Consider the following 60,948-nt stretch of genomic DNA (forward strand, 5'->3'; position numbering starts at 1 on the left):
TGTAAATGCACAAGTGCAATAGGAGATTTCCTGTGAGTCAATTCCAACGGCTCACTTCTGCATTTTTTGTTGTTGGTCAGTTTGTTTTGACAACGGAGGTTTGTAATATGAGGTAAGGTTGTAGTATGACCACGTATCCTTAGGCTCTTTTGAGATGACAGAACTAGGTGTCTCACAGTTCAGGTCCTCCTGTATGCGTTTCAAGCCTCCGGCTCAGTGCCAGTCTTCTGTTCTAAATGCATTCCTGTGTCTCAAGGTGCAAATGGACTCCTGTTCTTGCTGAAGCTGAATTTTCTTGCAATGTGTTAGACTTCACGCCACCTCCATTCCCTTAAATTGGTCCGCATGTCTCGTACTCTATGGCCAAATAAATCATTTATGATTACATGTGCCATCAAGCAAGCAGCACTTTGTGTACTCTACTTCTGAATGGGTTTCACCATCTTGCCAATGCAATCTTTTTCTGCAAAGTATAAGTGAGCCAAATCAATGTTGATACTGTCAACATTGACACCATCAGACACCATCCCAACAGACATTTTTGGCAGAAAATGTCTTCTGGAAAATGTGAACTTTCATGCGCATTAATAACAAACTTGTATGCTATCTGTAAAAACAAATCAAATTGTTAAATTAGGAGCCTAGTTGGTTTAGCCACAGACAAAGTCAGCAACCTTCCCGCTAGCCATGATGGGCTGAGATAATGGCTGCGCTGGACATGCCGAGAGATGTGTTTGGGTTGGTCTGCTATGTAGCACGCTTCTGTCTATAACAAAGGTCTGCTCAGTATGTGTAGGTAATGATTTCTAAAGTGGATTTTTATGAAAGATAGCACAAATAACTGCAAAGGTGTTGCCCTCCACTTTCTGGAGGTCAGAGCTTTGAAATCTGTGGAATGCACGGTGGAAGTAGAGGATGATAGCTTAGTAGGTCGAAGGTTCAAATATGCGGAGGGAGTCAAAAAGAGAACATACAGGCTGTTCTATGAAACACCTGTCTCCAGATTACATCTTCAAAACTAAGGGCAACCATGGCAGAGAGGGAGAAGCATTCATCCATGTTTACAGGTAAGAGAGTCTACCTAGCTATATTTTCAGATATGATACATTTCAAATGTTGTTATAAAGTAGTTTATCTAGTTAAATCGTACTGTTAGCTAGCTAACGTTAGCTGGCTGGCTCGCTAACTAACATAGATTTGATTTGATATAATGTGTGTTTACCAGAGATGGTAATGTGAAGAACAGTATAACCTGCACCGCATTTTTCTGGTCTCGGAACCCTTGTCCCCCTCCCGGTCTCAGTCTTGACTCGGTCTCACTCCCAGCATTACCCATGCAGAGCAAGGGGAACAACTACTCCAAGTCTCAGAGCGAGTGACGTTTGAAACGCTATTGGCGCGCACCCCGCTAACTAGCTAGCCATTTCACATCGGTTACACCAGCCTCATCTCGGGAGTTGATAGGCTTGAAGCATAGTGAAGAGCTGCTGGCAAACGCACAAAAGTGCTGTTTGAATGAATGCTTACGAGCCTGCTGGTGCCTACCATCGCTCATTCAGACTGCTTTATCAAATCATAAACTTAATTATAACATAATAACACACAGAAATACGAGCCTTTGGTCTTTAATATGGTTGAATCCCGAAACTATCATTTCGAAAACAAAATGTTTATTCTTTCAGTGAAATATGGATTATTCCGTATTTTATCAAACGGGTGGCAACTCTAAGTCTAAATATTGCTGTTACATTGCACAACCTTCAATGTTATGTCATAATTCCGTAAAATTCTGGCAAATGAGCCAGGCGGCCCAAACTGTTGCATATACCCTGACTCTGCGTGCAATGAACACAAGAGAAGTGACACAATTTCACCTGGTTAATATTGCCTGCTAACCTTTCTTTTAGCTAAATATAGATTTTTTTTTTTGTGTGTTTTTTTGAATATTTAATTTTTGCATTTTCCAATTAAGAACATTCAAAACAAAGGTGAAAAGATATTAGACAACGATAGGACAAAGTGACAGTAACAGACGAGCGTAACAAAAATAAATAATAATAATTATTATATAAACATACAATACGAAAAAAAATGGATTATTGCTAGTTGAAAACTGTGTATTGATTTTAAGAAAGGCATTGATGTTTATGGTTAGGTACACGTTGGAGCAACGACAGTCCTTTTTCACGAATATGCACCGCATCGATTATTACGCAGGACACGCTAGATAAACTAGTAATATCATCAACCATGTGTAGTTATAACTAGTGATTATGATTGATTGATTTTTTTTATAAGATAAGTTTAATGGTTGCTAGCAACTTACCTTGGCTTCTTACTGCATTCGCGTAACAGGCAGGCTCCTCGTGGAGTGCAATGTAAAGCAGGTGGTTAGAGCATTGGACTAGTTAACCGTAAGGTTGCAAGATTGAATCCCTGAGCTGACAAGGTAAAACTCAGTTGTTCTGCCCTTGAACAAGGCAGTTAACCCACCGTTCCTAAGCCGTCATTGAAAATAAGAATGTGTTCTTAACTGACTTGCCTAGTTAAAAAAAAATTGGTGTCCAAATATACCGATTTCCGATTGTTATGAAAACTTGAAATCGGCCCTAATTAATCGGCTATTCCGATTAATCGGTCGACCTCTACAAATAACAGTACGGCAGACCAGCACCTTGGGATTGCCTAAATAGGTATCTCCCCTGACGTGGGCATGTTTTCAATACAGACTCCTTTTGTTGTACAGTATTCCGTATAAGGTATCCAGACCTTATGAAAGTTGCACAGTGTACCCTTAATCATGTAATAAATCAAATCTAGCGATACATAACTTGGCATTTCTTCCATCCATTGTGGGAGGATAACCAACCTTCTAATTAATGGCATTTGCATGTCTTAGCCTCTATAAATTCTAGATTACACAGTTTCTTCTGATAACAGCCCCCAGTATCCACATTTATAAGGAAACCAAAACAGTGAGAATCTGTAGACATGCTGAGATGAAAGAATTTACTCTTTGCCAGAATTCAGTCAGCCTTCACAAGACTGCAAATATGTCCCCTTTTGTGTTTTAGACCTCCAGCAGAATGACATGCATGATATTCAGATTCACTGGATGGTCAAAAACTGCAGTAATTTTTGTCTGAGATTATACATGATTGGGCATTCTAACATCTGTATCCGTTCATCATCAGTAGCATCTCCCAGGTCTTCTTCACATTTTTCTTTGACATGTTTTGTGTCATCGGGAAAAGCCTCTATCAACCCTTGATACAATTTGGATATCAACTTTAAAGGTCTGTCAGACGGCCTTAAAATAGTTTCAATCTTTGAAGCTTCTGGCTTGTCCAGTGTTTTCTGCACAGAGAGAATAAAGTGTTGTATCTGCAAAGTTCACCTCTGCGCCATCACAGACTGGTTTTCCCTGGCTGCTTGACCCTGATGAGACCCCTGTCACCATCTGACCCTGCTGAGACCCCTGTCACCATCTGACCCTGATGAGACCCCTGTCACCATCTGACCCTGCTGAGACCCCTGTCACCATCTGATCCTGCTGAGACCCCTTTCATCATCTGACCCTGATGAAACCCCTGTCACCATCTGATCCTGCTGAAACCCCTGTCACCATCTGATCCTGCATAAATAATTACCTTGGTGTACATTTATACATTATATTATCCAAGAACAGAATCAACGGTTCAATAATTGAAATTACCATTATTCACAGATCCCAGACTGTAACCAGAATACCCATCAACTCAAGATGGAACTTTTCATCCATTCACTATACCTAAAAATTCACATAAGCTGCAGGGACACCTGTCACCATCTGATTCTGCTAAGACATGATGAGCATAGTGTTGTGTACTGACAATGTTGCCTGTAGAGCTGTTTATACTGTGTCAGTGTGACAAGTAGGGAATTAGCTAGGACAGAATATTAGTCTTCAATCGGTTGGCTGCTGGTTTCATTGATTCAGGTGTAGTGTGATTGAGGCCAAAACAGTAGCTAAAGTTAGTTCACTTTTGGCTAGCTCTAGCTAATGGTACAACATCAAACTGACTTCTGTTGAAACGGGACAAAAAAGGCTACAAAACATTTCCATACACACAACAGCTGTTAAATACTGCCACCTGACAGATAGCTAGAGGCTAGCTAAAGCTGAACTGGCTGTGGTAGCTACTAGCTATTTGAAAGCTAACTAGCTGCTAGTAGTTCATTCACTTCAGTCGAGAGGGTATTAAACATTAGCTAACATAACATGTCAGTTACACCACTCGCTCAGCACTGGGAGCAAATAATTGTTTTCAAACAGCAGTTACCTTGCCAGCTAGATCAATCAACTAAGGAGTAGACAGTTTCTGCTCTGCTTTCGTATGGAACTCAGAAAGCAGCTGCTTCTGTTCATCCCGCTGTGCCGGAAAACAGCCTTCCCAACGATATAAGGCTTCTGCATGGTCCTAAAGCACACCGGCGCCGCCGGGGGGGGGGGTCATGTACAATGGTGAAAGTTACACACCTGCTGTCAGTGATATCAGGGTGTGTGTGTGTGTGTTCCAGGTGTATGAGCAGACCTGTGGGTTCCCCCATCCCGACTGTGCCCCGGGTGGGAAGCGCAGTCAGTCTGCTGTGGAGGTGCTGTTCACCACTATGGATCTGGAGGGCCCCCCGCCCCACTCTGCACACACTTCTGCCTTTGGCCAGTCCCGCTCCTCTTCCTTCTCTGGGGCTGAGCCAGGGCCCACAGCGCTACAGGGGCCCAAGGGGCTGCGGTGCCACAGTGAGAGGGCCACCCAGAGCTTCAACCGCAGCAGCAGCGTGGCTGAGGGGCCTCAGAGGGGCCGACTGCTGGCCAATACACAGCAGCTGGTCCTGCTCTACCCCAGCCCTCACTCCCACCTTTACCCCTACCCCTGCCTGGAGCTGCACCCCATCCTGCCCCTCTCTGCTCAGGCCTACATGTCTGGCTGCTCCTCTTTCTCCTTGGACCACGCTCCAGCCCCACTGCCTCTGTCCCACTACGGCCCAAGGCCTGCTCCCCAGGCCGCCCTCCTGGACGAGTTCATCCGCTCCTCCAGTTTCTCCAACCCCTCCTCCTTGTCTCCCGGTCTGCGGCGCCAGCGTCATCGCTACAACGTGCCTCCAAGCATGGCTATTGCTCCGGGGCTGTATGCTGCCACTCTGGCTGGTTGTGGTGCTGGTCGGAGGGAATTTGGCAGAGAGGAGACGGCAGGCCACTTCAGTGATGACTCCAGCTACCAGGCAGGCCTACCCAAGCGCTCCTGGAGCCATTCTGATGTGAAGGTCCTCCGGCCTTCTGCCCCAGCAGCAGAGTTCCGCCCTCTAGGTCACTACCCTCACCTATCACGCCGACACTCGCCTGCACGCCCAACACACCTCCCTCTTAACCTGTCCCCCATGCCTGAACGGCCCGCCTCTGTGTGCGTGCTAGGGGCCGGGAGCAGGACAGGGAGTGGAGAGATCAGCCTCAGTGACTCGGACGTCATGTTCCCATACTACTGCCCAGGGAAACTGGTGCGCTCTGGCCCCCTGGCTCGGATGCGCATTTCATCTGGTAGTCTGCAGCTGGACGAGGGGGAGGAAGACTCCTTTAACTTAAGTGACCCTGAAGGCAGTGCAGCAACAAAGCGGTCATGAGCCAATCAGAGCGTTAGTATTTGTACTGGCGCTATCCATAGCCAATCACAGCTTATTCTCTTTGGTGGGCCTGTGGTCCCAATGGGACGATAAATCTCTAAAAAGGGTTTTTGTGACCATGTCTTCAGAGTCATTCCGGTCACTGGTCATATTTGAAGATGAAGGCATGAGAGACACACCAAACTGATGGACCTGACTTCATAAGTATGCCTTGAAGAAACCGTCAGACAATTCACATTTTTTGGGAATAGACTTTACATCAACAAATGTAATTACTTCCACCACATAAGATGAGTACTCGGATGAAAGACCAAACAGCCCCTCTCCCGAGTCTTACCATTTCAGCGCTGGATTTTGATGGACCTTATAGGCTACTGTACTGGTCTCACCTCACTGTCAACAGTCTAAGGAACTCCAACTGTTATTGGAATATTCCTAATGAAACAAGCCTTTTGAAAATGTGGTTTCAAAGACCGCAAGGACTGTGGAAAGAATAAGGACTTTCTATGCACTACTTAGCTGCACATAACAGGAAGTGGACCGTCTACAGAAACAAAATGGGAATACTGTAGACTTGTCCACCATTCTGCCGTTGAAAGATACTGATGCAATTCAATGTATTTTCATGGAATACTGACACATTCAATAAAAATAAAAAACAGGAATTCATAATTTAAATATTTATTTTCAAAACCAAACCAAAATGAATTTTGCAACAATTGAAGCAAAGACTATCCAATATATACATTTGACAGCTTCCTGTAAAGCTAAGTCAACAGTTTCTTTTATAAAGTTCAGATACAGAAATATAAAAAAAAAAATCTTGTTTTCCATCTGCATGTAATTGAGGAAATACAAAAATATGCAATGATCAAATGCATTATTGCCTTCACAAACGTATTATTACTATTTAATGCATTTGATGATACATGACCACAATTAAATAGAGAATCACTACAATTAAGTATTAGGCACCATTGGATGTTAAGTTGGCATACTTCCTCCCTTCCAAAAGGGGCTCTGTCACCACCACACCAAAGATGGCACCCTTTTGTATGTATGTATGTGTCTGAGCTTGGCTGATAACATTCTCAAGAAAATCTTTATTTGGGATTTGTTCAAAAGGACGCCACTCCCCGTAGAGTACTCAAGGACTCAGACCAATGTTTCAAACATTACAATACCGACATTGCCATTTCACTTGAGCACTTGTCAAGTATTTTTGGTAGAGGGAGAGCATAGTGTCTTTAAGACAGAAAAGTACCCCGTCTCCCTTGATCTAGTCTAAGTAGGGAAATAAACTAGAAAGCATATTTAGAAAAAGCTGCACCCCCATCAAAGTGTGTGCAGTGCATATTTCCTTCAGAAGTAGATCTCCAATAGGATTGCTAAGATCCCCTAAGATAGATATGATTTGTATCTTTTGGAATGAGAGAGCGCGTGATACATCTTTTGCACAGCAAAGTCTTCCCATTTCCGATACAGTCTTTCCTAATGCCCAAAACAAGTGACGCCCTTTCCAATTGTCACCGAACAGAAGTTTCTGTTTACGGACATCCACTGGTCTGAGCCTTCCCCCCCACCCACGGACTGCTCTCAGCAGAGGTATTGAACTCCTGTGGTTTGACTAGATCTCCAAACAGCAGGTTTCTAAATGCTACAAGTGACATGAAGATGGTAAGCTAGACATCAGAAACAAGTGCAGTACACTGAACATCTACAATATAGCTACTTAAACATTTTTAGTAGCAGTAAAAAAAATGAACTCAAAATTGAAAACTAAACTATCCTTAATATCTGACTTAAGTAGACATCTTGTGCCCAGCAGAAGATTGATGTTACGTCCTTATAATAAAAAAAAAAAGACTTAAAATATTACAAAACTAAAATACTATTGACTAATATAACAGGAACACGCTTGAGCCTACTTTTAAAAGGGGTTAAATAAAATAGCATAAACATATTTCAACAAATATACATACAAATAAAAAATAACATTTTTGGTTATAAGATCAGTGAGTGTGCACAGCAGGAGTCCTCCCTCTTTCCCTGCATCCAATGGTCCTGGTGGGGGCTGATCAGAGGAGAGGCATGGAGGATGGTGGGAAAAGGAATGGGGGGGATGATGGGAAAAGGCATAGAGGCTGATGATGCACTCTGGAGGCTTGGTCCTCATCAAGCGTCTAAACCTGCCCTCCACATGCCACTAACTGACAGACAATCTGATGGAAAAGTCCACAGAAAGAAAACACAGTTGAATGCCACCTGCTCCAAATTGTAACATGTAATCTCCAGAAGAACCATCCAGCCAATAGTCTAGTCTACGTCACTACCTATAGCCCCCCCGCTGCCCCCCCCGCTGTCCCCTAACTCACCTCTGGAACTTGTCGATGATCCGGTTGACCATCTTGTCTGTGACTCCAGGGCAGATGTCCTCAGCCATGTGGAGGTTTTTCTCCAGCTCCTCTATCCCTCCCTTCATCTGTCCATCCCTGCGCTGCAGCTAGGAGCGGTGGAAATGTAGAGAGACAGGCAAAACAATATAGATGACTCATCTCGTCTTTACAACTGTTAGAAAAGAGCGCTGGTGTAGCAGTCTCTACCTCGGTGAATACCGGGGCGATCAGTGTGGTCAAGCTGGCAGACTTCAGGAGGCCTTGGTCCTGTCATCAAATGGAAAGCAGAGGAGAACATTGACTCATGATACTCTCCCGAATTGTTTGCATTAGCCCACTAATCACACAACTAACATTGTAATTACATTCACTTCCTTGTCCTCCCAACTCACCGTTCCATTGGACACATTATTTGGGTCTTTCTTCTTGCGAACAGTAGTAAAGGACCAGCCTGGCTGGGAGGAGTCATTCTCCTTGTTGCTGGACTCCCTGGGAGAGACAACAGATCCACAGGTTTAATGTTACTGTAGTTCAGACAGGGTCTCCAATCAAATCTTTACCAACTCTTAGTCAAGGGTACAATGTTAAGAGCCTTCACTACTCACGAGTCAGAGTCTTCAGAGCTGGAGTCTCCGTCACTGTGTCCCTCAGCTTTCCAGCGTTTCAACCGGTCTATCAGCTCAGTGAGGTAGGACGTCTTCTTGGCATTCTTCACTATGAACTTGTGCTTCAGAAGCTCCTTAGCTGTTGGCCTCTATAAAGGGGAATATTGGCCCACAATTAAAGGCAGGCTAACCATGGACAACTATATGGACTACCACTAAATAATGCAAGATTGTCTTTTATTTCTCATATCACTTGAATAAGTGCTCAGGCATTGTACTTACAAATGAAGGGTCTTTGTTGAGGCAGGAGTCTATAAACTCTTTGAAGGTCTTGGAGAAGTCACCACTGAGGGTGGGTGGGGTGTTCTTTGGTATGAGGAAGAGGACCCGCATGGGGTGCATGTCTGAGTTGGGAGGCTCACCCTTGGCCAGCTCGATGGCAGTGATGCCCAGAGACCAAATATCAGCCTGGTGGAGGGCGAGTGTGTTAGAGAGGGGCCTGGAATTCAGTGAAATTAAGTTTACGGGATTTGACAGCATGTTTGTGTCATGAAAAGAGGACACGCCTTCAATTCCAAGTGCCCTCCACTAAAGACAGAAAAGAACAGAAAGCTGGTAACCTTGGAGTCATAGGCAGACTGTTGGATGACCTCAGGGGCCATCCAGAATGGCGTGCCCACGAACGTCTCCCGTTTGATCTGGGTGTCTGTCAGCTGGCCCGCCACGCCAAAGTCTGCCAGCTTCACTTCGCCACACTCGGACAGGAGCACGTTGGCCGCTGCCAAACCACACACAACCATGATAATGCCAACAGCAATGAGTGAAATCAATACATGGCACAAGAGCAAGACTACCGGATATATTAACCCTAATACTGCAGCTCGTCTCTACGGAACACACACACACACACACACACACCTTTGATGTCCCTGTGAATCTTCCTCTCGGAGTGGAGGTAGTCCAGACCCTTCAAGATCTCCTTCAGCATGGTCGCAATCTGAAACTCGTCAAATGCCCCTGCTCGCAGCTAGACACAAGACATACAGTGAGCACACATACCACATACGCAAACCCATCAACAGACATGGGGGGGGACACTGACATATTGTAACCCTTACCAGGTCCAGAGCTGAGCCACCACCAAGGTACTCCATAATGATCCATAGTTTACTGCCCTGTACAGAGAGAGAGGTAGAAAAGAGGGAACCATTAGACATGATTTTAGGCAGAGGCGCCGTAGGAAACCCCCCCGTTCCACCCTTCTTTACCTCCAGGCTACTGTTGTCACCCTCCCTTCACTGTTTAACCGGTGAAAACGTCCATGCAGCATTTGCATTGCGGACCATCTGATCTCAAATCGGTTTCATGGGAATATGCATTTAAATCTTTAGGTTATGCCCATATTTTGCATAGCATATTTTGCATAGAGGCGTGCGCTGTTCAGAAATGTCACCATTCGCACAATCCTAAAATCTCATGGTACACGAGGCGGTGTTTTGTCTCACAGTAACGTTATACTATTATATTCGGTTCTCATGTCCAATACGATCTTTATATATGATCGTGCAGACTTTTTAAAATCTTTGATTTAACTTGATTAAAACTCGCGCCATTCACCAGAGTAGCCTGTTCTCTACGAGTAAAGCAGAGACTCTGTATAGAAGTAGAATACTGCACACGCGCAGGAAGCGTCCGGACCTTTCGCTTCCCGGGAAAAGTGGTCCAGAAAAGGCAGATCCCCAGCCACTCCGATGATTTTCATTTCAAAGTCATGCGGGAGCTACACATGGCCGTGAACACGGGTTTTCCACGCAGAACGTCTCTTATGTGTAAATAGAAATAACCTACTGTATGTGGCAACCTCACCGATCCCCTCAACCCAAAGCGCGGATTGGATTGGATGGATTGCACTCAAATTGGCCATTGAAGTTTTGGGGTTCACATTTTATTTTATTTCACCTTTATTTAACCAGGTAGGCAAGTTGAGAACAAGTTCTCATTTACAATTGTGACCTGGCCAAGATAAAGCAAAGCAGTTCGACACATACAACGACACAGAGTTACACATGGAGTAAAACAAACATACAGTCAATAATACAGTAGAAAAATAAGTCTATATACACAATGTGAGCAAATGAGGAGAGATAAGGGAGGTAAAGGCAAAAAAAAGGCAATGGTGGCGAAGTAAATACAATATAGCAAGTAAAACACTGGAATGGTAGATTTGCAGTGGAAGAATGTGCAAGGTAGAGAGAAATAATGGGGTACAAAGGAGCAAAATAAATAAATACAGTAGGGGGAAGAGGTATTTGTTTGGGCTAAATTATAGATGTCCTTCAGTAGTGGTTTCTTTGGAGCAATTCGACCGTGAAGGCCTGATTCACGTAGTCTCCTCTGAACAGTTGATGTTGAGGTGTGTTACTTTTTTAAATATTTATTTTAACTAGGAAAGTCAGTTAAGAACAAATTCTTATTTACTCTAATGAACCTATCCTCTGCAGCAGACAATAACGGACTGGCCATCTGGAGCACCGGGAGTTTCCCTGGTGGGCCGCTTGACAATTGGGGCCTGAGCAAAGCAAAATATAAATAACCCCAGCCCCCGCTTAAATAAAAATAACCAAGTGCTGTATGTCTGACTGGCCCAGGCGAGTGTGCTGCCAGCACTCTGCCACTGTGGTTGAATATTACATCTGTCAGCCTCTCTCCCCCAGCCAATTACTTTCGGTCCAGTCAATTCTAACTTTACCTGGGCCCCGCCCCTTTCCCATCTCTGTTAAGTGGTGACATTTGGATAAATAGCAGAGCAAGATGGACAAACAAAAAGAGAAATAACGTCAAGGTGGTGCTGAAAAGCAGAGAGAGAAGAGGTTGAAGTCCCATGAGGCTCATGCAGACAAATGTTTTAAAATAAATTATTACAATTTGGCGCCGTTACCAGTCAATCTCAGCCTAATGAGCCCGTAGGCGCTGGCAGCAGAGAGGAGAGAGAGCAGCCCATTGAGCCCAGCGATACCAGTTCAACTGTTAGTCAAGGTTTTGCAGCTGAAGCGGTAAGACGGAAGACAATAGGGATAAAATAAGCAATGTTTGGGTTTGGCTAGCTGGCTATTCAGCTATATCGGGTGCCTTTTGAAACAAGCTCTCGTCAATGTCACTTTTCGTGAACCAACCAATCACAGCCTGGATGGTGCGGGACATAAAAAAGGGTTGACGTGCTACAGCAAACTTTCGAAATGTTGAATTCATTGTTAGTACTTAGCATTAACGGATTATAGACTAACCACCAATGTAGACCATTTCTCTTGTACAAGGATTTAATGACGGAACAAAACCTACAAAAATTATACTTGGCTGGATACTCTATACTTACAGAAAACACATAGGATAAAACAAAGCAATATTCCAAGCCACAGCTACATACTACTTATCAGACAGAGAACTTATACTGTATACTGGTTGTTGGGGTGGGATGGGGGGTGTGGGAGGGGGTCCGTGGAGGGCTTTTGATCATTTTAATGGATTCCTCCTGTCTTACTCATTGGTAGGAAAAATTATTATCCAAATCGGATGTAAGATACTATATTTGTTGACGATTATATGAAACAAAAAAATTTAAATGCCAATTTGGGTGCAATAATTACCTTCATTTCTCAGATATCAAATTATATTTCAACCAAATCTTTCAGGACTATTCATTTGATGTTTCAAGCTAACGATTTCAGAACAATCCGAGATGGTGGGTGTCAAATCCTCTTTGTGGTGCTTTTAGAGGTGGAACGAGTGGCGGTGTGCGTGTGTGTTACCTTGAGGTAGGAGCCGTAGTACTTGGTGACGTAGGGGCTGTCACACTGGCTGAGCACGGTGATCTCCTGCTGGATGTCTTCCATCTCATCCTCAGCCTCCTCCAGGTCTATGGTCTTGATGGCCACCACATTCTGGGTACGGTTGTCGATGCCCTTGAACACCTCGCCGAAGGAGCCCTTCCCAATACGCTCCAGCTTGGTGAACAGCTCCTCAGGGTCCGTCCGGCTGTTCTGAAGGTTCAGAGACAGAGAAGTTATGTGGCTAAAAAAAATAAAAAATAAACATTCCTTACCCCAGGACACCTCAACAGGTGACAATCCAGGATTTTTAAAATATTTTTTATAGAGGACTGTTTCAGCGTAATCTCCTTCATCAGAGCCTTATGTTATGTGGCTAGTTTATACTGCTGAATGAGTCGAAAACAGGTAGTTGCCATTTCTTTAACTGACGTTGAACGGTGAGGCTACATAGTTTATCGATAGGCCGGGCTATAGAAAACTGACGATCAACTGTTTTATAAAAGAATAGCCTACCCAATTTGAAAAATCCATATGGCCTAATCTGCACTGTAACCTGTCCCTAGATGACCACAAGCATGTTTCCAAAGAGAGCCGGTTGGATCCAGATAAATGATAAACTGCCTCCTGTTAAGCTTATTATTGCCAAACCTTGTTCTAAAACATTTCAAATACAGCAAAGGTGAAAAGGGTTTGAGAAGGCATTGAGATCAGTTGGAAGCAGATGTGTTTTGACCGGAAAATGGGTTTCCACAGACAGATCTTCTCAGTGTTTCCGATATTTTAATTTAGTGGTCCGCCGCTGCCAGGTCATGTCCTCCGCTCCCAAAAAAACTAAGTACGTAGAAAAGATAATGCCGTTAAATATTTTTTGAGATCAACTTTGGGAACTAACAACCACCTAAATAAAAACTAGACGGTCAGGGAGAATCTAAAATGTAAAAAAACGGCATGGCATGGCGCCCCCATTGATATGGTTATCATGTTTGAGTCATTCAGATGGCATAAGAACACAGCATATATCGTGTAGAATTACAGGAAATTTGCGTTAAAAACAGCAAACTGGTAGCCACCGATGCTGAAAAAAATACTAGGGGAAACACCAATGTATTCATCTGTACCGAGAGGTGGAAGTCAGTGGCACCAGCCTTGATCTCTCCCTGCCCTGACTATTAACAGCCCTGTCTGGCAGGTTGGCACAGAGGCAGGAATAGATGACTTTCTTGTCTTTGGTCACCTTTGGGTGTGTGGGGCTTCAGTGTGACAGGACTGCCTAGCATGGCAACAGCGTCAGTGTCTGGGCAGAGACTGGCTCATGGCGTCACAGAGGGCCAGAGCAGCTATAGGAGGCTGTATCCTGCCCCAAGTCTCACGCATCTAGACCGTTCTGCCTCAGATAAAGCTGTGAGCACTAGGCTAATCTGGAGACTGCCCAGGCCAGGACCTTAATCAGTTTGTTACTGCCACATGGCAGAACATGTTTGGCTGGAAATAACTTCCATCAACAGAATTTCTTGGGAGGAAGCTAGCTGTCTAAATCCAACAGGCCTATTCTGATTCAAAACTAAAAGCTGAAGAGAATAGGCCCCTGTGCATATTGTGGAAAGAACATGCAGGCAGCATGCCCAACATTTAACATACACACGTCCTGTGCATGGGCCCGTTTCCAATGCACTGTTGACAACTAACCTAGCGCAGACTCGGGTATAACCCACAGCAAACAAGAGTAAGGAATACTCCCTCTCAGGCCACACCCTCTTCAAGCTGACAGAACACTTCAAATGTGGCCAATGCTACTGGTCATTGTTGGCAGTCTCACAAAACAGTAAGGCTTGCCGGGCCTGATTTAGGCGTCAGACTTTGGACTGCAGGTAGGCCTAATGCCCATACCAGAAAACAGAGGAAATCACAAGAGAGTTGCTGATCTCCCTGGAGAGAGAGAGCGAGCGAGAGAGACAGGTGGATATCCTGCATTTAGGAATTCATTTGCCAGAGCAATGAAGCATGGTGAACAAACGTCATTACTAAAGCCCCAGGGAAATGACTAATATCAACCACCTCTCATCAATGCAGCCTTCCTGCTGTTGCACGAGGCAGCTTGAGTACTGGAGTGCTGCAAAGTAGCCTTAATGCCCATGTTTTGCAATGACCATGCTAGAACTTGGCAGGGAGAGAATAATCTGCAGATAGGACAATGTTCATATTTGTCACAATTGACTTTCCTTGCCTTATAATACGTTACATTCCAGACGTGTTCGATAAGTGTGGCTAAACTGAAATAGAAAACACCTAAAGCCTAATTCCCAATTTAATAAATTGGTAAACAAAATATAACGGAATAAGAATGGAATCTTTCTACGTCTCACTTTGGTAAAGTAATGTCATAGTTCCACCCACAAGTGTTCTCATGGAGCAGCAATCTTCCCTCTAACGTTCAAATCATCAATGACAGAGATGAGACCTAACGCTGTAACGTTATTGCACTGAAATGTTCTCATCCATATCAGATTACAGGCTGTAAATGCAGAACAGCAGTTGTAGCTAGTGGCTTAGGCCTATTTCAAGTCCCAAATCTAGTGAACGGTGACCATATGGCAGCCCAAACAATATATCGTTTGCCAAGGCAAAGGATACACAAAAGATGCTTTCAGTAGACCAGAGGCAAACACCTGTGTCTTTCTATATACAGTTGATGTCGGACGTTTACATAAACAAGTTTTAAATGACTCCAACCTAAGTGTATCAACCACTCCACAAATTCCTTGTTAACAAACTATAGTTTTGGCAAGTCGGTTAGGACATCTACTTTATGCATGACACAAGTCATTTTTCCAACAATTGTTTACAGACAGATTCTTTCACTTATAATTCACTGTAACACAATTCCAGTGGGTCAGAAGTTTACATACACTAAATTGACTGTGCCTTTAAACAGCAAGGAAAATTCAAGAAAATGTCAGGGATTTAGAAGCTTCTGATAGGCTAATTGACATTTCAATTGGAGGTGTACCTGTGGATGTATTTTAAGGCCTACCTTCAAACTCTGTGCCTCTTTGCTTGACATCATGGGAAAATCAAAAGAAATCAGCCAAGACCTCAGAAAAAAAATTGTAGACCTCTGGAAGTCTGGTTCATCCTTGGGAGCAATTTACAAACGCCTGAAGGTACCACGTTCATCTGTACAAATAATATTACACAAGTATAAACACCATGGGACCGCGCAGCAGTCATACCGCTCAGGAAGGAGACAAGTTCTGGCTCCTAGAGATGAACGTACTTTGGTGTGAAAAGTGCAAATCAATCCCAGAACAACAGCAAAGGACCCTGTGAAGGTGCTGGAGGAAACAAGTATCTATATCCACAGTAAAACAAGTCCTATATCGACATAACCTGAAAGGCCGCTCAGCAAGGAAGAAGCCACTGCTCCAAAACCGCAATAAAAAAGCCAGACTACGGTTTGCAACTGCACATGGGGACAATGATCGTCCACTGGTCTGATGAAACAAAAATAGAACTGTTTGGCCATAATGACCATCGATATGTTTGGAGGAAAAAGGGGGAGGCTTGCAAGCTGAGGAACGCCATCCCAATCGTGAAGCACGGGGGTGGCAGCATCATGGTGTGGGGGTGCTTTGCTGCAGGAGGGACTAGTGCACTTCACAAAATAGATTTTTTTTCAAATGTATTTGTAATAATGACAATTACAACAATACTGAATGAACACTTATTTTAACACATCAATAAAAATCTATTAAGCCTCAAATAAATAATGAAACATGTTCAATTTGGTTTAAATAATGCAAAAACAAAGTGTTGGAGAAGGAAAAGTGCAATATGTGCCATGTAAAAAAGCTAACGTTTAAGTTCCTTGCTCAGAATAGAACATATGAAAGCTGGTGGTTCCTTTTAACATGAGTCTTCAATATTCCAAGGTAAGAGGTTTTAGGTTGTAGTTAATATAGTATTTATAGGACTATTTCTCTCTATACCATTTGTATTTCATATACCTTTGACTATTGGATGTTCTTATAGGCACTATAGTATTGCCAGTGTAACAGTATAGCTTCCGTCCCTCTCCTCGCCCCTACCTGGGCTCGAACCAGGAACACATAGACAACAGCCACACTCGAAGCAGCGTTACCCATCGCTCCACAAAAGCAGAGGCCCTTGCAGAGCAAGGGGTATAACTACTCCAAGTCTCAGAGCTAGTGACGTTTGAAACGCTATTAGCGCGCACCCCGCTAACTAGCTAGCCATTTCACATCGGTTACACCAGCCATTAGGCTGATAGGCTTGAAGTCATAAACAGCGCTGTGCTTGCGAAGAGCTGCTGGCAAAATGCACTAAAGTGCTGTTTGAATGAATGCTTACGAGCCTGCTGCTGCTCTATCAAATCATAGACTTAACTATAACATAACACACAGAAATACGAGCCTTTGGTCATTAATATGGTCGAATCCGGAAATTATCATTTCGAAAAACAAAACGTTTATTTATTTCAGTGAAATACGGAACCGTTCGGTATTTTATCTAACGGGTGGCATCCCTAAGTCTAAATATTCTTGTTACATTGCACAACCTTCAATGTTACGTCATAATTACGTAAAATTCGGGCAAATTAGTTCGCAATGAGCCAGGCTGCCCACACTGTTGCATATACCCTGACTCTACGTGCAATAAACGCAAGAGAAATGACTATTTCACCTGGTTAATATTGCCTGCTAACCTGAATTTCTTTTAGCTAAATATGCAGGTTTAAAAATAAATACTTCTGTGTATTGATTTTAAGAAAGGCATTGGCGTTTATGGTTGGGGACAGTCGTCCAACGATTGTGCTTTTTTCTCAAATGCGCTTTTGTTAAATCATCCCCCAGCGCTGCATCGATTATATGCAACACAGGACACGCTAGTTAAACTAGTAATATCATCAACCATGTGTAGTTATAACTAGTGATTATGATTGGTTGATTGTTCTTTATAAGATAAGTTTAATGCTAGCTAGCAATTTACCTTGGCTTACTGCATTCGCGTAACAGGCAGGCTCCCCGTGGAGTGCAATGTAAAGCAGGTGGTTAGAGCATTGGACTAGTTAACCGTAAGGTTGCAAGATTGGATCCCCGAGCTGACAAGGTGAAAAGCTGTCGTTCTGCCCCTGAACAAGGCAGTTAACCCACCGTTCCTAGGCCGTCATTGAAAATAAGAATGTGTTCTTAACTGACTTGCCTAGTTAAATAAAAAGGTATACATTTTTTTTAAATCGCCGCCCAAAAATACAGATTTCCGATTGTTATGAAACCGGCCATTCCGATTAAAATCAGTCGACCTCTAATATACACACACACACACACACACACACGGAAAGTATTCAGACCTCGTCTTTTCCACATTTTGTTACATTACAGCCCTTTTCTAAAATTAATTACAATGATTTTTTCCCCATCAATCTACACACAATACCCCATAATGACAAAGCGAAAACAGGTTTAGACATTTTGGGAAATGTATTAAAAATAAACAGTAATACCTTGTTTGAAAAATACAGTTTTTCTTGAAGCTGTGCCATTTCCCCCACGTGGGCCAGCCCCCTAGCAATTCAAGTACGAGCCAATGAGCTTCCGGCCCTCGCCATTTGAGTGACAGCTAGCAAGATACACACAGCAGAGCAAGAGCAATGACATGGTGCACATACCTGCACATATGTGACGTAGTATGCAACTTTCTGGGACCACTTTTGGCTCATGAGCGCTACTTTCAGAACTATTGGCTAAAAAGTATACAGAAAGTACAGATGCTCTTTAACAGGCTGAGCCAGAAGAGCTTCAATGCACTTTGGCATAGATTCTACAAGTGTCAAACTCTATTGGAGGGATGCGACACCATTCTTCCGCGAGAAATTCCATCACTTGGTGTTTAGTTGATGGTGGTGGAAAACGCCGTCTCAGGCGCCGCTCCAGAATCTTCCATAATTGTTCAATTAGGTTAAGATCTGGTGACTGAGACGGCCATGGCATATGGTTTACATCGTTTTATGCTCATCAAACCATTCAGTGACCAGTGGATGGGGGCTTTTTCATCCTATGTGGGCAAAGCCAAGGAGGGGCTTTTCTGCAACTTCGCTATTACACTGTTATTATCAGTAGTATTTCATTATTATTATTCAAGTTATTACCTCTAAATATTAGTCTAGTATACAAATTAAGAAATGTCAGTTTGGAGAGGATGCAGGAAAAATGCAGATTCCGATTTTGACGCACTAAACCATTCCCACCCAGTCAGATGCGTTTTTCCCTCCACTTTCCCGATCGATTCGCATAACGTCACCAACGCTACTGGGGTCATTCTCTATGGAAATATGTTGTTCAGAGGACGCAGTAATGAGAGAAAAATATGTTTCTGGAAAAATAATACGCTACTGAAAATATTATGATAGAGGCTATGCATCCTGTAGGATGAATCATGAAGAGAGCTGGGCTACGTTTCATTCAGTTACACCACATTTAATAAGCAAAGAAACACAAAACTGGCACCTGTTGTCATTCCTCGCACATATGCTGACCCTGCAACAAGACATAGGTTGTTGTTTTCTGATTAAAAGAGATGAAGTCCAGACAGGCTTGGCCTATTTTAGGAAATGGACATATGGAAAAAGTGAACTCATACATGCACACCACCCACCTAAAAGGACCCATCAATCGAGCTGTCTGCAGCGCATCTCCTTCAGACGCATAAGCAAATCACATTTGTCCTTCCCCAAAAACATATTAAAAACCTTGCCTTCAAATCCTCTGTGGAATATCAAAATTAATGTTAAATCAATGTAGCCCATCATATAAATTGACAAGGATCAGTGGTGGAAAAAGTACCCAACTGTCATACTTCAGTAAAAGTATACAGTACATTCGGAAAGTATTTAGACCCCTAGACTTTTTCCACATTTTGTTAAGGTGCAGCCTTACTCTAAAATTGATTCAATCGTGTTGTCCCTCAATCTACACACACACACAGATTGTAATACATTTGCATAAAAATAAAAAATCAAATTTCTATAAGTATTCAGTACTGTTACTCAGTACTTTGTTGAAGCACCTTTGTCAGCAATTAGACTCAAGTCCTTTTGGGTATGACGCTACAAGCTTGGCACACCTGTATTTGGGGAGTTTCTACCGTTCTTCTCTGCAGATCCTCTCAAGCTCTGTCAGGTTGGATGGGGAGTGTCGCTACACAGCTATTGAGATGTTCAATTGGGTTCAAGTCCGAGCTCTGGCTGGGCCACTCAAGAATATTCAGAGACTTGTCCCGAAGCCACTCCTGCATTGTCTTGGCTGTGTGATAAGTGTCATTGTCCTGTTGGAAGGTGAACCTTCGCCCCAGTCTGAGGTCCTGAGCGCTCTGGAGCAGGTTTTCATCAAGGATCACTCTACTTTGCTCCATTCATCTTTCCCTCGATCCTAACTAATCTCCCAGTCCCTGCCGCTGAAAAACATCCTGACAGCATGATGCTGCCCCCACCATGCTTCACTGTAGGGATGGTGCCAGGTTTCCTCCAGACGTGACACTCGGCATTCAGGCCAAAGAGTTCAATCTTGGTCTCATCAGACCAGAGAATCTTGTTTCTCATTGTCTGAGAGTCCTTTAGGTGCCTTTTGGCTAACTCCAAGCAGGCTGTCATGTGCCTTTTACTGAGGAGTAATTTCTGTCTGGCCACTCTCCCATAAAAGGCCTGATTGGTGGAGTGGTGCAGAGATGGTGGTCCTTCTGGGAGAACCTTCCAGAAGGACCACCATCTCCCCAGAGGAACTCTGGAGCTCTGTCAGAGTGACCATCGGATTATTGGTCACCTCCCTGACCAAGGCCCTTCTCCCCCGATTGCTCAGTTTGGCCATGCAGCCAGCTCTAGGAAGAAATTTGGTTCCAAACTTCTCCCATTTAAGAATGATGGAGGCCACTGTGTTGTTGGGGACCTTCAAATGCTGCAGAAATGTTTTGGTACCCTTCCCAAATCTGTTCCGACACAATCCTGTCTCGGAGCTCTACGGACAAGTCCTTCAACCTCATGGCTTGGTTTTTACATTGTCAACTGTGGGACCTTATATAAACAGGCGTGTGCCTTTCTAAATCAGACTCCAATTTATATAAAAAATTTCAAGGATGATCAATGGAAACAGGATGCACCTGAGCACAATTTCAAGTCTCATAGCAAAGTGTCTGAATACTTATATATACACACACATTTACAAACATTTCTAAAAGCCTGTTTTCGCTTTGTCATTATGGGGTATTGTGTGTAGATTGAGGGCATGTAAAATAAAAAAGTTATATATTTTTTAATAAGGCTGTAACATAACAAAATGTGGAAAAAGTCATGGGGTTTGAATACTTTCTGAACGCACTGTAGATACCTTAATAGAAAGTTACTAAAATAAAAGTATTTGGTACTAAATACACTTAACTATCAAAAGTAAAAGTACAAATCATTTCAAATTCCTTATATTAAGCAAAGCAGACGGCACCATTTTCTTATTCTGGAAGCTGTGCCATTTCCCCCACGTGGGCCAGCCCCCTAGCAATTCAAGTACAGGCACACTCAGACAATTTTCAAATGATGCATTTGATGCATCCCGTTACGGGGTCTGAGACGCCGAAGCTTCCCACGATTAGCTATGACAAATTGAAAACCCTAGTCATTGGCGACTCCATTACCCGCAGTATTGGACTTAAAACGGATCATCCAGCGATCATACACTGTTTACCAGGGGGCAGGGATACCGACGTTAAGGCTAATCTGAAGATGGTGCTGGCTAAAGCTAAAACTGGCGAGTGTAGAGAGTATAGAGATATTGTTATCCACGTCGGCACCAACGATGTTAGGATGAAACAGTCAGAGGTCACCAAGCACAACATAGCTTCAGTGTGTAAATCAGCAAGAAAGATGTGTCGTCATCGAGTAATTGTCTCTGGCCCCCTCCCAGTTAGGGGGAGTGATGAGCTCTACAGCAGTCTCACAACTATATCACTGGTTGAAAACTGTTTTCTGCCCCTCCCAAAAGCCTGATCTGCTGAGGAGTGACAGACTCCATCCTAGATGGAGGGGTGCTCTCATCTTATCTACGAACATAGACAGGGCTCTAACTCCCCTAGCTCCACAATGAAATAGGGTGCAGGCCAGGCAGCAGGCTGCTAGCCAGCCTGCCAGCTTAGTGGAGACTGCCACTAGCACAGTCAGTGTAGTCAGCTCAGCTATCCCCATTGAGACAGTGTCTGTGTCTCGACCTGGGTTGGGCAAAACTAAACATGGCGGTGTTCGCCTTAGCAATCTCACTAGGATAAAGACCTCCATTCCTGTCATTATTGAAAGAGATCATGATACCTCACATCTCAAAATAGGGCTACTTAATGTTAGATCCCTTACTTCAAAGGCAATTACAGTCCATGTTGGCCTGACTGAAACATGGCTTAAGCCTGATGAATGTACTGTGTTAAATGAGGCCTCACCACCTGGTTACACTAGTGACCATATCCCCTGTGCATCCCGCAAAGGCGGAGGTGCTGCTAACATTTACGATAGCAAATTTCAATTTACAAAAGAAAGAGATGTTTTCGTCTTTTGAGCTTCTAGTCATGAAATCTATGCAGCCTACTCAATCACTTTTTATAACTACTGTTTACAGGCCTCCTGGGCCATATACAGCGTTCCTCATTGAGTTCCCCAAATTCCTATCGGACCTTGTAGTCATAGCAGATAATATTCAAATTTTTGGTGACTTTAATATTCACATGGAAAAGTCCACAGACCCACTCCAAAAGGCTTTCGGAGCCATCATCGACTCAGTGGGTTTTGTCCAACATGTCTCTGGACCTACTCACTGTCACACTCTGGACCTAGATTTGTCCCATGGAATAAATGTTGTGGATCTTAATGTTTTTCCTCATAATCCTGGACTATCGGACCACCATTTTATTACGCTTGCAATTGCAACAAATAATCTGCTCAGACCCCAACCAAGGAGCATCAAAAGTCGTGCTATAAATTCACAGACAACAAAGATTCCTTGATGCCCTTCCAGATTCCCTCTTGTCTACCCAAGGACGTCAAGAGGACAAAAAGCAGTTAACCACCAAACTGAGGAACTCAATTTAACCTTGCGCAATACCCTAGATGCAGTTGTACCCCTAAAAATTAAAAACATTTCTCATAAGAAACTAGCTCCCTGGTATACAGAAAATACCAAGCTCTGAAGCAAGCTTCCAGAAAATTGGAACGGAAATGGCGCCACACCAAACTGGGAGTCTTCCGACTAGCTTGGAAAGACAGTACCGTGCATTATCGAAGAGCCCTTACTGCTGCTCGATCATCCTATTTTTCCAACTTAATTGAGGAAAATAAGAACAATCCAAAATGTATTTTTGATACTGTCGCAAAGCTAACTAAAAAGCAACATCCCCCAAGTGAGGATGGCTTTCACTTCAGCAGTAATAAATTCATGAACTTCTTTGAGGAAAAGATCATGAATATTAGAAAGCAAATTACAGACTCCTCTTTAAATCTGCGTATTCCTTCAAAGCTCAGTTGTCCTGAGTCTGCACAACTCTGCCAGGACCTAGGATCAAAAGAGACGCTCAAGTGTTTTAGTACTATATCTCTTGACACAATGATGAAAATAATCATGGCCTCTAAACCTTCAAGCTGCATACTGGACCCTATTCCAACTAAACTACTGAAAGAGCTGCTTCCTGTGCTTGGCCCTCCTATGTTGAACATAATAAACGGCTCTCTATCCACCGGATGTGTACCAAACTCACTAAAAGTGGCAGTAATAAAGCCTCTCTTGAAAAAGCCAAACCTTGACCCAGAAAATATTTTTAAAAAACTCAAAATCGGCCTATATCGAATCTTCCATTCCTCTCAAAAATGTTAGAAAAGGCTGTTGCGCAGCAACTCACTGCCTTCCTGAAGATAAACAATGTTTTTGAAATGCTTCAGTCTGGTTTTAGACTGAGACTGCACTTGTGAAGGTGCTAAATTACCTTTTAATGGCATCAGACCGAGGCTCTAGATCTGTCCTCGTGCTCCTAGACCTTAGTGCTGCTTTTGATACCATCGATCACCACATTCTTTTGGAGAGATTGGAAACCCAAATTGGTCTACACGGACAAGTTCTGGCCTGGTTTAGATCTTATCTGTCAGAAAGATATAAGTTTGTCCTCTGACAAATCAACTGTAAATTTCGGGGTTCCTCAAGGTTCCGTTTTAGGACCACTATTGTTTTCACTATATATTTTACCTCTTGGGGATGTCATTCGAAAACATAATGTTCACTTTCACTGCTATGGGGATGACACACAGCTGTACATTTCAATGAAACATGGTGAAGCCCCAAAATTGCCCTCGCTAGAAGCCTGTGTTTCAGACATAAGGAAGTGGATGGCTGCAAACATTCTACTTTTAAACTCGGACAAAACAGAGATGCTTGTTCTAGGTCCCAAAAAGCAAAGAGATCTTCTGTTGAATCTGACAATTAATCTTAATGGCTGTACAGTCGTCTCAAATAAAACTGAAGGACCTCAGCATTACTCTGGACACGGATCTCTCTTTTGACGAACATATCAAGACTGTTTCAAGGATAGCTTCTTTCCATCTACGTAACATTGCAAAAATCAGAAACTTTGTCCAAAAATGATGCAGAAAAATTAATCCATGCTTTTGTTACTTCTAGGTTAGACTACTGCAATGCTCTACTTTCCGACTATCCGGATAAAGCACTAAATAAACTTCAGTTAGTGCTAAATACGGCTGCTCGAATCCTGACTAGAACCAAAAAATTTGATCATATTACTCATGGGCTAGCCTCCCTACACTGGCTTCCTGTCAAGGCAAGGGCTGATTTCAAGGTTTTACTGCTAACCTACAAAGCATTACATGGGCTTGCTCCTACCCATCTCTCTGATTTGGTCCTGCCGTACAGATCTACACGTACGCTACGGTCACAAGACGCAGGCCTCCTAATTGTCCCTAGAATTTCTAAGCAAACAGCTGGAGGCAGAGCTTTCTCCTATAGAGCTCCATTTTTATGGAATGGTCTGCCTACCCATGTGAGAGACGCAATATCGGTCTCAACCTTTAAGTCTTTACTGAAGACTCATCTCTTCAGTGGGTCATATGATTGAGTGTAGTCTGGCCCAGGAGTGTGAAGGTGAACGGAAAGGCTCTGGAGCAACGAACCGCCCTTGCTGTCTCTGCCTGGCCGGTTCCCCTCTATCCACTGGGATTCTCTGCCTCTAACCCTATTACAGGGGCTGAGTCACTGGCTTACTGGTGCTCTTTCCTGCCGTCCCTAGAAGGGGTGCGTCACTTGAGTGGGTTGAGTCACTGATGAGATCTTCCTGTCTGGGTTGGCGCCCCCCCTTGGGTTGTGCCGTGGCGGAGATCTTTGTGGGCTATACTCGGCCTTGTCTCAGGATGGTAAGTTGGTGGTTGAAGATATCCCTCTAGTGGTGTGGGGGCTGTGCTTTTATCCTTCCTGTTCGGCCCTGTCCGGGGGTATCATCGGATGGGGCCACAGTGTCTCCTGACCCCTCGTCTCAGCCTCCAGTATTTATGCTGCAGTAGTTTGTGTCGGGAGCTAGGGTCAGTTTGTTATACACTGCTCAAAAAAATAAAGGGAACACTAAAATAACACATCCTAGATCTGAATGAATGAAATATTCTTATTAAATACTTTTTTCTTTACATAGTTGAATGTGCTGACAAAAACAAACAAAAATTATCAATGGAGATCAAATTTATCAACCCATGGAGGTCTGGATTTGGAGTCACACTCAAAATTAAAGTTGAAAACCACACTACAGGCAGATCCAACTTTGATGTAATGTCCTTAAAACAAGTCAAAATGAGGCTCAGTAGTGTGTGTGGCCTCCACGTGCCTGTATGACCTCCCTACAACACCTGGGCATGCTCCTGATGAGGTGGCGGATGGTCTCCTGAGGGATCTCCTCCCAGACCTGGACTAAAGCATCCGCCAACTCCTGGACAGTCTGTGGTGCAACGTGGCGTTGGTGGATGGAGCGAGACATGATGTCCCAGATGTGCTCAATTGGATTCAGGTCTGGGGAACGGGCGGGCCAGTCCATAGCATCAATGCCTTCCTCTTGCAGGTACTGCTGACACACTCCAGCCATGTGAGGTCTAGCATTGTCTTGCATTAGGAGGAACCCAGGGCCAACCGCACCAGCATATGGTCTCACAAGGGGTCTGAGGATCTCATCTCGGTACTTAATGGCAGTCAGGCTACCTCTGGCAAGCACATGGAGTGCTGTGCGGCCATGCTGGAGGATGTTGCAGGCAGCAGAACGTTCTCCACGGCGTCTCCAGACTCTGTCACGTCTGTCACATGTGCTCAGTGTGAACCTGCTTTCATCTGTGAAGAGCATAAGGCGCCAGTGGCGAATTTGCCAATCTTGGTGTTCTCTGGCAAATTCCAAACGTCCTGCACGGTGTTGGGCTGTAAGCACAACCCCCACCTGTGGACGTCGGGCCCTCATACCACCCTCATGGAGTCTGACACATGCACATGTGGCCTGCTGGAGGTAATTTTGCAGGGCTCTGGCAGTGCTCCTCCTGCTCCTCCTTGCACAAAGGTGGAGGTAGCGGTCCTGCTGCTGGGTTGTTGCCCTCCTACGGCCACCTCCACGTCTCCTGATGTACTGGCCTGTCTGCTGGTAGCACCTCCATGCCCTGGACACTACGCTGACAGACACAGCAAACCTTCTTGCCACAGCTCGCATTGATGTCCCATCCTGGATGAGCTGCACTGCCTGAGCCACTTGTGTGGGTTGTAGACTCCGTCTCATGCTACCACTAGAGTGAAAGCACCGCCAGCATTCAAAAAGTGACCAAAACATCAGCCAGGAAGCATAGGAACTGAGAAGTGGTCTGTGGTCACCACCTGTAAAACCACTCCTTTATTGGGGGTGTCTTGCTAATTGCCTATAATTTCAACCTGTTGTCTATTTCATTTGCATAACAGCATGTGACATTTATTGTCAATCAGTGTTGCTTCCTAAGTGGACAGTTTGATTTCACAGAAGTGTGATTGACTTGGAGTTACATTGTGTTGTTTAAGTGTTCCCTTTATTTTTTTGAGCAGTGTATATGGAGTACTTCTCCTGTCTTATCAGGTGTCCCGTGTGAATTTAAGTATGCTCTCTCTAATTCTCTCTCTCGGAGGACCTGAGCCCTAGGACCATGCCTCAGGACTACCTGGCATGATGACACCTTGCTGTCCCCAGTCCACCTGGCCGTGCTGCTACTCCAGTTTCAACTGTTCTGCCTGCGGCTATGGAATCCTGACCTGTTCACCGGACGTGCCACCTGTCCCAGACCTATTATTTGACCATGCTGGTCATTTATGAACATTTGAACATCTTGGCCATGTTCTGTTATAATCCCCACCCGGCACAGCCAGAAGAGGACTGGCCACCCCTCATAGCCTGGTTCCTCTCTAGGTTTCTTCCTATGTTTTGGCCTTTCTAGGGAGTTTTTCCTAGCCAACGTGCTTCAACACCTGCATTGCTTGCTGTTCGGGGTTTTAGCCTGGGTTTCGGTACAGCACTTTGAGATATCAGCTGATGTACGAAGGGCTATATAAATAAATTGGATTTGTGTTTAGTAAGTCCACCATATCAGCGGCAGTAGGGATGACCACGTGTTCTCTTGATAAGTGTGTGAATTGGACCATTTTCCTGTCCTGCTAAGCATTCAAAATGTAACGAGTAATTTTGGGCGTCAAGGAGAATGCAGTGAGTAAAAAGTACATTATTTTGTTTAGGAATGTAGTGAACTAAAAGTCTGCAAAAATATAAATAGTAAAGCAAAGTAAAGATACCACAAAAAACGACTTCACGCCACTGACGAGGATAAAGAGACAATTGACAACTATTAGAAAATAGAAACATGCACACAACCTGTCCATAGCCTAATGATCAGCCTGTCCATAGCCTAATGATCAGCCATTGATCAATTTTAGTGAAGCAATGCGGGTGATGAATACACTTTCCCCCAACTCACGTTTAAATATTGCACTATAAATTGGCAATGAACTGGAGGGGAAGTTTGAATGGCCAGAGTGACATGTAGCCTAGATCTGGTGTGATATGATCACATTGGCTAAATTGATACCTTGCTGCACTGATGCATTGCAAATATAAAATAAAAAAAATAAAAAACAGGCAGAGAAATTAATGAATAATTCACACAATTAACCCAGACCTGCCATTGGCAGTTTTGGCATGTCAGTGGCAGTGTCATCAGTTTCTCTTTCGCATGTTCAATTTTTACATCTAACCATTTGGTTTGTTTGGTTAAGTATTTCTCACGTGTTCAAATGTGAACGAAGAGTCATCCGTCATTGAACTACAAACACTTCATTGAAGAATCCCTGCTGTCGACCAATCACCGACGAACGGGGAGTTGACTTCGGCTACCAAAACTTCGACAAGCCACAAGAAAAAAAAGTGCTTGAACCCTGCCGAACACCAAAAAAACGAACACAAACGTCGTCATAATATGCGCGAACTGTTTCGACTGGGACGCATTGGTCACGAAGTCTTGCGCTACCGGTGCTGGCACATGCGCAGATTAAATACACCGCTGGAACGCTGATTAAAGGGTCACAATTAGTTACATGTCCTAATAATTCACGTGTTGTAATCGGCTGTATGCTTACTTTGATTTTGACTTTACCCCGATTACGATAAGCAGAGTTAAGTGTGTACATGACTATTGCCATACGTTACCCGGCCTAGTACTGCCATAATCAGTTTAACATCCAATTATGATTGTACATGTAGCTAAACGTACGTTGACAGACGTGTCCTTCCCGCGAACTGCCGATATATACCCGAGTGCTCAAAAAGCTGGGTAGCTAATTGATTTGTGTCATGCCCTCAAAACGGTCTAGCAACAGTACACCAACTGGATACAAAACTAGCTAAGTTAGCAAAGTAACTTAACTACAGCGGCTAACGTTCGTTAACTACCTAGTTATGAAGTTACACACTAGCAACGCCCTGCTATCTTGCTAACTGACGTTACTCAACTAAATGCAAGAAAGCTATTTAACGTGAAATGGTTGTTGAAAAAAGTTGGGAGGCCTCCACTTACCTGCATCCCAGGCACTTGCACCGCAACCGGTGACTGGGCCATCTTCCGCATCCAAAGGAATAACAGAAAACCAACCGATTAACGTTGTAGATAACTAGCCTAGCGAACTAACGTCAGGCAACCCAGTATGCGGTTTATTATTCGCTAGTTAACGGTAGCAACCTCTTTTCCTTTGAAAAACGTAGCTAACTGCTAAAGCCGTCGTAGCTAGCTGACATTACACACCCAGCCTTAACGCTAGGCTAGCTACTTCAAAACAACAGACGACTGACTATTCCATGACATCGATCTTGATGTTTTAACATTCATTTATAGTTGTAAAACAATGTCTTTGATGTTACGACAGGCTATTCATCTGTGGATTTAGCTAGTAAAAAATACATCCAAAAGTGCAAGCAGTCGACGACTTGTTGTCAGAACTACGTTGATGTGGCTGGCTGGCTTTATGCCGTGTTCATCTGCTAGTGGGAACTCGGAAATTTCCAACTTGCTAACTGGTTATCGTTATACACGTGCTGCGTTCAATCAGTCAGCAAGTCGAACATTTGAGTTCCCTAGATCCGACTAGTAGTTGAACGCAGCAAACGTTATTAGCGCTCAGCAGTTGGATGGAGCCGAAAACTGTACAGAGACATTCGCGTCACTGCTTTCTCTCCAATTGTGTGATTGCGGCCCTCAATTTGGGGCGTTCCTGTATGTGGGAATTACTACGTCTGCTGTGTTCCGGAGTCCTAGTTTAAAAATGGTAAAAAGTAAAGAAGAGCTCCTGCAGATGCAGGAATACCCACATGCAGGAACGCCCCAAATTGCTGGCCGCAATTGCACCCGTCTGCTTTTGCCAATTTGCTCCAAAATCGTGTAATTTCAATTCCGGTTGTTTCTTGATGTGGGCCTTCACCAGGAAACGCCCACTGGTGCCTGCCATTGGTCAGTAGTGATGGGCATTCCGGCTCTTTTCAGTGAGCCGGCTCGTTCGGCTCAGTTCACCAAAAAGAGCCAGCACGTTTAGCTCCCAAACGGCTCTTTAAAAAAATATGTTTTGTATTTTTTCAAGTCAAACCGTTTGCGATAGTCAAACTATGATTTGTGTTAAAACAATTCTAATTAAATTCTTAAATGAAATCATACCCTACCTTAACCACAATGTATTTAAAAATGCATTGGTTTATGAAAAATAATGCTAGTAAACATTTGCATTTAAAGTATAACTTTTTAATATATAAAAACAAAGTGCATATAAATCTAACAAATGAAAACGAATACAATCTGAACAACATAAAATAATGTTGCACTATATCAAAGAAAAATCATGTGCAAAACTGCAGCATCCCACTTACAACATTAAACGGGTCCCTCTTTTCTCTCTCTTCTTTATTGCCATGTTATAACCAGCAGCACACAGCAATGCTGACCATATTTAGCTTTTATGAGAGATTTGCATTCAGAAATGCAAGCTGCCTCACTTTTCAGGGGCTGATGCGGTTTCTTCTCTCAGTAATTATTTGTCCCGTTTTCGAAAAGACCCTCTCCGAGGGAATGGATGTGGCCACTATGCAGTCTCCCTCTTTGAATGAGATAATTATATTCATATACATCTTTTGATTATTCATATCTTAATCTTTTAAATATTTGTATAAATAGTTTCGACTCTTCTGATATGCGAGCCGGCTCCCAACGTTCACCTACAAGACCGGCTCTTAGAGCTGACTCGTTCGCGACCGACCCATCGCCATTGGTCAGTTCCTGCACAGTCCCGTGCAGTTGATATCAAGGAGCCTTCTCGATTTACAATGTTTAAAAATAACTCGTTTTAAAGCAATAGTTTAGATGTCATACTTTGCATGAATGTCTGTGGATGGGGGTTATTGATACTTTCAGAAGGCACTGTATGAGTGTAATATAATTGCTTAACTTACAGTGCATTCGGAAAGTATTCAGACCCCTTCACTTTCTCCACATTGTGTTATGTTCCAGCCACAGGACGTTGGCGGAACCTTAATTGGGGAGGATGGGTTCGTGGTAATGGCTGGACTGGAAATTATGAAATGGCATCAAATACATCAAACAAATGTTTTCCATGTGTTTGAAGCCATTCCATTTGCTATTATTATGAGCCGTTCTCCCCTCAGCAGCATCCACTGGTTGCAGCATTATTCTAAAATGGATTAAATAATTTGTTTTCCTCAAAGAAAAAACGGGTTTTTATACATTTTTTGCAAATAAAAAAAATAGAAATAGCTTATTTACAGAAGTATTCAGACCCTTCGCTATGAGACTCGAAATTTAACTCGGGTCCATCCGGTTTCCATTGATCATCCTTGAGATGTTTCTACAACTTGATTGGAGTCCACCTGGGGTAAATGTAATTGATTGGACATGATTTGGAAAGGCAAAAACCAAGCCATGAGGTAGAAGGAAGTGTGCGTAGAGCTCCGAGACAGGATTGTGTCGAGGCACAGAGCTAGGGAAGAGTACCAAAACATTTCTACAGCATTGAAGATCCAAGAACACAGTGGCCTTTATCATTATTTTTTAATTACATTTTTTTTTTACCCTTTTCTCCCCAATTTCGTTATATCCAGTTGGTAGTTACAGTCTTGTCCCATGCACCTATTCTATGAGAACATTTCCTATTGGTACTCTGGAGTAGCCTTGGTAAAAGTGACTCTGCAAAATATCCTAAGAGTGTATTCAGTATATAGACACACTGTAGCTATATAGGCAAAACTGACCCCCAAAAATATGGTAATGAATGATTTACAATTTGTGATTCAAAGCCTGATATGGTACTAAATATCTCTCGTCAGCGTTGTTGAAAAAAACCCACTGAAAAAACAACAATTATAACATATCAACCCGTGGTGAACAGGCAGACACATTTTTTTCTGCTTGTAATGAAGTGTTTTTCACCACATAGAACGTATTGTCAGTTAGCCTACACACAGAGCTGCATGATGCCATTGTTCTCCACCTCAATCCATGGAAACTGGGTCCTGTACTTTACTCGTCTTCAGTACTGACACAGCAGCCCTATGGGAAAGTATTGTTCAGGCTGATACTGGGTTACTGCAGACTTAGACAGTCTTGGGCTACAGTTCAAAGTTTTTACCCAGTCACAACCAGTCTGAAGAAGAAGAATTCACACAAGTGTTGTGTCTGGACTATCATTAAATGTGAAGACTGTATCTTATCAAATCAATTCTCTATGTGTAATTTAATTACGCAATTAAACTAATCATGCAACTTCAATTACCTAGGAAGTCAGGGCACCACAGGAATATGTTGTTTATAGAGTTTTAATACCCGAATATAACTCAGATATTTTCTTATCGAGTACAGTCTTGTATTCATGTATTTTATTACCTCATCAGTTCTCATTACTGAACGTCGCAAACCCTTGGATGAACCCTAGCCTCCATAATGAATCAGCGATATACAAATTGGCTTAATTATTTATTTACTAACTAAACACATCACAGAAACACATAGTAACCAATAACTATATTGTTTGTTTAACACAACGCATTGAAAAGTCCCTAGTGGGCTAAACCATTATGTGAGGCTTGGTAGACAATGGAAAGGGGCGGGGACAGAAAGAGCGGGAAAGACAAAATGGATTCACTACCCAGTTGATAATTATATTAATTGAAATGCTAATCCTTTGCACATGAACGGCCGCTCATTGGAAAATAATTGCAATGTATACATTTACGCCCGTATGTCGTTGTCTTCTCTGTTGGAATCGTCGGTCCGTCTGCTTGAGAGTCAGTTCATCAGAGAGTCTCTGGTTAACGTCCACAGAAGTCAATGTCGTTCGCGGTTGTAGCTTTCTCAGCGGCTCTGGATAGTGTCTGTTGTCATGGATATGTCAGGCGTACAGGTGGCCGTTGCATAGAATAGATGCTTCCGCGGTTGTCAGTATTCTCATACTAGATTTACACAATTTCCAGCTGCAGACTAGTAATTCTACGTCTAGGATTTGCTCTTATTCTGTAGTGATCGATAGTCCCAGAGTTTAACCATTTCCAGCCGTGTGGCAATCACTACACGCTGTCTGGTCTCCTGGGCCTATAGAGTTGTAGTTCTTAACCATTTTAACATGTAGCGTCAGCTCCATGTTCTTTAGTCTAATGTAAATTTAGTCAGGAGTGGGTTTTATACGTCTGAGAAAAGGGCGTTCCATGACACCGACAATGTCTATACTCATGTGGGCGTGGCCACTGATTTGGTTAACTATAGGAAAACCCATATTTTCTCATTTAGAAGGTTAACATCACATTACATCTTTTCACAAATAGTTTCATGTTTAATCACAAACATTTCACAATATTTAGATGTAAACTCCATAATTAAGAAGTGTACACAACCAAAGACACAGTAGAGGGTTTCCTGTCCTTCATGAGATCACCAAATGAAACACACTCGTCATGACTGTCCCTCAAGTGTTCACGGACCACTCCCACATTCCCAATAATATAAATATTGTTTAAATTATGTCCAAGGGTCTCTTGTGTTCCACAGTTTACATTCCAAGATCGAACACTACAGAGCAGAGAGGCAGAATATTTTATGACCGCCATAAAAACAGCCGACTTCCCGCTCTCCCCCTCTATGAGAGGGGGCACGCTGTAGAGCGGACCCACTGTAATCTGATCCTTCAGATCGTCACAGGAGAGTTATGACAAGTGTGGTTTAAAAAACTGTGACTGCAATGCCAAGATCTTCACGTAGCCTAGGCCACTGGTATTGTTTTGAACCACTGATTTTCACAGGTCCATTTGGCGGTTGGATGCGAAGAAGCCGTGAGGAAAGCCCACTCCAATCAAAGCTCAGACAGTCCCAGCTGTGTCTCTTTGGCCAACCACTCGCCATTGTAGGCATCCTTGCTCCATCCTTATTGACTTTGTGCTTGTCCTTTTAGGAGTAGTAGGAGACTGCTGTGTACTTCCTCGAGACAGAATGTCCTCCATTCTCAGATTTCCTCAGTAGCTACTCTCATGCCCCGTCAGGATGTACAAGTTGCTTAAGGCAGATGGATTGTCCGTGAGAGTACTCTGCAAAATAATGTCCCTGAAGAATAAAAGCACATGTTAATGTAAATTTTAAAACATTTGCTTCAGTAATTTGACAAATGTTCTGCTATCGAATTGCTATCAAACTCCCATAGTTAAGAGACATGCCTTGAGGTTCCCAAGACTCTGAATATTCGACTTTCATCCGTGATCTCTTGTGTAACCTATGAAAAATGTAAAAACGTCACAATGTTATTTTATTGTCAATATGAGAGTTGACAATACAGTCTGACAATACAGAAAAGCTGGACTGGTGTTTTGGTCTGCATTACCTCATCACTATTCAAGCTTCTACCTTTAAGCCCATGCTTCCAGAAGGCCAGAACACTGTCCTGCAAACATACTGCAAAGAACAATTTATTCGCCTCCAATCCAAAGACACAAAGCTAAATGATTAGGCAGCACTCATCCATTCCCTTACCAAGAGTCTCAATGGAAAAGTCAAAGGTCAACTTTGAGGTCCTCCCTTTGCTTGGATTTCCATTCAGATTCACAATTTCCACAGTGTCTGCAAAGGTCAAATGGGAAAACGGTCACAATTCAATCTGGATTTTTTTTCTTCTTCATTCAAGGGTTCTTACCACTCTATAGAACACTGGCACATCCAATGTTCCTGATCAAATTATACTGAAAGCAGAGTATTGAAAGAAAGGAACTCACTCTCCAGAGTGATCAGTACTGTGTCTCTGTCCATCTGAGTTACCTGCATCACCTTCAGAGATTGACTACCTGTGAAAACGTTACAAAAACATCACAGCTTGCACACTGCTCATCTGTCTAGATCAGTGGTCAACCTGTCGATCGCAATTCCTAGTCGATTACCAAACATTTTTGTAGAAAAGCCAACGATAAAGGCTTTCGCTGTCGTTGTTAAGTGCACTTGGTTCAGAAGCCCTGTGCACCGGGAAGGCAAAGTGTTCCCATTTTGAGCCATCTACAACATCCAAGCGTTCAAGACAACTGTGATCCACCTGGGACATAATTTTTTTTAAACAGTCGTCCAACTCAGAATTCCAATTCTGACCTTAAGATCACTGATGTCACGATTTGACCTCTTTTTCTCCTCCAGAGTTCCCAATTGTATTGAAAGCATCATGACCATGAGATGTAGGTACCATCAAGTCCAGTAAAATAAAAAAGTTAATTTGCAAATTATTTCAATTTATGCTCTGCTGTGCCTCGCAAGTGCTACACCAAGTGATCTATTTTCTTATCAAATCTCAAGTTTTTCTAAAATATAATATGGTCTGAGAAGAACATTGGCAGGCCAGGTATATAGCCAATATGCTGTGATAATGTATTAGGCCTACTGCACAAACCTCATTCCTACCAGTGGCGTTATCCTTTTTAGATAAAACTATGCTAATTATATTCACATCACCAAATAATTGATTAAAACACTGTTTTATGGGGCCTCCCGGGTGGCGCAGTGGTTAAGGGCAGTGCCAGCTGCGCCAGCTGTGCCACCAGAGACTCTGGGTTAACCGGCCGCGACCGGGGTCCGTGGGGCGACGCACGGTGTTTCCTCTGACACATTGGTGGGGCTGGCTTCCGGGTTGGATGCGCGCTGTGTTAAGAAGCAGACTTCTGCCGAGGCTACTGTAGACCTTCATTATAAAAGTTTTTGTTTTTGTTTTTTTACACACACCCTTTTTCGATACCTTGGTTGGGTATCGGAGGACGTACGGGAGTTGTAGCGATGAGACAAGATACTACTAACAATTGGATACCACGAAATTGGGGAGAAAAAGGGTGTGTGTAAAAAAAGTCTGTAGGGTAACACTATGGTGTAGCCGGAGGACCGCTAGCTTCTGTCCTCCTCTGGGTACATTGACATCAATACAAAACCTAGGAGGTTCATGGTTCTCACCTCCTTCTATAGACTTACACAGTTATTATGACAAGTTCCAGAGGACGTCCCCCAACCCATCAGAGCTCTTGCAGCATGAACTGACATGTTGTCCACCTAATAAAAATATTAGATAATTCATCTAGTACTGAAAGCAGAAGCTACAGCTAGCTAGCACTGCAGTGCATACAATGTGGTGAGTAGTTGACTCAGAAGTACAATAGTTGAATAGTTTTGAAAAAAGTAATTTCTTCCAAAATTAAGAAGAAGCGAGAGAGAGCTAGCTATAATGTGTTGTATTTTTAAAAAAACGTTCACTTTGCTAGAGAATACAGCTAACTAGTTTAGCCTACTCAAACACCCAGCTCAAAACAGACAGGGATGCTATGTTAGCTAGAAGTCCACAAGCGAAGGAAAAAGGTAAGAGGAGGAGAAGGCATAGATAGTAGCAAGAAGGAATTACATATACAACGAGCAAAGTGATCTGTTTTCATGTGGCTGCTATGGAAGAGAACAGTGTTTGCGTGTGATCAGGAGTGTATTCTGTCCTTGAGCTGTTCTTGTCTATTAATATTCTATATTATGTCATGTTTGATGTTGTGTGGACCCCAGGAAGAGTAGCTGCTGCTTCAAGATTGTTGGTCACGCGGACTAGGATATGTTCCGTGTAGCCTCTGAGAATAACATCGCCGAATACGGTGACTGAGTTTATCACAAAGTGTATAGGAGATGTTGTACCCACTGTGACTATTAAAACCCATGGCAAGGTGACTGGGAATATTGCCTAATATAAAACAATGTAGTTTTATCTCTAAAGCAATCATACGGGCAAAACGTCCATATAGAGATAAAGTGGAGTCGCAATTCAACGGCTCAGACACGAGACGGGTCTACAGACAATCACGGGCTACAAAGGGAAAACCACACAGATGGCTTCCCCAGCCGCGTCCTCAGACCAGCTGGCTGGTGTGTTTACGGACATATTCAATCTCTCCCTAACCCAGTCTGCTGTCCCCACTTGCTTCAAGATTGCTTTCTTGGGCACAGGAACAAAGGTAACTGAACTAAATGACTATCGCCCTGTAGCATTCACTGCTGTCATCATGAAGTGCTTTGACAGGCTAGTCAAGGATCATATCACCTCCACCCTACCTGACACCCTAAACCAACTTCAATTTGCTTACCGCTCCAATAGAGCCACAGACAATGCCATCGCACTGCACTCTCCCATCTGGACAAAAGGAATACCTATGTAAGTGAATTGACTAGAAGCTCAGCATTCAACACCATAGTACCCTCCAAGCTCATCATTAAGCTCGGGGCCCTGGGTCTGAACCTCACTCTGTGCAACTGGGTCCTGGAATTCCTGACGGGCCGCCACCAGGTGGTGAAGGTAGGAAACAACACCTCCACTTCGCTGATCCTCAACACTGGGGCCCCACAAGGGTGCGTGCTCAGCCTCCGCCGGTACTCCCTGTTCACCCATGACTGCATGGCCATGCACACCTCCAACTCATTCATTAACTTTGCAGACGACACAACAGTAGTAGGCCTGATTACCAATAATGACGAGACAGCCTACAGGGAGGAGGTGAGGGCCCTGGGAATGTGGTGCCAGGGAAAAAAAAACTCTCAACGTTTAACAAAATAAAAGGAGCTGATTGTGGACTTCAGGAAACAGCAGAGGGAGCACGCCCCTATCCACATAGACGGGACTGCAGTGGAGCAAGTGGAAAGCTTCAAGTTCCTCTGCGTGCACATCACTGACAATTTGAAATGGTCCACCTACACAGACAGTGTGGCGAAGGCGCAACAGCGCTTCTTCAACCTCAGGAGAAATTTGGCTTGGCACCTAAAACCCTCAAACTTTTACAGATGTACAATTGAGAGCATCCTGTTGGGCTGTATCACCGCCTGGTATGGCAACTGCACCGCAGGGCTCTCCAGAGGGTGGTGCGGTCTGTCCAACGCATCACCTGGGGCAAGCTACCTGCCCCCAGGACACCTACAGCACCAGATGTCAGAGGAAGGCCAAAAAGATCATCAAGGACAACAACCACCCGAGCCATTGCCTGTTCACCCTGCTATCATCCAGAAGGTGAGGTCAGTACAGGTGCAGCAAAGCTGGGACCGAGAGACTGAAAAACAGCTTCTATCTCAAGGCCATCAGACTGTTAAATAGCCATCAAAAGGCTGCTTCCGCCAGGTTACGTAACCCTGCACCGTAGATGCTTCTGGCTTAAAATCACTGGCCACTTTATTAATGGTACACTAGGTCACTTTAATGATGTTTACACTGCATTCACTGCATTCTATTCTACTGTATTTTAATCTAATATTTCTATATACACCTTAATTCCATTCTTTTACTTTTAAGTTTTTGTGCATTGTAAGATATATATATTACTGCACTGATGGAGCTAGAAACACAAGCATTTTGGTACACCTGCAATAACATCTGCTAAACATGTGTATGTGACCAATAAAATGTGATTTGATTTCACAACAGCTTATAGTGATCCTAATAAAATACCAATACTATTCATTCCGCCGATTCTGTTGAAAGAGCGTTTCTTAAAATGGAAGCAAACGGAACCTGAATTTGTCCAATAGAAATTCACATTTGCAGCTGTTGCATTCATGATTACCTCCTAGATCAGCTACATACATGCAGGCAAGAGTGTGCAAGGCGGTATTGAATGTGTCACTGTCTGTCACCTTGATCACTCACAATTCTCCACATTGTAAACTGTCATTCATAGGCTAGGTTGTGGCAACTGCATGATGGGTACAGGGAAAATGGAGTATCATGCAGTAACCTAAACCTATCGATGTTACATTGAGCTGGGTGAATGGAATACGAGCGACAGTCATCCAATATGCTGTAATAGAAATAGTGCCATGTTCATAAGAAAATTATCATCCCCCCCTCATCTTAAACGGCACCAACCACCACCGATTCCTACATATTCTTTATTTTTTATTTTTTACATTAACCTAAAAAACAAACATTTTAAGTCATTATTAAAACAAATTTTGAGCGGTAGATCTCGGCTTGCTTTTTGACTGTGAAAGTGATCTTGAAGGTTGGTGACTGCTGATCTAGATGAAACTAGATAAAATATTCATGGAGGTACCTGTCTGGGCTCTGGGTGTGTCATTCAAGTGGATGATGTCAAAGTGGACCTGCTCACAGGTCTTGACAGGGGCCTGTAACTTGCACACACCCACACACACCTGTGGCAACTCCTCTTTCTCCAGGACAAGCAGTTCAAAGATGGGGAGGCTTTCTGGGAGACTCACAGCGATATGCTGAGAGGGATAGGAGAAAGCAGAACGGAAGCTTTGTGATGCTTTTCTATTTCAAAAGACACAATGCTAACATTGTATAGAGATGCATTAGGAATACACACCTTGAGTTGCATGAACTTCTGCAGGGGCTCGTACCACAGCAGTAGGACAAGGCCAGTTGGTACAACAGCACACAAAAATGTGCTGTCAGTGTACGGGTTACGCACTGAGAATAGATAAGGCAGAAGAGAGAGAGATGTCACCTTAGTCATAAAGACGGTACAGTACATCTCCATTTTTGACTAAAATAACATGTTCCTTACCAACGCTGCAGCGTCGACAGCCTTTGGTGTCTGGTATCTTTCCAGACACAGAAAACCTTCTACAAAGAGAACACAATACCTTTTTTTATGTACAATTTCCAGGATGATTTCCCTTCCTCTCAGGCTAATATCAGTGAAAAGCAACATTGCTTGGGTATTTTCACTGCGGCCTCTCTCTGCCCAGGGGTGGGGTGTCCCTACCTTGAGTTGATCCTCTCGGTAAGGCGGTGGGTGTTGATGGACAGGTGGCCCTGCCTCTTCGGCAGGTGTCTGCGATGATCAAACAGGGTGGTCAGCCTCTGGGAGCACAGCTGCGATGATTTCCCTGTGGAGCACAAAGACAGTAAACACACGTCTAGATGGAACACACTGTATTAGGGTGTGTTGTCATTGTTGCTGGTGTGAGGGACACGGAGGGCCCTACCTGAGATAGACATCAGCACATTGTTCATGACATACAGCCAGCTGCACCTCTGGGGTAATAACTGAAAAACACAGGAAATATATTTTTTAAACAGACTGGTAGAAAAACACATATACGTGTGTGTATACATATATATATATATATATATATATATATATATATATATATACACACACACACACACACACACACACACACGCTTTACATTTTGTACAATTGGTGTTAACATGATGGTACCTTCTCCATTGTGTCCTCATGGAGCTCGTTGAGGTTCAGGGTATAGATGCCCTCCTCTGTCCCCAGGATGAGGTGTTGATCTGAGGGAGGATAGTCAGATATTCTCCCTGAGCTATGACTGGTTTGACAGAAGCTCTATTGACTGATTGTTATCCTTTATAGCCTGTGCTTACCTTTAGTCTTTGGCAGGACCCATGTGACAGCACAGTGGATATTTAATGGACAGCCATTAAACACCTTGGAAAAACAGGCCCCCATCTAGAAAAGATTGTGTGGTTCAATGTATCATTTCAATGCGGTGTTTTCTTATTGGTAGCTATATATCCAGACATCTTGACTTACATGGACTTTGGGTGTGGGTGGAAGTCCATGGCAAACACCTCTCTGAAGAAAAACAAATTCCACAGAATTATCAGTCATCATTTTTGCACAAGAGATGCATTTAAGAGGTGTGTCAGTAACTTGTCTGATGGGGACTCACCGAGTCCTCAGTTTTCCTCCTGAGTGTGCTCCATTCTGGAGACAGCGGGGGCTGCTGGGCCTTGGCGGCCGTCTTTTCCGGCCTCTGTCCAGACCCTTCAGCGCAGTATAGTGTCTCAGGATGATGGATTTGAGCCTTTTCTAAAATTGGTAATGCAGATTGACATAATTAGTAGTTGATGTCACTACCTTTACACAATGACTCCTTAGATTGTTTTAGTTAGTGTTTGTGTGTGTACAGGATGTGTTGCGTGTGAGTGGATCCTGCACCTTCAGAGGGAGAGGAGCAGTTGGTGGTGTCAGCAAAGATGGTAGAGTTGAAGAGAGAGAGGTCAGCCAGGGTGGGGTCTGTGAATGGAGGTGTGACAGTGGGAGGGGTGGAGTCACAATTGCCAGTGCATTCTATGGGGCAAGTAGTGTCAGTGGACGGGGGGATGGTATGCCTTTGGGCAGGACTGAGGACCCCACTCCTCTTCACTGTGCCACATTTATCCATATCATCATCATCATCATCTTCTTCAGGAGAGTGCTGCAACAGATGAACACAGACGCTGGTGCGGTTCCAAAGAAACAGTGTGGAGTGCCTGAGAGGATAAGATACAGTCTGTAGTTCCCTCTCACCTCAGCAGAGGGCGCTCTCTTGATGGTTAACCTCCTGCAATGGATATCAAACAGACTGCGTTATGGGAATTAAACATGTGTAGTGATTTGGGATGTGCAGAATTGTTTTCAATTCCTTTGCATTCAGCTTACTTGGTGTTTGTTTGTAATGGGAATGATATTTTGTTCCCTTTGGTGTGTTATTGGTAATGTAGGTAAGTGCTATGAAGAGATGTTTGTAATGGGAATGATATTTTGTTCCCTTTGGTGTGTTATTGGTAATGTAGGTAAGTGCTATGAAGAGATGTTTGTAATGGGAATGATATTTTGTTCCCTTTGGTGTGTTATTGGTAATGTAGGTAAGTGCTATGAAGAGATGTTTGTAATGGGAATGATATTTTGTTCCCTTTGGTGTGTTATTGGTAATGTAGGTAAGTGCTATGAAGAGATGTATAAAGACGGTTTTATAGCCTCACCTTTCAAGCAATGCTTCCTCGACACACTCCAGTAGACTCCTGCACCTCAAATGTAGAGTAGATTAAGTTATTATTGCCTTAATTTGTAATTTATTACGGCCGATTTGTCATAGGAAGTAAAATAAACGATAGCTTACGAGGAGTTCTTTTCATCTCCTGAAATGCTCCATTCGTCATATGATCCCTGTTGGGGAAAATATATTAATATACTGACAAGTCGACAAATAAAATGCATTGTTTTTCTATGTTGAACATGACGTTCATATAACAGAGGTTAGACAGAGATGATAGGCTACTCACCAGGTCAGGAGAGGGGTCAGTCTCCTTCCTCATGGGAGGGCCAAATTTTAGCAGATCAACTGGAGGGGGAGGGGGATAGTGTCACAATCCCCACATACGCAGTACCAGTTGGACACACCTACTCATTCAAGGGTTTCTCTTTATTTTTTAAAACTATTTTCTTCATTGTAGAATAATAGTGAAGAGATCAATACTATGAAAAAAAAAGTGTTCAACAAATCAAAATGTATTTTATATTTGAGATTCTTCAAAGTAGCCACCCTTTTTCCTTGATGACCGCTTTGCACACTCTTGGAATTCTCTCAACCAGCTTCATGGGGTAGTCACCTGGAATGTATTTCAATTAACAGGTGTGCCTTGTTACAAGTTAATTTGCGGAATTTCTTTCCTTCTTAATGCGTTTAGCCAATCAGTTGTGTTGTGTCAAGGTAGGGGTGGTATACAGAAGATATACCCATTTGGTAAAAACCAAGTCCACATTATGGCAAGAACAGCTCAAATAAGCATAAAGAAATGACAGTCCATCATTGCGTAGGTTAGTCAATATGGAACATTTCAAGAACTTTGAAAGTGTATTCAAGTGCAGTGGCAAAAACCATCAAGCGCAATGATGAAACTGGCTCTCATGAAGACCGCCGCAGGAAAGGAAGACCCAGAGTTACCTCTACTGCAGAGGATAAGTTCACTTCAGTTACCAGCCTCAGATTGCAGCCCAAATAAATACTTCAGAGGTCAAGTAACAGACATCTCAACATCAACTGTTCAGAGGAGACTGCATGAATCAGGCTTTCATGGTAAAACTGCTGCAAAGAAACCACTACTAAAGGACACCAATAAGAGACTTGCTTGGGCCAAGAAACATGAGGAATGGACATTAGGCCAGTGGAAATCTGTCCTTTGGTCTGAGGAGTCCAAATTTGAGATTTTTGGTTCCAACCAGTGTCTTTGTGAGACGCAGAGTAGGTGAACGGATGATCTCTGCATGTGTGGTTCCCACCGTGAAGCATGGAGAAGGAGGTGTGATGGTACTTATTTAGAATTCAAGGCACACACACAACCAGCATGGCCACCACAGCATTCTGCAGCGATACGCCATCCCATTTGGTTTGGGCTTAGTGGGACTATCATTTGTTTTTCAACAGGACAATGACCCAACACACACCTCCAGGCTGTGTAAGGGCTATTTGACCAAGGAGTGATGGAGTGCTGCATCAGATGACCTGGCCTCCACAATCACTCGACCTCAACCCAATTGATATGGTTTGGGATGAGTCGGACTACAGAGTGAAGGAAAAGCAGCCAACAAGTACTCAGCATATGTGGGAACTCCTTCAAGACCATTGGAAAAGCATTCCAAGTGAAGCTGGTTGAGAGAATACCAAGAGTGCAAAGCTGTCATCAAGACAAAGGGTGGATACCTTGAATAATCTAAAATATATTTTTATTTGTTTAACACTTTTTTGGTTACTACATGATTCCATATGTGTTATTTCATAGTGTTGAAATCTTCACTATTTTTCTACAATGTTGAAAATAGTAAAAATAAAGAAAAACCCTTGAATGAGTAGGTGTCCAAACTTTTTACTGGTACTGTACATATAATACAGAATAACACCTTTAAAATATTGAATTACTATAGTAGAAAATCCTACTCAATATCATCATTGTCATTTTTTGTTATGAAAATGATACGAGATAGCAGTAAACAAAAAACACACACTTGTTCTAAAACTACTCTCATTTTATTTGAGTGGATGCTCAGTCTTGGTGCCAGTGACTATCCCCTTGTGTCCTCCTGACCTTGGCTGCTTGCCCCTGCATGCGGTAATGCTACGTCGGCCATAACAATGGCTCATCAGTAATTCCAGAGTCCTTGAGAAGCTGTGGATGCTAGGATCTGAGAGTTACTCACACTGCTCCTCAGACTGAGTCCTCTGGACTGACAGGGGTTTCCCTAGAGACTGGATCTTATCAGGGAATGCACTGCATGTCTGCAAACCCACACATACACAGTAGTAGACAGGTCATTAGTGCCATATTTATCTTTGTAGTACTAATCCACATAGTAGAGTGCTGTGCCCAAGCATACATTTTAGTACAGGAGAGGAGAGCTCACCTCAAGATCACACTCATCCATAGTGTGTGAGGTTTGCAGAACAGGGTTGCTGGCCATGTCCAGCAGTTCAATGGCCAGGGTCCTGGTCAGCCGCTGACTCACAAAGGGGTGCTGAGAAGAAAACAGGTCATGTGGGGTCATGTCGGTCACCTAAAGGACTATGTTTAGAAACTACGTATAGTTTCTGCACTAGGGACATACAGTGCCTTTGGAAAGTAAATCAGACACCTTTACTTTTCCCACATTTTGTTACAGCCTTATTCTAAAATCTACACACAATACCCCATAATGACAAAGCAAAATGTTTTGCAAATGTACTAAAAATGCAAAATTTACATCAGTATTCAGACCCTTCGCTATGAGACTTTAAATTGAGCTCAGATGCATCCGGTCTCCATTGATCATCCTTGAGATGTTTCAACAACTTGATTGGAGTCCACCTGTCGTAAATTCAATTGATTGGACATGATTTGGAAAAGGCACACACACGTCTATATAAGGTCCCACAGTTGACAGTTCATGTCAGAGCAAAAACCAAGCCATGAGGTTGAAGGAATTGTCCGTAGAGCTCCAAGACAGGATTGTGTCGAGGCATAGACATGGGGAAGGGTACCAGAAAATGTCGATAGCATTGATGGTCCCCAAAAACACAGTGGCCTCCATCATTCTTAAATGGAAACAGTTTGGAACCACCTAGACTCTTCCTAGAGCTGGCCGCCCGGCCAAACTGAACAATCGGGGGAGAAGGGTCTTGGTCAGGGAGGTGACTAAGAACCCGATGGTTACTCTGACAGAGCTCCTCTGCGGCGATGGGAGAACCTTCCATAAGGACAACCATCTCTGCAGCACTCCACAAATCAGGCCTTTATGGTAGTGACCAGACAGAAGCCACTCCTCAGTCAAAAGGCACATGACAGCCCACTTGGAGTTTGCCAAAAGGCAACTAAAGACTCAAGATCCTCTGGTCTGATGAAACCAAGATTGAACTCTTTGGCCTGAATGCCAAGCATGGTGGTGGCAGCATCATGATAAGGGGATATTTTTCAGCGGCAGGGACTGGGAGACTAGTCAGGATCGAGGCAAAGATGAACAGAGTAAAGTACAGAGATCCTTGATGAAAATCTACTCCAGAGCGCTCAGGACCTCAGACTGGCGTGATGGTTCACCTTCGAACAGGACAACCTTCCTAAGCACACAGCCAAGACAACGCAGAAGTGGCTTCAGGACAAGTCTCTGAATGTCCTTGAGTGGCCCAGCCAGAGCCGGACTAGAACACGATCCAACATCTCTGGAGAGACCTGAAAATAGCTGTGCAGTGACACTCCCCATCCAACCTGACAGAGATTGAGAGGATCTGCAGAGAATGGAAGAAGCTCCCCAAATACAGGTGTGCCAAGCTTGTAGCGTCATGCCCAAGAAGACTGGAGGCTGTAATCGTTGCCAAAGGTGCTTCAACAAAGTACTGACTGAAGGTCTGAATACTTACGTAAATGTGACATCAGTTTTTTTTTTTTTTCATAAATTAGCAAAAATGTTACCAAAAAAAACTAAAAAAAACATCATCTTGGGGTATTTTGTGTAGATTGATGAGGGGGAAAAAACAATTTAAATCAATTTTAGATTAAGGCTGTAGCCTAACAAAAATGTGGACAAAGTCTAGGAGTCTGAATACTTTCCGAAGGCACTGTAAATTCAACAGGTTTTCATTAACTTTGATGCCATCTTCTTGTTCTCGTCAAAAGGATGGAACTCTGAGGTAGTACCTGTAACAACTTCTCTGCAGTGGGCCTTTTGCGAGGGTTCTTGGTGAGGGATACTTTCACAAAGCTGTGGAAGTCAACGGACCTAAAACAGGAGAGAGACCACTGGTTATTACCACAGGGGCTAATTGGACATTTATATTATCCATTTTTATTTATTATCATTTTATTGGCCCTTCCCTTCAGAGGACAACATGTGCTTTGTTTTAGTATTTTGTTACATATACATTATTCCTACATTTGACATACATGGTACCCTTATACACATGTCAGAAATAAATCTTGATACACATTAAATGGTACTCAGACATATCCAGTATACATGATATGGTGTTTTCGGTCCTAACTATTACAGATCTTGAGCTTTTAAATTGTACCCCTCAGCTATTCGTTTAATTTTTTTTTTAATCAATCAGTATATTTGAGTTTAACTATAATATTTGTTGTAATATTTGTTCTGGCTTTCAGGAGTATGATATTTAAATTGTAACCAGCTTTGTATGGCTCGTTTAAAAAAAAAAAGGCGATACTTTGAACAAGGTTTCATTTTCAATTAACCGACAAAGAGAGCTTGTAATCTGGATACAGGCAAAAAGGCCATTTTTGAACAAAGGATGAGCCAGCTAAACTACTGGAGAAGCAGTTTGGGTTTAACTTTTGCAGACAGAGGTTTAATGCTTTAATGTGTTATCATTTTAGCCTCTGATACTCGTATTCATTACATAAATACATTATTAGTTATGTTGCTCATATGACTTTTTAATTGTAAACTAACTTCTACCATTTGGACTTGTCCTTCAGTTTGGGAGGCTGGAAGCTGCCCTTTGACATCACCATCAAGGCCCTGGGGGGGAAGGGAAATCGAAATCTCATAACAATAACTTGATGTGCAACATGCTGCAGTGATCATTATCCAAATCTGATCTGTTAATATGACTGGATACATGAACTAGATTTAACTTACAACATTGTTATTACAGAATCTGTATAATTATAATAATGAGAGGTGACATCCCAGCAACTGTGCCCTCACCTCATTGGGTGCAGGTCAAACATTGGAGGCTGAAGCTCTGCCAGCTCGATAGCGGTGATGCCCACTGCCCAGATGTCACACAGCTGGTTGTACCCGCCTTTCTTCTCCACTGCTGCCACCTCGGGTGCCATCCTAGAAGAGCAACGCTGCCTGTGGATAACTGTGGTAAACCATGATAATGGGCCTTGTTTTGGTGCCATGGATGGACATAGATCACTCACCAGTAAGGTGTGCCTATGAAGGACTTCCTCTTGGCAACAGAGGCATTGATCTCAGCTGCAACGCCAAAATCCGCTGGAAGGAAACGATGGCGTGAGAGGTGGAGACCAATATTTGAGTAAATAAAATGTAAAAAAAAAATACATCAGGGACTGGGTGTGTCCAAGGGCAGTGGTACTTGTTAAGTCGTTTTTTGGGGTATTGGTACTTTACTACTTCTATATTTGACAACTTTTACTTCACTACATTCCTAAAGAAAATAATGCATTTTCTACTCCATACATTTTCCCTGACACCCAAAAGTACTAGTTACATTTTGAAAATGGTTTAATTCAAACACTTAAAAAGAGACCATCCCTGGCATCTCTATTGCCTCTGATCTGACAGACTCACTAAACACAAATGCTTCATTTGTAAATGATGTCTGAGTGTAAGAGTGTGCCTGCCCATGGCTATCCGTAAATAAATAAACAAGAAAATGGGGCTGCCTTGTTTGCTTAATATTAGGAGTTTTAGCAATTACATTTACTTTTGATAATTAAGTATATTTAAAACCAAATACTTTTACTCAAGTAGTATTTTTCTGGATGATTTTTACTTAAGTCATTTTCTATTAAGGTATCTTTACTTTTACTCAAGTATGACACTTGTTACTTTTTCCACAACTGTCCACGGGAGAGGCAGAGAGGATATGCGAAAGTGAGTGACAGTGTGAGGGTGGAGGAGTCACTGACCCAGTTTGACATCTCCTCGCTCTGTTAGAAGAACGTTGGCTCCCTGTGAAGAACCCACATTGACACAATGAGTGCACCGTTTCACACTCTCCCACCAGGACAGTCCCAAGCTCCGAATACACAGAGAGACATACACTTACAAAATTACATTTCTGGAAGTAGTTCCAAAGCGCCAGACCAAATGATTCAATTCAGATGAGTGGTAGAGCGAATTGTTCACATGTTTTATATCCAACAGGATTCTATACATTACTTTTATGTCTCTGTGCATTTTTCCAGTCTCATGTAAGTGACGCAGTCCCTGCAAGCACAGAAAATCCAATGACAGTGGCATCTCAGTGCAACGGTCAAGCATGATGTTTATGAATTTACAATGTAAATAACGTTACATCCAAATGGAAAGTTTCACAAGAGAAAAAAATGGTTAAACGCTTTATCCAATGAATAACGCGGCATATCATTCTTACCTGGAGTGTTTCCCTGCACACATATGCAATCTGCCTCTCGTTCAGGGGGCCAGTAGCTATGGAAACATAACAATTAAGTGAGTAATTCAAAAAGAGAATATGAGGGACACAGTAACTAGCTGAATCTTTACTTGAAACACTGGACGATGCCATTCATATACATGATCTATCAGGGTGGGTGTTAGGGGGAACGTTCTCCAACTGTACCATGATAAATGTCCTGCAGGGAACCTCCGCCGCAGTACTCCATGCAGATCCACAGCTTGTTATTTCTACCAAAGGAAAAAGCGCACCGTTAAAGCAATAGCTCAGAGTTTCATATCAAGTTTTAACGTTTGATTGCAGACCAAACCTGAAGTAGCTGCCGAAATAGGCCACAATGTTCTTGTGAGTGCATTCTCTAATCATGGTAATCTCCTGTTGGATAGATGAGATATCGTCACCTGAAAAGAGACGAGCAAACCGATTTATATTCAGGAATACTGTGACACAATGTGAGATAAAGATTTTTTAAATTTGAAATAATCATACTTTGGGATAAATAGCCTACCAGGATCTAGTTTTACAACTTTGATTGCAGATACCACAGACGTCTTGATGTCTCGGGCCTGTAGAGAAGAGAGAGTACAAAAAAGTTTGATGTTTTCCTGATCATTTGACATTGTGATTTCATTTTTTTTGCTGTGAATGTTATGGTTACTGGCATGACCATTAAAGTCATGAGTGGCACAGACTCATTGTCTGTTATACATTGGGAAAACTAATAATATCCAACCACACATCAAGTTGAAAGTAGTTCTAGGTATATTAGATTTAAAACCAGGGTTATATTCACTTTGAACCAAACAGAACCAAACGGAAGCAAACTGAACAAAACTGCGAGGGAACTAGCCAAATTTGTCAGATCAAAACTCTCATTTTCGTTGCATAACACAACTGTTTGGGATAATGATTACACCTCAGTCGATTAAGTATCCTATTTGAGGGCCTTGTGCTAACACTTTGTTTTCCACTGATAAAACATGGGTGATAAGGGGAAGTACACCCTTAACTGTATGTCTACAGAGCATACAGACACAATGATTATGTCACCAAGCAAAGCAGTGAAAGGACATGTGGGAACTACGAGGCCCTTGTCAGCTACCCTTGAAAAAAAAGACATCTGATATGGAGCGGTACTTACTTCCTGTTTTGTTTCTGTAGTAAAAAAATACTTCCTGTGATGAAAGTAATGTATATTATGCAGCAGAACTTTTACATCCTCGACTAAATGAGACTATTATTGCTAATCTCAGCTCAAGATCACTCTCAAGACATCACTTAGCAACTAATCCATCTATTATTTTATGATGATTTCTCTATATTTTTTTACAGAAATCTTTCCCATACTTTACAAGGGTTTCTTGGGTATGCTACAGTGAAAATGATAGACTATATTTGCTGGCCATGCCAAATATCCAAATTTAGGTCAGGGTTCTGGCCTGGGTGTATACAGGGAGTTTCTCACGGTTTTGACACAACTTCCTTTCTCAACACATTTTTGGTTTCCTGTTACTAACTGCTACAACCAAGGCGCCATCTCACATAACCACAAACTCAATGAGTATTTTTTTCTGTTCTGTACTGCATTAACTTTATTTGGTGTGCTGGATCTTCTTTTTTTAAACACATGACCACATACAGTGCATTTGGAAAACATTCAGACACCCCTTACACATAATATCCCATAATAAAAGAAAAACAGATGTCTGGAATATATATATGCACACACTACTGTTCAAAAGTTTGGGGTCACTTAGAAATGTCCTTGTTTTTGAAAGAAAATAAAAAAATTTGTCCATTAAAATAACATCAAATTGATCATAAACACAGTGTAGACATTGCTAATGTTGTAAATGTGTATTGTAGCTGAAAATGGCAGATTTTTAATGGAATATCTATATAGGTGTACAGAGGCCCATTATTAGCAACCATCAATCCTGTGTTCCAATAGCACATTGTGTTAGCTAATCCAAGTTTATCATTTTAAAAGAAAACCGTTTTGCAATTATGTTAGCACAGCTGAAAACTGTTGTTCTGATTAAAGATGCGATAAAACTGGCTTTCTTTAGAGTATCTGGAGAATCAGCATTTGTGGGTTTGATTACAGGCTCAAAATGACCCGCCATACACCAGTCTTAACGTCAACAGTGAAGAGGCGATTTAAAAGATTAAGGTGGGCAAAAGAACAGACACTGGACAGAGGAACTCTGCCTAGAAGGCCAGCATTCTGGAGTCTCTTCACTGTTGATGTTGAGACTGATGTTTTGCAGGTACTATTTAATGAAGCTGCCAGTTGAGGACCAGTGAGGCGTCTGTTTCTCAAACTAGACATTCTAATGTACTTGTCATCTTGCTCAGTTGTGCACCGGGGCCTCCCACTCCTCTTTATATTCTGGTTAGAGCCAGTTTGCGCTGTTCTGTGAAGGGAGTAGTACACAGCGTTGAACGAGAGCTTCAGTTTCTTGCCAATTTCTTGCATGGAATAGCCTTCATTTCTCAGAACAAGAATAGACTGATGAGTGTCAGAAGAAAGTTTTGTTTCTGGCCATTTTGAGCCTGTAATCAAACCCACAAATGCTGATGCTCCAGATACTCAACTAGTCTAAAGGCCAGTTTTATTGCTTCTTTAATCATAAGTTTTCAGCTGTGCTAACATAATTGCGAAAGGGTTTTATAATGATCAATTAGCCTTTTAAAATGATAAACTTGGATTAGCTAACAACGTGCCATTGGAACAAAGGAGTGATGGTTGCTGATAATGGGCCTCCGTATGCCTATGTAGATATTCCATAAAAAATGTGTTGTTTCTAGCTACAATAGTTATTTACAACATTAACAATGTCTACACTGTACTTCTGATCCAGTTGATGTTATTTTAAAATGGACAAAAAAAACAGCTTTTCTTTGAAAAACATTTTTAAGTGACCCCAAATTTTTGAAAGGTAGTGTATGTACACACGTCAAAAGTTGACACACCTACTCATTCAAGGGATTATCTTTATTTTTTACATGGTAGAATAATAGTGAAGACATCAAAACTATGAAATAACAAATATGGACTCATGTAGTAACCAAAAATATATATTTTAGATTCTTTAAAGTAGCCACCCTTTGCCTTGATGACAGCTTTGCACACGCTTGGCATTCAACCAGCTTCATGAGGTAGTTACCTGGAATGCATTTCAATTAACAGGTGTGCCTTGTTAAAAGGTCATTTGAGCCAATCAGTTGTGTTGTGACAAGGTAGGGGTGGTATACAGAAGATAGGGCTATTTGGTAAAAGACCAACTCCATATTATGGCAAGAACAGCTCAAATAAGCAAAGAGAAACAACAGTCCATCATGACTTGAAGACATGAAGGTCAGTCAATCTGGAAAATTTTAACTTTGAAATGTTCTTCCTGTGGCAGTCATGAGGACCGCCACAGGAAAGGAAGAACCAGAATTACATCTGCTGCAGAGGATAAGTTCATTCGAGTTAACTGCACCGCAGATTGCAGCCCAAATAAATGCGTCACAGAGTTCAAGTAACAGACACATCAACTGTTCAGAAGAGACTACGTGAATCAGGCCTTCATGGTTGAATTGCTGCAAAGAAACCACTACTAAAAGGACACCAATAAGAAGAACAGACTTGCTTGGGCCAAGCAACACGAGCAATGGACATTAGACCAGTGGAAATCTGTCCTTTGGTCTGATGAGTCCAAATTTTAGATTTTTGGTTCCAACCGCAGTGTCTTTATGAGACGCAGAGTAGTTGAACGGATGATCTCCGCTGGTGTGGTTCCCACCGTGAAGCATGGAGAAGAAGGTGTTATAGTGTGGGGGTGCTTTACTGGTGACACTGTTGGTGAATTATTTAGAATTCAAGGCATACTTAACCAGCATGGCTACCATAGCATTCTGCAGCGATACGCCATCCCATCTGGTTTGCACTTAGAGGGACTATCTATTTGTTTTTCAACACACCTCCAGGCTGCGTAAGGGCTATTTGACCAAGAAGGAGAATGATGGAGTGCTGCATCAGATGGGATGGCCTCCACAATCACCCAACCTCAACCCAATTGAGATGGTTTGGGATTAATTGGACCGCAGAGTGAAGGAAAAGCAGCCAACAATTGCTCAGCATATGTGGGAACTCCTTTAAGACTGTTGGAAAAGCATTCCAGGTGAAGCCGGTTGAGAGAATGCCAAGCGTGGGCAAAGCTGTCATCGAGGCAAAGGGTGGCTACTTTGAATAATTGCTTGATTAGTTTAACAGTTTTTGGTTACTACATGATTCCGTATGTGTTATTTCATAGTTCTGATGTCTTCACTATTATTAAATATAAAGAAAAACCCTTGAAGGAGTAGGTGTGTCCAAACTTTTGACTGGTACTGTATACAGTTGAAGTCGGAAGTTCACATACACTTACAGTGCCTTGCGAAAGTATTCGGCCCCCTTGAACTTTGCGACCTTTTGCCACATTTCAGGCTTCAAACATAAAGATATAAAACTGTATTTTTTTGTGAAGAATCAACAACAAGTGGGACACAATCATGAAGTGGAACGACATTTATTGGATATTTCAAACTTTTTTAACAAATCGAAAACTGAAAAATTGGGCGTGCAAAATTATTCAGCCCCTTTACTTTCAGTGCAGCAAACTCTCTCCAGAAGTTCAGTGAGGATCTCTGAATGATCCAATGTTGATCTAAATGACTAATGATGATAAATACAATCCACCTGTGTGTAATCAAGTCTCCATATAAATGCACCTGCACTGTGATAGTCTCAGGAGGTCCGTTAAAAGCGCAGAGAGCATCATGAAGAACAAGGAACACACCAGGCAGGTCCGAGATACTGTTGTGAAGAAGTTTAAAGCCGGATTTGGATGCAAAAAGATTTCCCAAGCTTTAAACATCCCAAGGAGCACTGTGCAAGCGATAATATTGAAATGGAAGGAGTATCAGACCACTGCAAATCTACCAAGACCTGGCTGTCCCTCTAAACTTTCAGCTCATACAAGGAGAAGACTGATCAGAGATGCAGCCAAGAGGCCCATGATCACTCTGGATGAACTGCAGAGATCTACAGCTGAGGTGGGAGACTCTGTCCATAGGACAACAATCAGTCGTTTATTGCACAAATCTGGCCTTTATGGAAGAGTGGCAAGAAGAAAGCCATTTCTTAAAGATATCCATAAAAAGTGTCGTTTAAAGATTGCCACAAGCCACCTGGGAGACACACCAAACATGTGGAAGAAGGTGCTCTGGTCAGATGAAACCAAAATTGAACTTTTTGGCAACAATGCAAAACATTATGTTTGGCGTAAAAGCAACACAGCTCATCACCCTGAACACACCATCCCCACTGTCAAACATGGTGGTGGCAGCATCATGGTTTGGGCCTGCTTTTCTTCAGCAGGGACAGGGAAGATGGTTAAAATTGATGGGAAGATGGATGGAGCCAAATACAGGACCATTCTGGAAGAAAACCTGATGGAGTCTGCAAAAGACCTGAGACTGGGACGGAGATTTGTCTTCCAACAAGACAATGATCCAAAACATAAAGCAAAATCTACAATGGAATGGTTCAAAAATAAACATATCCATGTGTTAGAATGGCCAAGTCAAAGTCCAGACCTGAATCCAATCGAGAATCTGTGGAAAGAACTGAAAACTGCTGTTCACAAATGCTCTCCATCCAACCTCACTGAGCTCGAGCTGTTTTGCAAGGAGGAATGGGAAAAATGTTCAGTCTCTCGATGTGCAAAACTGATAGAGACATACCCCAAGCGACTTACAGCTGTAATCGCAGCAAAAGGTGGCGCTACAAAGTATTAACTTAAGGGGGCTGAATAATTTTGCACGCCCAATGTTTCAGTTTTTGATTTGTTAAAAAAGTTTGAAATATCCAATAAATGTCGTTCCACTTCATGATTGTGTCCCACTTGTTCTTGATTCTTCAAAAAAATACAGTTTTATATCTTTATGTTTGAAGCCTGAAATGTGGCAAAAGGTCGCAAAGTTCAAGGGGGCCGAATACTTTCGCAAGGCACTGTAGGTTGGAGTCATTAAAACTAATTTTTCAACCACTCCACAAATTTCTTGTTAACAAACTATAGTTTTGGCAAGTCAGTTAGGACATCTACTTTGTGCATGACACATACACACTAAGTCAGAAGTTTACATAAAAATTTGCCAAATACATAAAAAAATACCACCACCCTACTCCACTATTTATATCCATGTAGTCCTACCTCAGGCCAACATCCTGAAACGATGGGACACCACCATTAAACACACCCTGTAACTAACTCTTCTGACATCAAGTCTCACACACCCAAATACCTCTCTGCAGCTGCCACCACAACCTCAATTGTCTGCATCTTATGTTCCATCCCTGTAGTAGCTGATAACTATTACTATAAACTAGAGGTCTACCGATTATGATTTTTCAACGCCGATACCGATTATTGGAGGACCAAAAAAAAAGCGCACAAAAGTGCTGTTTGAATGAATGCTTACGAGCCTGCTGCTGCCTACCGCCGCTCAGTCAGACTGCTCTATCAAATCATAGACTTAGTTATAGCATGATAACACACAGAAATACGAGCCTTAGGGTCATTAATATGGCCGAATCCGGAAACTATCATCTCGAAAACAAGACATTTATTCTTTCAGTGAAATACGGAACCGTTACGTATTTTATCTAACGGGTGGCATCCATATGTCTAAATATTCCGGTTACATTGCACAACCTTCAATGTTATGTCATAATTACGTAAAATTCTGGCAAATTAGGCGGCCCAAACTGTTGCATATACACTGACTCTGCGTGCAATGAACGCAAGAGAAGTGACAATTTCACCGGGTTAATATTGCCTGCTAACCTGGATTTCTTTAAGCTAAATATGCAGGTTTAAAAATATATACTTCTGTTTATTGATTTTAAGAAAGGCATTGGTGTTTATGGTTAGGTACACATTGGAGCAACGATACGCACCGCATCGATTATATGCAATGCAGGACACACTAGATAAACTAGTAATATCATCAACCATGTGTAGTTAACTAGTGATTATGATTGATTGATTGTTTTTTATAAGATAAGTTTAATGCTAGCTAGCAACTTACCTTGGTTTACTGCATTCGCGTAACAGGCAGTCTCCTCGTGGAGTGCAATGTAATCAGGTGGTTAGAGAGTTGGATTAGTTAACTAAGATTGGCAAGATTGAATCATCCGAGCTGACAAGGTAAAAATCTGTCGTTCTGCCCCTGAACAAGGCAGTTAACCCACCGTTCCTAGGCCGTCATTGAAAATAAGAACGTGTTCTTAACTGACTTGCATAGTTTATGAAAACTGAAATAAAATTGTAAAAATATAAAAATAATAATAAATACATTTTAAAATAAATTTAAAAATAGGCCAAATTGGTGTCCAAAAATACAGATAGAGATTAGATTGTTATGAAAACTTGAAAGCGGCCGTAATTAAATTGGCCCTAATTAAATCGGGCATTCCGATTAAACGGTCAACCTCTACTTTAAACGCAAAAAATCCAATCTTACTGAAACATATATCACTTGTTGATTTATCCCTCTGTACTGGTAAAGATCTACTACTCACACCACTCCTCTTAAGATCCCTCCCCATTGACCCATCTTCCTCTACTTGCTTCACTGAGCAAGTAGAGCAGCATGACAACTTCTGCACTACTCTAACCCTGGAAACCTCAACCTGCCTCTCTTGCACGGGACATTTCTGATCCCCAGCCCCATTGGCACCCTTACAATTAACACATACCAATATTTTCCCCAATACTACACATTCCTTTGTCTCATGCCCTTCTGCACACTTCTCACACCTAGGAACCTTCCTCCTACACATTGCTGCCACATGCCCATAAGCTTGACACCTGTAACAGCGTAATATGTATTCAGCACAAAACCTCATACAGGATTACATACATAACCTCACTTTGTTGGGCAAAATCTTAACACCAAAACTCAAAAGAACAGACAACTTCTGTTTCACCACTCAAGCCAACCTGTCTGCGTCGCACCAAACAACAAGCGTCACAAACACCGGGAATCTTCCCCTTCAGTTGGTTAACTTTTACATTTATGGCTACCCCAGTAATCCCTCCTTTCAGTGGCACCCTTTTCTTCCAGTGGGTTAGAAGTTTACATGCACTCAATTAGTATTTGGTAGCATCGCCTTTAAATTGTTTAACTTGGGTCAAATGTTTTGGGTAGCCTTACATAATAAGTTGGGTGAATTTTGGCCCATTCCTCCTGACAGAGCTGGTGTAATGGAGTCAGGTTTGTAGGCCTCCTTGCTCGCACACGCCGTTTCAGTTCTGCCCACACATTCTCTATAGGATTGAGGTCAGGGCTTTGTGATGGCCACTCCAATACCTTGACTTTGTTGTCCTTAAGCCATTATGCCACAACTTTGGAAGTATGCTTGGGGTCAATGTCCATTTGGAAGACCCATTTACGACAAAGCTGTAACTTCCTGACTGATGTCTTCAGATGTTGCTTCAATATATCCACATAATTTCCTCCTCATGATGCCACCTATTTTGTGAAGTGCACCAGTCCCTCCTCCAGCAAAGCAACCCCACAACATGATGCTGCCACCACCATCCCAACCGTGCTTCACGGTTGGGATGGTGTTCTTCCGCTTGCAGGCCTCCCCCTTTTTCCTCCAAACATAACGATGGTCATTATGGCCAAACAGTTCTATTTTTTTGTTTTTCAGACCAGAGGATATTACTCCAAAAAGTACAATCTTTGTCCCTATGTGCAGTTGCAAACCGTAGTCTGGCTTTATGGTGGTTTTGGAGCAGTGGCTTCTTCCTTGCTGAGTGGCCTTTCAGCTTATGTCGATTTAGGACTCTGACTGTGGATATAAATACTTTTGTACCTGTTTCCGCCAGCATCTTCACAAGGTCCTTTACTGTTGTTCTGGGATTGATTTGCACCTTTTGCACCAAAGTACGTTAATCTTTAGTAGACGGAACGAGTCTCCTTCCTGAGCGGTATGAAGGCTACGTGGTCCCATGGTGTTTATACTTGCGTACTATTGTTTGTACAGATGAACGTGGTACCTTCAGGCGTTTGGAAATTGCTCCCAAGGATGAACCAGACTTCCAGAGGTTTACAATTTTTTTTCTTTCTGAGGTCTTGGCTGATTTCTTTTGATTTTCCCATGATGTCAAGCAAAGAGGCCCGGAGTTTGAAGATAGGCCTTGAAATACATCCACAGGTACACCTCCAATTGACTCAAATGATGTCAATTAGCCTATCAGAAGCTTCTAAAGCCATGACATCGTTTTCTGGAATTTTCCAAGCTATTTGAAGGCACAGTTAACTTAGTGGATGTAAACTTCTGACCCACTGGAATGTGATGAAAGAACGGTTGAAATATGTAATTCTCTCTACTATTATTCTCACATTTCACATTCTTAAAATAAAGTGGTGATCCTAACTGACCTAAGACAAGGACATTTTACTAGGATTAAACGTCAGGAATTGTGAAAAACAGTTGGCTACGGTGTATGTAAACTTCCCGACTTCAACTGTATATGAAATATCACATTACATAAGGATGCAGACCCTTTACTCAGTACTTTGTTGAAGCATCTTTGGCAGCGATTACAGCCTCAAATCGTCTTTGGTATGACGCTACAAGCTTGGCACACCTGTATTTGGGAAATTTCGCCCATTCTTCCTTGCAGATCCTCTCAATCTCTGTCAGGTTGGATGGGGAGCGTCGCTGCACAGCTATTTTCAGGTCTCTCCAGATATGTTAGATCAGGTTCAAGTCCGGGCGCTGGCTGGGCCGCTCAAGGAAATTCAGAGACTTGTCCCAAGTCACTCCTGCGCTGTCTTGACTGTGTGCTTAGGGTCGTTGTTCCCAGTCTGAGGTCCTGAGCGCACTGGAGCAGGTTTTCATCAAGGATCTCTCTATACTTTGCTCCGTTCATCTTTCCCTCGACCCCAGTCCCTGCTGCTGAAAAACAACCCCTCAGCATGATGCTGCCACCACCATGCTTCACCGTTGGGATGGTGCCAGGTTTCCTCCAGACATGATGCCTGACATTCAGGCCAAAGAGTTCAATCTTGGTTTTATCTTACCAGAGCATCTTGTTTCTCATGGTCAGAGTTTTGCCTTTTGCCTTTTGGCAAACTTCAAGTGGACTGTCATGTGCCTTTTACTGAGGAGTGGCTTCCGTCTTGCCACTAGCATAAAGGCCTGATTGGTGGAGTGCTGCAGAGATGGTTGTCTTTCTGGAAGGTTCTCCCATCTCCAGAGGAACGCTGGAGCTCTGTCAGAGTGACCATCGGGATCTTGGTCACCTCCCTGACCAAGGCCCTTCTCCCCCTGAATGCTCAGTTTGCCAGCTCTAGAAAGAGTCTTGGTGATTCCAAACTTCTTCCATTTAAGAATGGAGGCCACTGTGTTCTTGGGGACTTTTAACGCTACAGAATTTTTTTTGTACCCTTCCCCAGATCTGTGCCTCGACACAATCCTGTCTCAGTGCTCTATGGACAATTCCTTTGACATCATGGCTTGGTTTTTGCCCTGACATGCTCTGTTTTTGCCCTGACAGTCTGTCAACTGTGGGATCTTACATAGACAGGTGTGTGCCTTTCCAAATCATGTCCAATCAATTGACTTTACCACAAGTGGACTGCAATCCAGTTGTAGAAACATCTCAAGGGTTATCAATGGAAACAGGATGCACATGAGATCTATTTCGAGTCTCGTAGCAAAGGCTTTGAATAATTATGTAAAGGTATTTGCTAAAATTTCTAAAAGCCTATTTTGCTTTGTCATTATGGGGTTTGTGTGTAGATTGAGGATTTTTTTTAAATACATACATTTTAGAATAAGGCTGTAATGTAACAAAATGTGGAAAACGTCAAGGGGTGTGAATGAATACTTTCCAAATGCACTGTATACTTAGAGTAAAAGCTTAATCAGCATTTCCCTGAGCCTTGTTAAGTCTCATAAACCCGACCCATACAGTGGGAGGCAACAAGTCTGCCTAGCCCTAGGGAGACTAGAGCCATTCTGATGTTTAGCCCTGTGTTCATGACAACCAAAACATCTAATACAGTTATGAAGAGAGATCATGCAGCATGCCTCCGTGCACACATTGACGATACTAAGGATGGTGTAATATCACTTTACCAGCAACATTATATCAAGGCGAAAAAAGTGTTTTAATCACAAAACAATTTCTAGCATTTTTTTTTTGTATTAAGAAAACCATCATATTCTGTTTTTAACGTTGACGCAGTCAACATACGACTAATGCTATAAATGACCATCTATTCAAACAGGTATGTGTCTGCTCAGGTAATACAGTCATATGCAAAACAATCACAATTCGGGGGGATTGATGCACATCCAGTAGCCTACGAAGGAGACCTAAGTGTCACTAAAGTACGAAATAATAGAGCGTGGCAAATTTAAAATACCTTAAATACATCTCCGTATGTACCACTGCCGATTCGGTGAATCAACTCGTAGTCCTCCAACGGGTTCGAGTAGGAGACACCAATTGCCTCCATCGCAGCCACGTCTGCCTCGACTCGCGTTGTCTAGCGACTAATGTTGATTCCTGTCCAGATGCCTGCACTTCCTCAGCAACAAACCATCAGAGGCAAAAGCCGAAATAAAAATGGCAGCTATTACCTACAGCCTTGTTATGCTCGGTGAACGGCAGCCTACCAGTGCCATGGCATTTATGTAAATAATAAGGCATTGTTCTTGCTCCTGAATGAAGAAAATAATCCGCATTTGGGGTTTTTCAGTGAAACAAAGCCCTGTCAAATAGTAGTAATTGTCCGCCGGTTCTTGTTTTGTTTAAAAAAAAAATTCTTTCAATTTCATAAAAACATCTCGCACGCACGGACGCTTGCACGCACATGCCCAACGGGGTAGTAAACCCTCGCACGCACAATGCCCAACGGGGTAGTAAAACCCTGGGGAGAACTTACACTTGGGAGAACCCTTGAGGTTCTTGATACGTTAATTGATTGATTTGTTGATTGACTGGGTGATTATTAAGGTTATTAAATAGATGTAGCACACCTACGTCCATGGAAAATATATATTATGATTTATAAACGAGAATCCACTGTGTATAACATGTGGTATAAAGCAATGATAATGGCTTCATTTGGAAAATATGACCTTATGGCTGGCAGGCAGCCTGGCGGTTAAACCGTTGGGCCAGTAACTGAACGGTTGCTGGTTCAAATCGCCGAGCCGACAGGGTGAAAAAATTGGTCGATGTGCCGCCATCTGTCGATGATAACCTTAATTGCTCTGGATAAGAGCGTCTGCTTAATGACTAAAATGTCAATTGAGAGACGTCAGCTTTACAGCCGCGATCAAGATACGCCCCTCGTTGTGCTCTGAAATACATCATCGTTCTCCTAGCAGCAGGACATTATTGCAGCAAGTTCTAGGATTTTATTTTTCAAAATCAGAGTCGGTTTGCAAAGAAATGCTAAACGGGTAATATCGGGGGAAAAATGCACTCTAGGGCAATACAACTGTTTTTCACAGCATTGCAACCACCTTTGATAATTGTATGTATTTATTTGTAATATTGTACTATTTATACCAGCACTTCTTTTGAAAGTTTACATAAATGCTTGTATGTTGAAAGTCATGGTGTAGGCTATATTTAAAGAAATACACATTTAATAAAATACAACTATATGTTATTGGTTTACTCAATCTGCAAAATGTGAAATGGTCGCTTGTGCTGAGCAACAGGTTTAATACAGAGTGCTGGTGACTCCTTAATCCACCCACTCATTCACTGCAATGCAATACATTGTATATGGTATACTTATTGGGTTGTAGAGAAAA

At 42.6% G+C, this 60,948-nt stretch overlaps 3 protein-coding genes across 8 annotated transcripts in view; 1 reads left to right on the top strand and 2 right to left on the bottom strand.

Moving 5' to 3' along the window:
- The window catches only part of LOC112229052 (FERM domain-containing protein 7), a 14,285-nt gene extending 7,966 nt beyond the window's left edge, over window positions 1–6,319 (top strand). The window contains exon 13 of the mRNA XM_024394943.2: window positions 4,561–6,319. Coding sequence (XP_024250711.1) covers window positions 4,561–5,658 — 1,098 coding nt within the window. The 3' untranslated portion in view covers window positions 5,659–6,319. The remainder of the gene's footprint in view (window positions 1–4,560) is intronic.
- Window positions 6,320–6,323: 4 nt separating this feature from the next.
- LOC112229051 (serine/threonine-protein kinase 26) lies at window positions 6,324–29,110 on the bottom strand. Of its 2 annotated transcripts, XM_024394940.2 has the most exons (11): window positions 28,643–29,109; window positions 12,466–12,696; window positions 9,778–9,834; window positions 9,578–9,686; window positions 9,280–9,437; window positions 8,942–9,127; window positions 8,660–8,808; window positions 8,447–8,543; window positions 8,262–8,321; window positions 8,034–8,161; window positions 6,324–7,880 (listed from the first exon to the last, which is right to left on the bottom strand). In XM_024394940.2, exons 1-11 carry the CDS (start codon window positions 28,691–28,693, stop codon window positions 7,865–7,867), a joined length of 1,242 nt encoding a protein of 413 aa, XP_024250708.1. In that variant the 5' UTR covers window positions 28,694–29,109; the 3' UTR covers window positions 6,324–7,864. The 2 variants fall into 2 exon arrangements, with proteins under 2 accessions (XP_024250708.1, XP_024250710.1); XM_024394942.2 differs by lacking the exon at window positions 6,324–7,880 and having other exon boundaries at window positions 8,030–8,161; window positions 28,643–29,110.
- A 2,972-nt stretch (window positions 29,111–32,082) lies between these two features.
- LOC112229049 (mitogen-activated protein kinase kinase kinase kinase 2) lies at window positions 32,083–59,916 on the bottom strand. Of its 5 annotated transcripts, none has more exons than XM_024394936.2 (32): window positions 59,544–59,911; window positions 48,574–48,631; window positions 48,376–48,466; window positions 48,231–48,295; window positions 48,024–48,079; window positions 47,810–47,857; window positions 47,557–47,599; window positions 46,825–46,897; window positions 46,604–46,735; window positions 46,352–46,414; window positions 45,574–45,655; window positions 43,811–43,921; window positions 43,607–43,685; window positions 41,695–41,753; window positions 41,532–41,578; window positions 41,395–41,439; window positions 40,940–40,973; window positions 40,589–40,847; window positions 40,320–40,459; window positions 40,181–40,222; window positions 40,012–40,096; window positions 39,839–39,918; window positions 39,602–39,662; window positions 39,379–39,502; window positions 39,178–39,236; window positions 38,977–39,080; window positions 38,701–38,875; window positions 34,375–34,443; window positions 34,136–34,222; window positions 33,987–34,057; window positions 33,823–33,878; window positions 32,083–33,712 (listed from the first exon to the last, which is right to left on the bottom strand). In XM_024394936.2, the coding sequence occupies exons 1-32, from the start codon at window positions 59,634–59,636 to the stop codon at window positions 33,625–33,627; spliced, it is 2,679 nt and encodes an 892-aa protein (XP_024250704.1). In that variant the 5' UTR covers window positions 59,637–59,911; the 3' UTR covers window positions 32,083–33,624. The 5 variants fall into 5 exon arrangements, 4 of the variants coding, with proteins under 4 accessions (XP_024250704.1, XP_024250705.1, XP_024250706.1 ...); XM_024394937.2 differs by having other exon boundaries at window positions 41,395–41,433; window positions 59,544–59,910; XM_024394938.2 differs by lacking the exon at window positions 34,375–34,443 and having other exon boundaries at window positions 59,544–59,912.
- Between the last annotated feature and the right edge of the window lie 1,032 nt (window positions 59,917–60,948).

Source organism: Oncorhynchus tshawytscha, linkage group LG30 (assembly GCF_018296145.1).
Source record: "Oncorhynchus tshawytscha isolate Ot180627B linkage group LG30, Otsh_v2.0, whole genome shotgun sequence".
NCBI classification, from domain to species: domain Eukaryota; kingdom Metazoa; phylum Chordata; class Actinopteri; order Salmoniformes; family Salmonidae; genus Oncorhynchus; species Oncorhynchus tshawytscha.

What these genes read in the sequence shown, in the direction of transcription:
- LOC112229049 (XM_024394936.2), bottom strand. Translation starts at nt 59,636, where the DNA reads ATGGAGGCAATTGGTGTCTCCTACTCGAACCCGTTGGAGGACTACGAG. An exon ending in TATTTCGGCAGCTACTTCAG is followed by an intron (nt 48,296 to 48,375) that starts GTTTGGTCTGCA and finishes TTCCTTTGGTAG; the next exon opens with AAATAACAAGCTGTGGATCT. An exon ending in TGGATGAGTGTGATCTTGAG is followed by an intron (nt 43,686 to 43,810) that starts GTGAGCTCTCCT and finishes GTGGGTTTGCAG; the next exon opens with ACATGCAGTGCATTCCCTGA.
- LOC112229051 (XM_024394940.2), bottom strand. Translation starts at nt 28,693, where the DNA reads ATGCGGAAGATGGCCCAGTCACCGGTTGCGGTGCAAGTGCCTGGGATG. An exon ending in TCAACAAAGACCCTTCATTT is followed by an intron (nt 8,809 to 8,941) that starts GTAAGTACAATG and finishes TCCCCTTTATAG; the next exon opens with AGGCCAACAGCTAAGGAGCT. An exon ending in AGCTCTGAAGACTCTGACTC is followed by an intron (nt 8,544 to 8,659) that starts GTGAGTAGTGAA and finishes TGTCTCTCCCAG; the next exon opens with GGAGTCCAGCAACAAGGAGA.